The sequence below is a fragment of the Humulus lupulus genome, chromosome 6 (assembly GCF_963169125.1).
Source record: "Humulus lupulus chromosome 6, drHumLupu1.1, whole genome shotgun sequence".
Lineage (NCBI taxonomy): Eukaryota > Viridiplantae > Streptophyta > Magnoliopsida > Rosales > Cannabaceae > Humulus > Humulus lupulus.
This window is the reverse complement of record NC_084798.1, coordinates 21,097,042-21,169,130: the sequence shown is the minus strand read 5'-3', so window position 1 is coordinate 21,169,130 and position 72,089 is coordinate 21,097,042. Positions and strand designations below refer to the sequence as shown.

Here is a 72,089-nt window from a genome sequence, read left to right as displayed (position 1 = left end):
CATGAGTCCTTCCAGCGTGTTTTGTCCTCACTCGCACGCTTCTTGGGAAAACTTCACAGGAGGTCACTCATCATGAGACTACTCTAGGTCAAGCACGCTTAAATTTGGAGTTCTCAAGTGATAGACTACCGAAAAGAAGACGCATCTTGTTGGCATAGGTAGTACAAATCAATCCATTTAAGCCTTCTTCAACTGTGTAGTCTCATACTTACACAATCTTAGAATCACCACACTTGACCTTCCCTAGGTGATGTGGGATTGCACAGCTTTTACCCGGTCTTTCCCCATGCGGATCACGGGATTCTGACTGTCACAATCACCCCCCTTAGGGGTCCGACGTCCCCGTCGACCAAACTTCTTGTTGGGTCAAGGCTCTGATACCATTTGTAATGCCCCATGTCTCTATGGTTGCTTCCTGGACTGACGACCAGCCCTGCAAACTAACACAAGTCTTTCCAGCGTGCTTTTTCCTCACTTGCACGCTTCTTGGGAAAAATTCCCAGGAGGTCACCCATCATGAGGCTACTCCAGGTCAAGCATGCTTAACTTTGGAGTTCTCAAGTGATGGGCTAACGAAGAGACGTGGGGCATTACATCTTGACTTTAGAGGCTTGAAGCCTATGTTTCTCGGAGACGAGCCCACACCCAAATCGAGATTCACGAAACTTCTCCAAGCTCGTCTCCGGAGTCCCAGGCCCACAGACCTACATGTGATCCCAACCCATCATCATCCATCGAACTCGCTTGCCAACGACACAGCATCGACATTGATTTTCTAGGGCTGAGAACTAGAGGACAGAGATGGTTGTATTTTTTTGTTACTGGACCAATAGCTTTGTGAAAGAGGAAAAATTGGAAAATGAAGAATTAGAAGATGAAGAAGAAGACATCGAAGAGGAAGTCGAAGAAAAAGAAGAAAAAAAATGATGAATTGATTACTTTTTATATATATATTTTAATTTAATTGTTGTTAGATTTTTTTTAGTTTAGTTTTTATTGTTTTTTATTTAAAATTTATTATTTACTTTTAAAATATTCATGTTAATTTTTTTATTATTTAAAATAGTTTTTTAATTATTTTTTATTTTAAAATTAATTTATCAATTAAAAAAGTTGAGGGCATTTTGGTCATATATGAAAATAGTTTGACCAAAATCGAGTCCAATGTATTATTTTATTTTATTTTGCAAAACTCAGGGTCTGAATTGTCATTTAACAAAACAGAGGGTCCGATCAGTAACTTTTGCACAACACATGGACCAAAATAGTATTTACTAGCTGAAAGCAATATATAATGCACGTTTGCTTAATTTATTTAGAAAATGTATAATTTATTTTTATTATATTTTTTAATTGTTATATAAATTTTAAATAATTAAACAACGTCATATATTATAAAAGAATGACAAAAACATATTTAAAAATTTTAAACCAAAAATTGTCTATATATATTTTTTAATAAAAATACGATAAATATTTAAATCACAAAGTGCCATGCTTACCTCTATTCAATGTACAAATCATTCAACTATGATATTCTTCAAAGCACACCTCTATGATGGAAGAAAAAGCTTATTTATTCTTGATAGAAAATATATATTTTTCTACTTTCTTATGTGGTTACACAATTACACTCTTTGTACACACGACACGTATATATATAATATATTTATAACGTTTGTTATTATTTAATATGAATATAAATACACATTTATATAAGTTAGATTGAGTAATAAGAATAAAGAAAAGTAACTCGTATCTTCTAAAATAATATATAAACCATAAAAATTAGGAATTATACATTAAATATTATTACAATTATGATATTTTATAATATTTGAATTTACATTAATATAATTATTAAATACTTGGCTTACCATTTTTTTTTTATTAGTTTTGAAGGTATATTCTGTTAAATATTTGTAAGATTTCGTTAAAGTTGGCATAAAAAAATAGTTAAACCAAGAATCCATTAGATAAAGATATTGAAAGAATTTCTTTTATCATTTTACTAAAGAATACATTTTAGGGAAATTCAATGCACACCCTATTTTTGGATGTACATACACACACACCCTTTCTTTTTTCATTTAACTCGATCATTTTCAGCGCAATTTTTTTTATAATCACGTATATTATAGTTACTTCGAGTATCCTTCAAATTTAAAAAAAAATATTCAAATATTTTACTGTGCCAAAAATATAGTTCAAATAATTTGTTACACATGTGATTATTTTTTTATGCATGTGGAAATTAAAATGTTTGAATCTCTTTTCAATATTATAAATTATTTTATTTTTTAAAAAATGTTGTAAGATATTTTATATAACTATAATATATACAATTATAAAAAAATTTACACTAAAAGTTATCCAAGTATCAAATAAAAAAAAGTAAACCAATACACCAAAAAATGAGGGTGCACGGGAGATGCACACCCTATATTTTATACTTACAATTATTTGACTCTGCGTTACTCTTACATTTAGTCATTTAATGAGAATTTATGACAAATTTAACAATAACTAATTATTATTTATTTATTTTATGAAAGAGGAATAAAAAAACCCCACTTACTATTAATTTAAAAAATCATCCTTGAGTGCCATACAAACCGCTCCTTCGGTTTTTTTTTTTTTTTGAACGAAATCTTCCAAGGGTTCGGGTGTCGAAATTGGCAATTGATAATGAAATCATAGATTAATCATGTACTAACTGTCATTGATACGTAATGTATTATTTTACATTACATATTTTCGATCTTCTTTATCAATCACGAGGCTACCTTGTATTGATATTAACGTATAATTAAAACAACAAAGTCTTGCAAGTTGCAAATTTCTTCACTTTCAAAAAAAAAAAAGTAGTTGTTGAACTAGGGATTCTTGCGTGAGACATTAAAAAAAATATATGCTTAATTTGGAGTGTGTAGAGAGAGAAATTTTATTGGAGGGTAATTCCAATTTTACAATTTTATATAGTAGTTATTCACAATTCATATATGGTTTGTGTCCTCTATTTATAATAATTGAATCATTTTTTTTAATTCATTTATGTTCGATGACTTCATTGATAAAATGAGTTTTTTTTCCTTCATTCTATATCTTTTCCATATAAAAAATAAGTAGATAAAATGGTTTGTTTTCTTAACTTTAATAGATTATTCTAAATATTTAATAGAATATATGTTAAAATTAACTAAAAATATAAATTTCAATATTATAAATATCACTATTATATTATATATTAATATAAGATTAAAAGGAAAAATAGATAAAGTGTTTTAAAGAAATTTTAAAATGTCATACAAGTATATCTCAACACATGAAAATTTGGATTATAACTTGAGAAATGTTAGAATAAAAGAAGAATGTGACAATTTCTGAATCTTTTTTCAAATTTTTACTCTCTTGTTTTCTTCTTTTTATTATATAATATATATATATTAGATATTATATATTACCTTATTATTCATAATAATAATATCATATGAATTGATTTAGTTAAAATAGATAAAGTAAATAATAATATTTTATAAATATCTTATTTAAATTTTAAAATTAAGTAATTATTTACAGTTTTTTAAAATACTATATTATTATAATCTATAAAATGAATAAAAAATTAATGATTCAAACAATTGATGATTTTACCCAATATTCCGAAAGTACAATATATCTCTTTTATATAAAAAATGTATAGATAACGAAAATTCTTGATTTTAATAGTTTTTTTTCTGTTACTTTAACGAAATATTCTTATGTTTAACAAAATATTATTATATTTAATAGTAGATTGTAAACATAGCTTAAACTTAAATAAAAATAAAATAAAAAATAATTAAACAAATTAAAATGTGATGTTTTTTTTAGATATTTTACAATGATAATTATTTAAAAATAATAAAACCATACATTTTATAACTTAAATAAAATTTAATTAAACTTAAACTTAAACTTAAATTTCATGTATTAGAATAATATTATATTAAACATATAATATAATATAATCTACTATCAACTAGTAACAAACTTAAATTTAAAATCCATGTTTAATATATTATTATATTAAACATATAATATATAATATATTTTTGTCATTGCCAAATTAAAAATCTAGAACAAACATAAACTTAAACAAAAATGAATTAAAATAAGATATCTTTAAGATATTTTAAATAATTAAATTAATCTTATTTAAAAATAATAAAGTCATACATATCTTTTTTTATCTTATAAATTTGTGTGATAGTTTATTTTTTATCAAATGATTGTAGCTCTTTTTATTGATCAAATTCACCATAGGATCGACATTGCGAGATACATTAGACACTAAAAATAATCGATGTATGTATACTACTTTATAGTCTATACTGTGACTTTTTCTATTCTTATTTTATTTCTATTATTAATTTTATTTTAAATATTATTGACATTTATATATATGTCATGTAGCCATATAAATATATATATATCAATGTTCTGTTTAAATGTCATATACGTAGAGATTATTGATATAAATATTTATATATTCTATAAAACTATAATTCATTCTTTTATATATATATATTTAAAATGAACCAGTTTTTATTCAAATTATAAATAATGTTTTGCCTTAATTTTTTAATACATTTATGTCATACATTATATTAAATATCTTTTATTTATTTTTATGATTTTATTTATTTATTTAAAATTTAAATGATAATTAAAAATATATACTAAAAATAAATACATATTTAAATAAGTATATTTACAACTTTTAAACTAAACAAATATGCATTGCACGTTACTTCTACCTATTTTTGAAAAAAAAAAATTAATGTCGTACAAAAGATAAAACTCATAAGTGAATTTTTTTTACAATTAATTAAAGTATCTTTATAATTAATGTTTTATAAAATATCAGTACATTAATAATAATTTATTTAATATTTATCGTCATGATGTAGTTTTAATATATATATTTATATATGTATGTATGCTTAATTAATTTTATAAATCTATATTTATATTTATACGAAAATAATTAAAATAATATTTAATAAAGATATTTATTAAAATATATAATATATTTTAAAATAAATAATTGATTTAATTAGAATAAATCGAGTCCATTTCATTATTTTAAAGAAATAACCATTTTTTTTTATCAATATAAGCATTTATATATTATAATATTATTGGAAATGAAAATTCGTAATATATATTTCTATATAGGGAGCGACTACAACTTTTTTGACAACATTGGTGCATCCACTTTCTATTTTTGTCACTTGGATAAATGTAATCCCAATTTTTTTTATATGATAGTGTACATTGTAGCTATCTAAAACATCTTACAAATTTTTAAAGAAATTTTGAATAAATTATGGTACCGAAAATAGGGTTCAAACAGCTTGTTGCACATTTACTTTTGTATACGCTTGTAAAAGTCAATTGTTTGAACATTGTTTTCAGCACTGTAAATTATTCAAAAAATTTTGAAATTTTGCAGAGTGTCTTAAATGATTACAATGTATACTGTCACATAAAAAAATTGGAAAAAAAATTATCGAGCTATAGAAAACACAAACTGGCTGCACAAGTGTTGTAAAAAAAGACGATGCACTATAGTCTCTCCCTATATGTTGATGCAGTTTTTCGCCAACAGTGTATTAAGAAACAATAAGGCAGATTAGTGCTTAATAGTAAACTGTAATGGAAAATAATCAAAATTCACTCAAGAACGCAAAACTTTTACGTGGTTCAGTGGTTAAAATCCACATAGTCCACGAGTCAATAATATTGTTGTTTATCTCTCTATTTTGGTAGAGTTTCGGTATTACAGAATTCTCCCCCTTTCTTGTTTAATATTCCCAGTATTTATAGGGGAATTTCATGGACATATTTAGGTAACTGCGTGAATCAATCACACATTTACATAATATCTACATTCCATACAAATCATTCTCATTTATATTGGGATATGATTTGATCACAAAGTAAATATGTCACGTTATCATGGATTATAAATATGATAGCCTGGTCATGGATAAGCATATAAGCAAATCCCAAATCTCTGGGGATCCTTTGGTATCCAGTATAAGTTATATTAGAATAACTCGAGCTGTGTATCTCCCATTGTACGCCCTGGTTTTCCCACGGGCTGATTAGCAGGTCGAGCCTCGGACTAATCAAGGTTAGTCCGAGAACTTCCCCAGGTCAGAGATTTGGTTTTCCAGGTCATACCCACTTAGCTCGAGGTATCCTCAAGAACTTGCCAATGCTGCCCAAGACTAGGGGAAGGAGTCCTTAAGGCCGAAGGTTGGGTCAGTGAAGCAGCTTGTTGTGCGAGCTTATGCTCGTGGATCTCTGACCCTTTGTAAAGTCAACACACGCAAGATGAACGTGCCTATATCTGACATCACGTGTCCGATATCTCCCTGACTTCCCGGGCACGCATCAGGAACGTGCGCATTCAGACACCCACGGCTGGGTTGGGCCATGCGGCCCATTATCTCCTTACATACTGATTAGACCACACTTATGTGTCAGGTTTAGGAATTAATCATAAATGTTACAGAGTTGATATGACCAATGGTAAGGTCACGTGATGATCTCCCTACCAACTTCCAGGTGCCTTCTCCTATAAATATGGGGACCCTGGGAGTTGATAGGGGTTGGGAAAAAATAGTCTCTGAAGAGCCATATACTTTGTAAACCAAATACCCAGAATACATCAATAATATTGACTAGTGGAGTAGAAGGATTTTAACCTTTGAACCACTTAAAAACGTGTCTTGAGTCACATAGTTCATTCTCTAAGATTTCATATCTGTGACGGTTCTACTTTCAGCACTAATCCCTTTCTCTTCTTCTCTTAATTACCTGTTGGCGAAGAACCGCGTCAACACCCATGGCGGCTCCCGAGATTGAAAAACCTCAGATTTCCGAAGAGGAAAAGATCGCCCTAAATGAGGACATTGACCCCCGAGTAGGCGAGGACAGATCCGAGCTCCAGGCTATTGAGGAGCTCGAGGAGGTGAACATTGACAAACAAAACCCATCACGGACGGTTAAGCTTGGGAAGAACCTCTGTGACCAAAGAAAAGCGGAGCTGACTACTTTTCTACAGAAAACCTGGACGTGTTCGCATGATCGCACGAGGACATGGTGGGGATTAGTCCGAGTGTCATCATGCACACACTCCACCATGATAAAAGTGTTCCGGCCAAATCCCAAAAGCAGAGGCGTTTAGGAACGACCCAAGTCGAAGCCCTTGAAGAAGAAGTGGCCCGGCTCAAAAAGTGTGGCTTTATCCGTGAAGCCAAATTCCCAATTTGGGTCGCTAATCCCGTGCTGGTTCCAAAGCCCAACGGGAAGTGGCGGACCTGTATTGACTTCTCCGACCTGAATAAAGCCTGCCCCAAGGATTGCTTTCCATTGCCAAGGATCGATCAGCTGGTGGATGCCACGGCGGGGCACGAGCTCATGTCCTTCATGGACGCGTACTCAGGCTACAATCAGATCGCGATGAACCCGGCGGACCAGGAGCATACCAGCTTCATGACCCCAACGAATGTCTATTGCTATAAGGTCATGCCGTTTGGTTTGAAGAATGCTGGAGCTACCTATCAGAGGCTAGTAAACAGAATGTTCGCGGACCAGATCGGAAAGAACATGGAGGTGTATGTTGATGACATGCTTGTCAAATCAAAGACTGCCGACAACCATGTTCCCAACATGGAAGAATGTTTTAAAATACTACGAGAATACGGCATGAGGCTCAATCCTCAGAAATGCACGTTCGGTGTCGCATCAGGGAAATTCCTGGGGTTCATAGTCAATACCCGAGGAATCGAGGCAAACCCCGACAAAATCAGGTCACTGCTCGAGCTTCCTTCCCCCAGGTCGCGGAAAGACGTCCAAGGCCTCACAGGAAGGGTGGCAGCACTCAACCGACAAATGTTTGCCCTTCTACAACCTGCTCCGAGGAAACAAGAAGTTTGAGTGGACAGTAGAATGCGAAAGCGCATTCCTCGACTTGAAGGCGCATCTGGCTAAACCGCTCGTGCTGTCCAAGCCCAGGGCAGGAGAACCTCTTTTCCTCTACATGGCCGTCACTGAGGATGCAGCAAGCGCCGTGCTAGTGCGAGAAGAGGACCAAGTTCAAAAGCCAGTCTACTACATCATCAAGAGACTCCTCGGAGCAGAATCAAGGTACCCCATGATGGAAAAACTGGCGTTCTGCCTAATCACGGCCTCGCAAAAGCTCAGGCCGTACTTCCAGTCCCACTCTGTACACGTCATGACCGATAAGCCTTTAAGGCAGGTTTTGCAAAAGCCTGAAGCATCGGGACGTTTGTTAAAATGGGCGGTCGAACTCAGTCAGTTCGAGATTTTCTATACTCCACGGACTGCCATAAAAAGTCAGGCCTTGGCCGACTTCGTGGCGGAGTGCACGGGATTCCAGGAGAATCCATCAGAAGGCTTGCCTCAGGTCGCTTCCCCACATTCGTCGTGGAAGATCTTCGTTGATGGTTCATCTAACGAGAACGGCTCCGGGGCCGAAATCATCCTGATATCTCCCAAGGGACATAGATTCCACTCGGCGCTAAGGTTCGGGTTCAAGGCGTCTAACAACGAGGCAGAGTACGAGGCTTTATTGGCAGGGCTGAGGGTAGCTAGTGAGCTAAAGGCGAACTCCGTCCAGTGCTTCAGTGACTCCCAGCTCGTGGTGAACCAGGTTCTGGGAGAATATCAAGCGCGGGGACCCAAGATGGCTGCCAACTTGGGAAAAGTAATAGCCGAGCTATCCACATTTGGGCGAGGTTCGATCGAACAGATACCTCGGGAGCAGAACGCCAACGCAGATGCTCTCGCCAAACTCGCCACCTCGGGAGAGACAGAAACCCTGGGGTTGGTGCCAATAGAATTCTTGGAAAAACCAAGTATAGAAGGAGATCAGGCAGAGATCGAGATGATTGATATTAGGCCGACTTGGATGACTCCCATTCTTGAGTATCTCATCGAAGGCAGGTTACCCGAAGAGCGTAACGATGCACGACGAGTCCTTTATCAAGCTCCTAGATATACGCTAGTCGAAGGTGTGTTGTACCGACGTGGGCACTCCCTACCTCTCCTTCGGTGCATTCTTCCAAGTGAAGCGAAGGCCATCCTGCAGGAAGTTCACGAAGGATTCTACGGAGACCACACTGGGGGGCAAAGCCTGGCCTTAAAGGTTCTCAGGCAAGGTTATTATTGTCCGACTCTGTCCAAAGACTCAATCTCGTACGTGAAAAGGTGCGACAAGTGTCAGCGATTCGCTGTGGTTTCCTGAGCTCCTCCGGTCGAGCTAAAAATGATCTCGGCTCCTTGGCCATTTGCCGTTTGGGGAATAGATCTAGTGGGCGCCCTGCCCACCGGAAAGGGCGGGGTCCGTTACGCCGTGGTAGCCATTGACTACTTCACCAAGTGGGCCGAAGCAGAGCCATTGGCGACAATAACATCGAAGAAAGTACTCGACTTTGTGGTGAAAAGCATCATCTGTCGATTTGGCCTTCCTAAGAAGATCGTCTCCGACAACGGCACCCAATTTGACAGCGATCTGTTCACCGAATTTTGTGAAAGGCACGGAATTGTGAAAAGTTTCTCGTCTGTGGCCTATCCCCAGGCGAACGGCCAGGTCGAGGCTGTGAACAAAACTCTAAAGACAAGCCTCAAAAAGAGGCTAGACGAGGCAAAAGGGGTCTGGCCAGACCAGCTCCCCCAGGTCATGTGGGCATACCGGACCTCGCATCGAACTCCCACAGGTCACACTCCTTTCTCCCTAGCCTTTGGGAGTGAAGCAGTCCTCCCCGTGGAGGTTAAAGTTCTGTCGCATAGAGTCCAATCCTACGACCAAGACCGGAACCACGAACTCCTATGCCATTCCCTAGACCTAGTTGATGAAAAACGGGAGGATTCGCAACTCCAACTCGCCCATTATCAGCAAAAGATCACTCGCTACTTCAACACCAAGGTCAAAAAATACGCCTTTAGCGTTGGCAATTTGGTCCTAAGGAGAGTTTTCCTGGCCGGAAAAGATCCCAAAGATGGGGTTTTGGGACCAAACTGGGAAGGACCGTACAAGGTCATCGAAGTCATCAAGGAGGGAACTTATAAGTTAGCTCGACTTGATGGAGGGGCGATCCCGCGGACTTGGAATGCCATCCACTTAAAGAAATACTATCAATGATCCACTTGTAAGGCCTGGAGGGCCACTTTCTATGTATAAATAAGAATCGAATGTTTCTTTTTATTTGCAAGTGTGATTTTAAAAGTAACCACGAAAGACCCTTTCCCAGTTACTTGGGGGGCATATGGTACCTGGATATAACCAGGTCTCCTTAACGACTTAGGTGTTGACTCTTATCTATGGGTAAGGGTTAGCGCGAACTAAGTCCTATCCTAGTTTTAACCGGGTCATAAAACTTAGAAGTTAACTTAAATTTATTGATCGTGGTTCTTCTTAAAGAGCTCGGGATATGGATAAAAGTTAACACGAACTAAGTTTTCAAAATAAGTTCCTGGTTTTAATCGGGTCATAAAACTTGGAAGTTAACTTAAATTTATTGATCGTGGTTCTTCTTAAAGAGCTCGGGATATGGATAAAAGTTAACACGAACTAAGTTTTCAAAATAAGTTCCTGGTTTTAACCGGGTCATAAAACTTAGAAGTTAACTTAAATTTATTGATCGTGGTTCTTCTTAAAGAGCTCGGGATATGGATAAAAGTTAACACGAACTAAGTTTTCAAAATAAGTTCCTGGTTTTAACCGAGTCATAAAACTTAGAAGTTAACTTAAATCTTATTGATCGTGGTTCTTCTTAAAGAGCTCGGGATATGGGTAAAAGTTAACACGAACTAAGTTTTCAAAATAAGGTCCTGGTTTTAACCGGGTCATAAGACTTGGAAGTTAACTTAAGTTTATTGGTCGTGGCTCTTTCTTAAAGAGCTCGGGATATAAATAACGGTTAGCATGAACTAAGCTTATATAAAAAATATATATATATATAAGTTAAGATTGCCAAGTAAATTGTCTCGAGGTGAAAACACCTCATGAAAATGTTACAAAGAAAATAAAAATATTTAAAAATGCTCAAAGAGAAGTGCCCTAAGCCCCATCAGCTAGTCCTTTGGAGGTCGCGGTCTCGTCCTGCTCCACCGCGCCAGAGGCCTCCCCAGTCTCCGAGGGCGGTGCCTCTTTGTTTAGGCGGGCTTGGAGCTTCGGCAGCAAAAAAGCCCAGAGGTCCGGCGGCATAAAAGAGAAGTCAGCATTCGGGTTATGGGCCCAGCAGTGATAGAACAGGTGATGCATGGACTGCTCCGAGATGGCCCGCTCGGCTTCCAAGGCGGCCTCCAGGGCGGTCTGGGCCTCGGTCTTCGCTGCCTCGAGATCTGCTCGCGAAGTGGCAAGGGAGGTTTCAAGTTCTTGGTTCTTTGAGCGGCTCCTCTCTAGCTCGACCTTAGCAGCCGCCAGCGCATCTTTCGCCGCCTGAGCTTCCTGAAGGGCTGCCTGGCGCTCAGCCTCCATCTCCTCGAGCTGAGCCTTGGTCCTGGCGATACCTCGATGAGCGGCAGCAATGCCCTGCAAGAAAGGAAGGATAAGTTGGCTAAGTGGAAAAACAAGGCATTGTGTAAGTGTTACAGCTTTAAAAGAGTGGAGCAGATTACCGTTAAAGTCATGTCCAGCGAAGACTCTATGACTCGGACCGGGCTCGTTGCTTCGATAGCCCGGAGATCCTTCTCTTTGAGCTTGTAGAAGCGGCCGACGGCATAGCTCGCCGACTCATACACCGTCCCCCGGAATGCTTCTGGGATCTTTCCCAGATCCTGAGGATCGACCGGGATGCGTACGTCCGGAGTCCCGACCTCCTGGGTGGCTGGTGGAGACCGCTGGGGCGGCGAGGGCATGTGTTCTGCTCGGGCAGCAGGGAGGATCGCCCCCTCGGCCTGGGATGGCGGGGTCTTTTCCTTCTCCTTAACCGGGGATTTGGTGGAGGCCCCGGCCGCGCTCTTGGACTCTCGGAGCCTTTTCAACCTTGGCCCTGCTGGGGGATTCCCGCCGAAGACTACACCCCGCAGATTACCCCCGGGCTGAGACATCTCTTCTGCCAAAGGCAAAAACATGGTTATTACAAGTTAGCAAACACGCAGAGGTTAAAAGCAAAAAAGTATACGAATATTAAGGGAGCCCTACCCCCCAAGCTGGAAGAGCCTAGGACAATTATCTCACAAACTGGCGCGGATTCTAGGTCCGGTACTGACTCGGGGCTTGACTCCTCTACATACTGTCTAAACCCCGGGGCATAGGCACCCCTCTGAAGTGATGGCCATGTGCGTAAGTTGGTCCCATACTCCTCAAAAAGGATCGATCTAAAAGCTAGGGTGTTATCTACTACTACCGTACCCCTAGGCCGGCTCTCTTGGTGATCCAGCACGAGCCGGTCAACACAATGGAGCAGAAGTGTATTCAGGTCCGGGTCTCTCCCGTGACGATGGACGATCTGCCTAGGATTGAACCTAACCAGCCAGGGGTCTGCAGTGGCCCTATCTACATTCTTAAACAAATAAGGGTTACCTTGACCAGAAGGACCCGCGGCTGCTCCGGTTTGGATCCTCTCCTCATCCATCCCCTGAGCGACCTCCAAGGTCCTCTTTATATTCCTCACGAGTGGAACTTCAGCTGTATCGTCCTCCTCTTCCGCGACCTCCTCCACAGTGATAGGTCTGTTTGCGCGAGCTGGGGGCGGCCCCCGGAGCCTCTTCATGTTCAGAGTCTGATTTGGAAAAATCAGTTTGCAGAACACCATCGTCTCGTCCGTCACGAGCGCGCGGTAGTCCTTTTCACTGGGGGCCAAGCCCGCTAGTGTTTCATATTGACCCCCGAGGGTCGCAGACTTCTCGGTTCTCGCGTAGATGGCTGCAAGATTGGGCTGGAATCAGAATGGAGTACGGGGGAGCTAGAATTAAACAAAACTCAAAAGGCGAGCTAGGGTCAGGGTTCACTTACGAGGACGATTGAAGTAGTGGTGCTCACAGTTCCGGAACCCAGTTGACATGAAGAACTGGTCCTTGAAGTCATTTGGATGACTTGGAAGCTCAATGTCCGCGGCCGTATTGGGGAAACGGGTTAAATAGTAAAACCCGTCACCTCGCCCCCGCTGATCCGGGCTGGCTTTGAGGCAAAAGAAATATAAAATATCAGCAGGAGTAGGGACCTCCCACTCCTGCTTCTTGAACAAGTACCTCAACCCCGCCAGCAGACGGTAGGAGTTGGGGGGGAGCTGAAAAGTGGCCAACCCCACGTAGTTCAGGAAGTCAGCGAAGTACTGATCTAGGGGAAGGAAGGCCCCTGCCTTGAAGTGCTCACCGCTCCAGGCCGCGAACGATTCGTCGAGCGGCGTGCAGCTCCGCTCGCTTTCCGCAGCAGGCCGGGCAATCACTGAGGCTTTCCCCAGTGGGATGTTGTGGATGAGGAAGAGTTTGTTGATCTTCGCCTGGTCGGTTATCTTTGAGACGATTCTCTCCGCCTCAAAGAATGCGTCGGGGGCCACCTCGATCTGCTTCTCCACGGCCGGCCCGAAGTGGGGGATCGGCGAGCTTGGCATCACCGCCTTTCCTTTCTCTTGATGGGAGATCGAGCTTCCCTCGTTCTTCTGAGGCAGGTTCCTTTTTGGAGCCATCTGGTCGCCTATCGAACAAAAGAAAACACTTTAGAAAAGGCGACCCAAGCAGAAGGACGAGGCAATTATTATTTACACGAGCTGAGGTAAGCCGAGCCCGTGGAGAGTGGAACCACGCGGTTCAATGAACACGCGCATATGCTCCCAACAGATCCCAGGTTACTCGGAATTCGTGTGTCAGGGGGCTCAGAGTAAAAATTTGCCTTGGGGGGGAAGTTCCAACAGGCAGAACGATGCAAAACCGCTTTTGAAGCGTATCCCCTAAGCTAACCGGTTTTGCACCCAAAATTCCTAAAAATCCTAACCAGAAATTGTTCCTGAAGAAGCATCTTGAAACCCATACTCTAAGGCGATTTCCCACAACAAGTGTGCCCTAGCCTAAAAGGGGCTGTCACCCTCCTACCCACGCAACCTCGAGAACCCTTGCACGCGGCTAAAGTAAAAAATTCTCACCTAAATTACAGGGGCATGCTTTTAATATGAACAGGGTCAGAAAACTTACAGTATATGGCTGGACGGTAAACGAGAGTGTTGCGTTGGCAGGGGCCTCGTCGGTGCAGTAGCTTCCAAAGCTTTGGAGGAACTCTTGCGCCTAAGCTTCGAGAACAAGGAAAATGGTGGCAGTAGAACCGAGGGTTTCGTTCTTCTGAAAGTCAGAGAAGGAAGAAGGAAAGAGATTTGGGAAATATTTGAATGAAGGGATGGCCACCCCCTTTTTATGTAAGGGAAATATCACGTGAAGAAGGCTCTTGGATGGCCCTAGTGAGGGATCTGAGGCCTTCCACTCGAAATATGAAATGACGGCTGGGCAATAGGCTAGGCCATTAAATGTGGTTCTCGTAAAACGTACCGTCACCACCCACGGCGTTCCACGTATCAGACGCCTGCACAAAAAGTGGAATGTGAAGGGTTGTAGGGAAGTCTAAAAGCCCCTACTGTGGTCTTCTATATACGATGTCATATACCACGAGCAGGAGCTTGGGGGGCAGATGTACGCCCTGGTTTTCCCACGGGCTGATTAGCAGGTCGAGCCTCGGACTAATCAAGGTTAGTCCGAGAACTTCCCCAGGTCAGAGATTTGGTTTTCCTGGTCATACCCACTTAGCTCGAGGTATCCTCAAGAACTCGCCAATGCTGCCCAAGACTAGGGGAAGGAGTCCTTAAGGCCGAAGGTTGGGTCAGTGAAGCAGCTCGTTGTGCGAGCTTATGCTCGTGGATCTCTGACCCTTTGTAAAGTCAACACACGCAAGATAAACGTGCCTATATCTGACATCACGTGTCCGATATCTCCCTGACTTCCCGGGCACGCATCAGGAACGTGCGCATTCAGACACCCACGGCTGGGTTGGGCCGTGCGGCCCATTATCTCCTTACATACTGATTAGACCACACTTATGTGTCAGGTTTAGGAATTAATCATAAATGTTACAGAGTTGATATGACCAATGGTAAGGTCACGTGATGACCTCCCTACCAACTTCCAGGTGCCTTCTCCTATAAATATGGGGACCCTGGGAGTTGATAGGGGTTGGGAAAAAACAGTCTCTGAAGAGCCATATACTTTGTAAACCAAATACCCAGAATACATCAATAATATTGACTAGTGGAGTAGAAGGATTTTAACCTTTGAACCACTTAAAAATGTGTCTTGAGTCACATAGTTCATTCTCTAAGATTTCATATCTGTGACGGTTCTACTTTCAGCACTAATCCCTTTCTCTTCTTCTCTTAATTACCTGTTGGCGAAGAACCGCGTCAACACCCATGGGCTTGTATTCTGATAGCTATCCGACCCCGAGTTAGCGCTTTAATGACTTATCTTATTCGTAGATCATGGTAAAGTCAAGATGCATAACACCAAGTCCGAACTTTACGAACCTCAAGCTGCCCGTCTAAATAATAATCAAATATTCTACTTGATAACTTTTCCACGTAGTTGTTTGTCAGCTGTACCTGAGCTGGGTGAATGAACTCGTGCTAAGATTAGGGTACAACATTTCCCCCTAAGCTCTTGCTTGTGTATGATGTCATCATTTTCTGACTTACACGGTAGGGGCTTTTAAACTTCTGCTACATAAAAGCATGCCTGCCTACTACTCGAGTATTAGACACGTGGTGTACTACAATTGGCGTCTGTTCGGGTTTCGAGGACTGCAATAATTGTCTTGTCAACTTTTTGTTGCCATTTGATCTATCTAATCTTGGCCCTTGGATCTTGAACTAATCCAATTGGATGGCCCAGATTAATTTCCATTATTTACGTATAAATAGGATGGCCAAATTTCACACCTCACCACCTTTGCATTTAAAAATTTCCTTTTTCTGAACTTCAAAGCTTCTCTTCTTTCCCAGAATCCCCAAAATTGTTTATCGTGCCCAGACATTCAAAAGCTTTCTAGGAGTTTCCCATTGTCGAGTCTACTCCCTCTAATCAGCGAATGTATTTTCCTGTAAGTATCTCATCCCTTGGTTTGAAAAGTTTTCCCCTTTTTTTTCAGTAGAATTTCTGTTCTTAACTATGTTCATCCACAACACTCATTGTAGTTACTATTAGGCTATTTCAAAATGTTCATAGGGAATAGGTTTCAATTTAGGTTCAATGGGTGAGTTCAAACATGTTTTAGAAATAAGACGTCCATAAAACTGGGGAAATTTTTGGGTAACCCTAATGGTGAATTGATTTAAAGAATACCCACTCGGGGTAAAGAAATTGAAGAGTCTTTAAGTTTAAAACCAGATAGCTTAGGGGTTACCTTTTCTTGGGTGGTTTTGCACTAAACCGCTTCCTAAGGAAAATAGTGGTATGATATTTTTGACACACGGATCTCTAAATATCAGGGGATTGTTAGGAAACCGATGCGCGTAGCTTAGGATATCGCGTGGCATCACGCGATGGGGAGGAGGCTAACTTTGGCTCGTATAACAAAAATAATTCATTTTGTCCGTACCCTCGCAACATAGTTATATATTATCATAGGTCGCCTACTAACTAGGCTATTTTGTCGTTAGGCGATCTGATGGCCCCCTAAAGAAGAATTCCACGAGCTCATCTACCCAATGCAAAGACAAAGGGAAGAAGGTCGTGCCTGACTCTCCTATTCCACACTTCGGTCTGGTAGTGGAGACAGAAATTCCCGTCGACCCCAACGCGTTCTTCAAGGTCGAGCATATCATCTCAAAGATCATGACTCAGGGGAAGGTGAATAAGATTATGTTGAGCCACAACATAGAGATTGGTGCTGGGACTCTCCTAGTCCAACCTGCATTCGAAGGGGAACGAAGTTGTTCTCCTTTCCAAGACGACTACGCGCCTTGGAGTGATGAGCACCTGAAGGCTGGGGCCTTCCTTCCCTTGGACCAGTATTTCTTAGAATTCTTAAACTACGTAAAACTGACTCCTTTTCAGCTCCCCCCCAATTTCACATAGACTTTTGGTGGGGTTGAAATAATTGTTCTTGAAACATGAGTGGGAGGTCCCCACCCCGGCAGACATATTATACTTCTTCTGCCTCAAGGCAAGTACCGACCAGATGGGACGTGGTGATGGGTTCTTCTACCTTACGCGGTTTCCAAACTCCGCATCCATCATTGATCTCCCCAGCCATCCAAATGATTATAAAGACTTATTCTTTATGTCGAATGGCTTCAGAAATTGCAAACACTGTTACTTCAACCGACCTCGTAAGTCTTCTATCCTTATAAATCTGGCTCAGAAACTTTTATTTCTTTTACTTAAACTATTTTTTCTATACTCATCCTGGTTGAATTTTCTTTTCACGCAGCCATATTTGACAGGACGAGATAATCTATGACCTTCGAGGGTCAGTATGAGAAGCTGTCCAAACTTCCCCCCAGTGAAAAGGCCTATCGCTAGGTCGTGAATGACGTCACGATGCTGGCCTGTAAGTTGATCAACAAGGATCAAACATTGGCCTTGAGGACCCAGGCTCCTCTTCTGGTGATCCTCGAGTTCCCCTCCTTTCAAAAGGCCTTGCCAACCACTGAGGACGAGGAGGAGGAAAAGAATGAGATGCCTCTCGTGCGAAAAAGGCAGGCCCCCGAAGCAGACCAGAGACCTGATCCTGACCGAGCTGCTTCTAGGGCAGCAGCCTACCCTTCCGGCCAAGGTAACCCATACCTTTTTAGGGAATTAGATCAGGCTGCTGCTAGCTTTAGGTTAATTCGTTTCAACCCCAACCAACTAGTTAGTCGCCACCCCATCGATCCGGACCTAAACATAACTCTCCTCCAATGCGTGGACCATTTGGTGGTACGCTACGATCATAGCTACCCCAAAGGCATCATTATTGTTGACAATACACTACACTTTAGGTCGTCTATTTTCGAAGAATATGGAACCAACCTTAGGACTTGGCCCTCTCTGCTCCAAGGGGCATTTGCTCCTGGATTTAGGCAGTGTATATACAAATCTAGCCCTAAGGAGGAACCTAAACTCCCTAGGGTTTTAGAGATTGTACTCCTAGATTCTCTCTCCTCTCCATTACTTCCAGAGCCGGAGGTCACAATGCTTAGCCCGGTTCATACACCTGAGTTGGTGATTATAGATTCCTCCCCCAGCCCGGAGGGTAGGATCTTGTTTTCCACCTCTTTCTTTATATGTTTTTAAAGCATCATTTATGTGAACTAACTCATTTTGTTCTTTTTAGGCGAAGAGATGGAACAGACTGGAGATCCTGACCTAGGAACTGCCTTTCAGGCTAGGAAAACCGGCACGGGCCCCGTCGTGAAGAGGCCCAGGGTGGCGAAGAAGGCCACGCCTGCAATGTGGAACACTTCAAAATCCCATGCAAAGAGTAAGGACATGAGCTCGGCTCGGGAGCCAACTCCAGTGGCTAATGTCGTTGCTGAGCAACTTCCTCCTCCCCCTTCTCGACATATGCCCCGACCTCCCCAAGTTATTTAAGCTGAGGCCCCCCATTGTCCGAATACCAGTTAATCCTCAGGACCTGGAGAGGATCCCAGAAGCCTTTCGGGGTATTATATATGAGACAAAGTCTTATACGATGGGCCACGGCTATAAAGCCAGCGTGAGGGACCTAAGAATTATAGATGAGCGCAGCTCGGAGAATGTCTTCGAGTCCGCCATGGGGATGAACCTCACCGTAAGTTTTTCTTCCACATCTGGTGATAATTTTTTTTTTTTTGTGTTCATCTTATATTTTTGACTTGTTTTTTTACTTTGTAGTCCGTCCTGGCCCAATGTCATAGCATAACACAGGCTAGGGCCAGAAATGATGAGCTCTGGGCCGAGCTGGATGCTGCTAAGGAAGGTGAGCAAGTTGCCAAAGCAGCCTTGACATCTGCTCAAAAGAATGAGCAAACTATCAAGGCTGCTCTCACCACTTCCCAAGAAAAAGAGCAGGCCGCAAAGAATGAGCAAACTGTCAAGGCTGCTCGGTCTAGGACATTCTCTCACTGCCTCTATCTTACTTGGGTCAACCAGTATCCCCTCCTTACTAACAATATGTCCCAAGAATGTAACTTGCGGTAACCAGAACTCACACCTGCTAAACTTAGCATATAGCTTATGCTCTCTCAATCGCTGCAATACCAGGCGCAGATGATGTTCATGCTCTGTCTCTGACTGAGAATACACCAGTATATCATCGATGAACACAATCACAAACTTATCCAGGTAGTCTTTGAAAATTCTATTCATCATATTCATGAAAGCTGCTGGGGCATTGGTTAATCCAAAGGACATAACCAAAAATTCATAATGCCCGTACCTTGTCCGGAAAACTGTCTTCGGTATGTCCTCCTCTTTAATTCTCAACTGATGATAGCCTGACCGAAGATCAATCTTTGAAAACACCGTACTCCCTTGAAGCTGATCAAATAGATCACCAATCATAGGCAGTGGATACTTGTTCTTAATGGTCCGCTTATTCAACTCCCTGTAGTCAATGCACATCCTAAGTGACCAATCCTTCTTCCTAACAAATAGTACTGGAGCACCCCATGGCGAGAAACTCGGTCTGATGAACCCTATATCCAATAACTCCTGGAACTGAATCTTTAATTCCTTTAACTCTGCTGGAGCCATTCTATAGGGTGCCCTGGAAACTGGCTCTACCCCCGGTGCCAACTCTATGACAAACTCAATCTCCCGCTGTGGCGGAAACCCCGGCAAGTCCGCTGGAAATAAGTCTGGAAACTCACATTTCAACCTGGTTTCATTCGGTCCCACTGTTACCACCTTAGAAGTATCTACAACACTCGTTAGGAATCCTATGCAGCCTTCCTGCATCAGGTCTCTAGCCTTTAGTGCTAAAATCATAGGCACTCGCGGTCCATTCACCGTCCCCACAAGTACAAAAGGTACCTCACCGTCTGGTTCAAAAGTCACCATATGCCGCTTGCAATCAATCGTTGTTCCATACCTCATTAACCAATCCATCCCTAATATCATATCAAAATCATCCATATCTAGTTCAACCAGATCAACAAACAATTCCCTACCATTTATCTCTACTGGTAATGCTCTAACCCATCTCCTAGAGATTACCAGTTCTCTTGTTGGCAACAAAGTCTGAAAATTCCTAGCATATACAATACTAGGTCTACAAAGTTAGTCTATCACCCTAGCAGATACAAATGAGTGGGTAGCCCCTGAATCAATCAATGCAGTATACAAAGAACCAGCGTTAGAGATCTGACCTGTCACAACTAAGGGACTAGCCTCCGCCTCAGTCTGAGTCAAAGCGAACACCCTAGCAGGAGCAAGACTGTCTCCTTGCTTTGGCTATTCTTTCTTAACTTGTGGGCAATATTTCTTCAGATGGTTGGCACTCCCACAGACAAAACATGCCCTAATCCGGCACTCTCCCTGATGTCGTTGCCTACACCGAGGACACACTGGGAAACTCCTCCAGTTATCATCACTGCTCTGACGGCCACCAACAAAACCCCGCATTCTCCTATCAGAACTAGGAGGAGTAAATGAATCTGGAACCCTCCTTTTCTACTCACTGGGGCCACTGCCCCGACTAGACCCAACAAAAAGAGGTACCGTCCTCCTGGCATCGAGCCTAACAGCACTGTCCTTCCATATCTGATCCTCAGCCCTCTCAGCAGTAAGACCCTTATCCACTGCTTGTGCATAAGTAGTAGTCTCTGGAACCAATGTAATGTTCACATCACGAGCAATCATCACATTCAACCCCTGTATGAATCTGTCCCTCCTGGCCGCATCTGTCGGCACTAAGTCTGGCGAAAACTTCGCCAGTCTGTCGAATCTCAGGGCATACTCAGTAACTGATAACCTATTCTGAGTGAGGTTGATAAACTCATCAACCTTCGCAGCTCAAACTGCTATGCTGTAGTATTTCTCATTGAAGACACTCTTAAACTCTTCCCATGTCATGACTGCAACATTCCTCCGCTGCCTCACCACATCCCACCAGATTCGGGAATCATCCCTAAACATGTAGCTAGCACAAGCTACCCCTCACTTCCCTCAACCCTCATAAAGTCTAGGATCAAGGAAATCATGTTCATCCACTCCTCTGTCTGCAATGGGTCCGATCCTCCCTCAAAGGTAGGAGGTTGTTGCTTCCTGAATCTTTCGTACAAGGGTTCCCACCTGTTCTCAGTCACAGTCTGAACCAACACTGGTGCCACATTCTGCTGTATTGGTAACCCAGTAATCTATGGAGAGGCCTGCTGCCTCATCTGACGAAGTTCCTCTTCCATTCTCTGTAATCTAGCCTCCATTTCAGCCAATATCTATTGTCAGTTCTGTGGGGCTGGTGGAGGGTCCTGACCCTGATTGTCATCCTCGGCCCGATTGCCGCGGAGTCTAGACGATTGCCGAGGCATTATAACTATATGCCTATTATCAGTGACACCGCTTATCAGACATGATAACAAAATCCAATTCCACCTCCCATTCTCACCAATCAACCAAGACCAATAATCCAAATATAATGCAAATAACATATAACACACAACGGGCCTTGCCCTAGCATCATGCATATGTTATTTCGCTTAACATGCTCTTTATAAACTAAGTAGGCAAACAGATCAACCAAGCACATATTCAAACATAATAATCAACCATACCAATCAACCCTGAGTCGAGCTTTTCAATGGCAGCGTGCGTACATGTTCAGTCAATCTCCAGAACCAATAAACCTTGGCTCGCTCTGATACCAAGTTGTAACGCCCTATTACCTTAGAGCCGTTACTAAGTGAGCTTAAAATGTGCAATCAACTCGCTAAACGAGGTTTTTAAAACAAAAGTGTGATTAAGTGAAAGTTTAGGCTGTAATCTTAAAAAGTACTCTATTTCATTAAAAGTTCAAGAGTTTAACATACGAGATCCCATAATTCTGTTTATAAAATATTTACAACTCAAAACAAGTTTATAAGTAATTAACCATCAAAACTAGGGTTTGTACAGCCATTTCTAAAAAATATTCCCAACCAAAGCAGTCGGGTCGGCCGAACATGTACGCGCCGCCCCCACGCTCTCCGTACTCATGGCTGGTTGACCTTCTCTTTGCCCTTACCTGCAACACAGAGCACCCATGAGTCGAAGCCCAGCAAGAAAACTCAAACAGTACATAACATATGCATAATATACAATCATTACAGCAGATATCTTAAACCTAGTCAGACAACCCATATAAACTAACACATATACGGCCATGCCGTCCTAGAAGCGTTACCAAAGCCTGGGATCTCGGTCTACACCGTAAGGATATCCCATGTATCCATTGGGGTCTCACTCTAGCCACGAGCACTCCATGTGCTAAGTGGTATTCCCGGCCCCACTGCCGTTCTCGGCCTTCGCCGTTCATTCGGTTATTTCCACATTTAGCATACCCAAATAGCAATCAAATACATAATCATACATGTAGTGCTACATCCTAGCAATAATACAATCTAGGGTCGCGCCCTGCAACAAAACTAGGGGCCCAAGCCCTGCTCTACGGGTGCTATAGTTCTCTTACCTGTATCCCGAGCTTTCGATGCCCCAAAGCCGCGAGCACGGTCCTCTAACCCGAGCCTCTCCGAAGACCTAGTCACAACATACATAAAACATCCTTTAATATTAACCAATCCAAAACCACTTCCCGAGACCAATCCCACACTCTCGGAATCCCCAAATTCCTAAAACAATACGCCGGAAACATTCCCCGAACCCCCGGAGCAAAAGCTCAAAATTGCAAAATAGCCTAGCGCCGCGGTGCCCAGCAAGTCAGAAAGCCCTCCCCTTGCCCAGAAACAGCCTCGCGTTGCGGCGCCCAAGAACAGGGCTGCGGCGCTCCTTCGCGAACCCAGAAATCTGGGTTTTTCCCCTACATTTCCCCGAGCCAAAACACTCCCATATCATCCCAAATTCACACCTAAGTCCCAAAACCAACTCAAAACCTCAAATAGACCCTTCAACAACCTATAAACATCATAACCTAGCTCAATTACTCAATCACACCCAAGAATCCACTCTTGAGTTTCATGCCTTAATAACTCAAACCAGAAAGTTAAAAGCTTAGACCCAAACCCAAACCACAACTCAAATTCACTACCTCATAACAGAAATAACCTTTATAATTACACAGAATCCTTACCTTGAATGGAGAATCCAACCTTAAGCTTCCTTGCTTCCAGCTCCAAGCCAAGCCTTATAATCCCACAAGTTGAATTCCCACAAAACCAGTCATAACTATCCTTGAATTTCCATTCTTCCTTCTAAAATCAAACTTAAAACTCAATAAAACAAAAGCAGTTCTTACCTCAAAGCAATTTTGGACCAAACTTTATCTTGATTACTTCAAATCTCCCAATTCTCCTCCTAGGGCTCAAATTCAGCTTCCTTCTTCTTTTTCCCCTTTCTTTCTAGCTCTTTCTTCCAAATTCAGCATAAACCAAAATATAACCAAGTGTAATACGTATTCCCCTCTCCTTCAGCTGATATAATCCAAATCCTTGCCTAATGACCATTCTACCCTTCCTTTAATATCTTTTTCCTAACTAAACGTCAAGGGTTCTTTTGTCACTTCTTTCCATTACAATTCTACCATTTCTCCATCAAAACCTGTTACTCTCAGCGATTACTAACAGTTACACAAGTTACCAAATTACCAGTTACCATTATCTTACAGGAACTAAATTACAAAATCCCCAAAATACCCCTAGGCTCCTCCCGAGCCGGGTATAAAATCCCGTTGTGACTTTTGAGTTATCTAGCTCGCTAGCACCGTCTCGGCACGTGCATCACATTAATATCACCACACCCACGTGGTACAAATCACATAACATAATTATCACATTTATGCCCTCAACAGGCTAAAATTACCAATTTACCCCTATCATGCAACCGGGGCCCACATGCATATTTATACTACCTAAACATGCATTCTAATCACATACTCATTTAAATTCATATATCATCATATTAATTCACTTATTGCCCTCCAGGCACGCTAATCAATGTCCTAAACCTTATTAGCAACTTAAGGTATTACATCCTCCTTCTGAACTAAGGATAACTTCTCACCATTCTTGTCTCTCTCTTCTTCATTCTCTAAGAAATAACTCAAGGAAATTCTAGTGTAAGCTAGCTTAGGCAAGGAATTGGGCTGAGAAAACTTAGGAGCTTGAAGCTTGGGGATTAAGGATCAAACTCATGGACTAAGCTCTGCAAGGTAAGCTCTAATTACTAAGGTTTAGTCTTGAATTTCTGCAGGTTATTGGGGATTGCATGTTAGTTAAGCTTGATCTATTTTTGGGTATTCTAGCTGAATTTTGGAGCAGCTTTTTAATGGGGTCTTGGTGTTGTTATTGAGCTGAAATAACTGTGTTGGTTGTCTAGGATTGTTAGCCAGGTTTTGGGTGGATTGGCTTGAGGAAAGGTGTGGAAAGATGGTGAGAAAATCTAGGTTCGGAGGTGAGGGCCGCGGCCCTAGGAGGGGTGCGTTGCGGCCCGTGTGCGCCCGCAGCTAAGGGAGGCCGAGGAATTCATGCGCGTCGCGGCTCGTGTGGGTGAGAGTGGGAAGCTAGCCTTTGTTTTGAGGCTAGCCGCGGCGCTTGTGGGTAAGGTCGTGGCTCTTAGTGCTAATTTGTGTTTTTAAAGGTGTTTAGGCTTGGGAACTCAGTGGTTAAGGCTCGGGATGGATTCTATCTCCTGGATTGATAGAATTCAAGGTCCCGGAGGCTAGGGTTATGGCTCAAAGTTATTTATTGGGTTAGAACTTGATCGATGGATATTGTTAATGTGTTGTGACTAGGGTTTCGGCGAGGCTCAAGTTAGAGGACTGTGCTTGGGGAATCGGTGCTTGGAAAGCTCGGAACTCAGGTAAGAAAACCCTTGTTCCCATAACGCTTGTATGCAGGGTTGAGCCCAATGTGTCTGAATAGAACTGATATGCAGGGTTGAGCCCAATGTGTTTAGACTGCAGGGTGTAGCCCTTTGATTGAATTAGCTAGTATTCTGTAAATTCTTGTTATGCTATGAATGCTATTGTGTGAATTATCGGCAAGAGCCGGGAACGATGTAGGCCGAGGATGGCAGAGGCCGGGAACGACAAAGGGCACGTTGAGTGCAAGGCCGAGAACAGCAAGGGGCCAGGAGCAACGTTGAGCACGTGGAGTGCGAGTTGCCAGGGCGAGTCCCTAGAAGGATACCTGGGATATCCTCACGGCGTGGTCCGTGAACCCAGGGCTTGGTAAACGCCTGGGACGGCTAGGCCGTATGTGTTTAGCCCATTGGTGGCCTGTTTATATGCTTGATATATGTGTTGCATATGTTATCTGTTTGTGGGTTTTCTTGCTGGGCTTCGGCTCACAGATGCTTTGTGGTGCAGGTAAGGGTAAAGAGAAGGTCAACCAACCATGAGTGTAGCAGGCGTGAGGCGGCGTGTACATGTTTGGCCAGCCTGGCTGCCACAGCCAGAGGATTTTGGAAGATGCTTGTAAATAGACTTAGATTTTGTCGTTTAGTCGACTTGGATCAATTTTTATGTTGTAAATGTTGCTAAACTGTATTTTGGGATCCCAGGTGTCAAACTCTTATGGTTTTCAATGAAATGGAATTATTTCAAAAGTTTTTCCTCTGTTTATGGCTTAATTACACTATTTGACCTAAAACCTCAATTAGTGAGCTGAAAGCACGTTTTTTAAACTCACTTAGTAACAGCTCTAAGGAAGTAGGGCGTTACAGTACCTTGCTAAATTCAAGGCTCGGTTCTTGGAAGAACCCTCGGAAACTAGTGACCTTCTGGAGCAGCAGAGGAAGATGGCGAGAAGGTCACCTCTGCAGGGTGAGCTGACGGGGCCCAATGATTTTATTTATGATTTTTATTTGTAATTGTCTAACATTTTTTTTTATATTAAACAATTGTCTTCGGGCTCAGTTCGAGGTTATTTATCCTCAATGTAATTTGTTTGTTTTATTTCAATATATATCTAACTTTTGATCCACCTGTCTTTCCTTTATTATCTTTTTATGCTTATGAATCCTTAGACTCTTGTACATTCGAGATTTTAGGAATCGACTTTTAGATCGAGATAGATTATATCAAACTTGGTTATATCCAAGTTTTTATTTGTTTATTTGTGTTATACCTGTTAAGAATCAGGCCTTAAACCTGGTTATATCCAGGGTTTTTTAACGATTTAAACTTAGGTCGTGCTAGGTTTATTGAACACTTGAGCATTAAAAATCCGTTGAATAATCAATTTTTCCAAACTTCTAAGTTTTTGGACCTGTTTATGTCCAAGGTTTTAAATAATTTAAACTTAATGTTATATTATTTTATAATATAATGTAATATTATATTATATTATAATATAATGTTTTAGATTAAATAAATGTAACAAAGAGTGTCACATATTGTAACATATAATAGAGAGTTACAATATTTAGATATATGAGATATATCCAAATAATGTAACATATTTGGTGTTACAAATTTGTAACTTCCAAATATTACCCTTTATTGTGTAAATTTGGTGTTACACAATATTGAGATGAATTTCATAAAGCCATATGTGAAATGACTGTTAGAGATATGATTTTAACCCCAATAATGTGTTTTGGGGGTTACAAAATCATTTGGGAGGGTTTGGAACCGTTTGGAAAAACAGCAGAAAATTTTGTGCTAAAAATGGTCAGTGGTCGCGGCCTATGGGACAGAGAGTAGTGGTCGCGGCCATTAATATCTCTGGCTGCGGTCACAAGCCAAAAACTGACCATTTTTTTTTTCCAGTTTTTTCAATCTTTGTTAAACGGCTCAAAAAACCCAAATAACTCCCAAATCTCATTTTTAATTCCATATTAATCCAATTAAACATTGGTAACAGCCGTGGGGGTTGGTGGAATTTGAAATTCAAAGGGTGTCTCTAAACTCTATAAATAGGAGCCTACAGCTCACTTGAAAGACACAACATTTCTATCCATTAGAGCACTTGGCTAGAAACACCGCGAGGCTTGATAATTCCAGAAATCATTTCCTATAATCTGTGAGAGATCCCTTAGTGCTTGAGTTAGGGGGAAATAAGCTTTTGGACAAATGTTTCAAATATTGTTCAAGTTGGTGATCCCCAACACTCTTCACTTTGGTAGTGTGAGTGAGAGTTGTTTCTATTTAGTTTTTTTGTTCCTTCTTTCTATTCTATTTCTCCTCATCTTCATATTCTTCTCTTTTGTTTATTTGTATTTCTTGTTTTGAGTTGTAATTTTCTTTTCTTTATTTCAAACACTTTTACTTTACTTGTAATATTTTGCTTTGAGTTGTATTTTTCACTATTCTCTTCTTCTTCATCATCTCTTCCTTTTATTTGTTTATTTGTAATTTTCAGTAATAGAGTTGTAACTTTATTTAATCAATCAATATTTACTTGTAATATTATTGCATAGAGTTGTATTATCTTACCATTTCCATTGAGGCAATCTAAATTTAACCATTTCCATTTCTCTATAGAGTTGTATTATCTTACCATTTCCTATTGTACTTCTCGTTGAAGATGATCCTAAGACTTATAGAGAAGCTATGCTATCGAGAGATAGTGCATTTCAGAAAGAAGCCATCAATGATGAGATGGATTCCATTCTTTCCAAGAACACTTAGGAATTGGTAGATCTCCCACCGGGGTCTAAGTCAATTGGGTGTCGGTGGGTATTTAGGAAAAAATACCACACTGAAGGCACTATCCAAACCTTTAAAGCTAGATTAGTAGCTAAAGGGTTTAGGCAAAAAGAAGGTATCGATTATTTCGATACTTATGCGCCTGTTGCAAGAACAACTTCTATAAGAATTTTGTTCGCTTTAGCTTCTATACACAACTTGTATGTTCATCAAATGGATGTCAAAATGACATTCCTTAATGGTGACCTCAATGAGGAGTTCTATATGGAACAACCCGAAGGGTTTGTCCTACCAAAATATGAACATAAAGTTTGTAGACTTGTAAAATCCTTATATGGATTGAAACAATCTCCTAAGCAATGACATGAGAAATTTGATCAAGCCATCATGTCTAATTGGTTTAGACATAACAATGGTGACAAGTGTTTGTATTCCAAAACTTGTAAGGGATATGTGATCATTGTTTGCTTATATGTGGATGACATGCTTATTCTAAGTGATAGCGTGAAAGGGATAGAAGAAACGAAGAGGTATCTATCATCAACCATCAAGATGAAAGATCTTGGAGACGTTGACACCATACTTGGTATCAAAGTAAAGAAACATAGTGGGCGTTTTGTGTTAGGGCAAGCCCACTATGTTGAGAAAGTATTGAATAAATTTAACTATCTCAAGGTTAAAGATGCCAATACTCCATTCTATCATAGTGTAAAACTAGAAAAGAATGAAGGAAGAGCGGTGGCTCAATTGGAGTAAGCTAGTGCTATAGGGAGTCTAATGTACACTGCCCAATGTACTAGACCTGATATAGCATTTGAAGTAAGTAAACTTAGTAGGTTTACAAGTAATACAAGTGTGGATCACTGGAAGGCAATTGGAAGAGTCCTAGGTTATCTCAAGAAAACCAAAGGATTAAGCCTTCACTACTCCAAATTTCCTTCAATTTTAGAAGTATATACAGATGCAAGTTGGATATCCAATCTTGGGGACAACTTGTCCACAACTGGTTGGGTATTTACACTTGGTGGATGTGCAATTTCTTGGGATTCCAAGAAACAAACATGTATATCTCATTCCACTATGAAAGTAGAGTTCATAGCTCTAGCTGCTACTGACAAAGAGGCCGAATGGTTAAGGGATCTGTTGATAAAGATTCCCCTAATCAAAGAGAATGTATCTACTATATCGATACATTTTGATAGCCAAGCCACATTGGCTAGAGCATACAGCGGAGTGTATAATGGGAAGTCTAAACATATTAGTCTAAGACATGGATATGTAAGAGAATTGATTCAAAGAGGAGTCATCTCAATATCCTATGTGAGAACAAGTGAAAATCTGGCGGATCCTTTCACTAAGCCACTAATGAGGAATTTAGTGGCTGCATCATCTCGAGGGATGGGACTTAAACTCCCTAAAGAGATTCACGATTGATGGTAACCTATCTTAACACTAGTTATTCAAATAGTGTTAGGTTCAATAGGTAACAACAAGTCAATCAAGTGAATATTAGCTGTACTCAAAACAAGTCCCATCTGATATATTGAGTACTTGTGTGTTACCAAGTTGAGGGTTAAAATAGAAAGGATTTTTAATAGAATTCAGTCTTGTGAAGACAAGTATTTTTGGTATCAAAATACTGTAAGAATTCTACCTATATGGACCTAGGGGTGGTGCCGCCTCTCATGAGAATTGGGAGTATTCTCAAGAACGTCCATGAATGGAAAGTGCACATGGCCATTAACGGTGCAAAACGAGACATAGAGGTCTCAAGTAAATATCGCAAAGGTGTGTGTGTTATCACTGATTTATTATCATGAAAAGATGGTTCAATGCCTAGTGCAACCAAATTTTCAACAAATTTTGATAATTACACTATAGTAAAGTTCAAGTTGAAAAACACTTTGCTTTATGTACTAATACAATGACTCCTATAAGAGAGAGTTCTTATTTAATTAAGTGGGGGATATGTTATATTTTAAAATATAATGATTGATTAAATAAGTGTTACAATAGATAACTATTTAATCTAGTGGGGGAATGTTATATTATTTTATAATATAATGTAATATTATATTATAATATAATGTTTTATATTAAATAAACGTGACAAAGAGTGTCACATATTGTAACATATAATAGAGAGTTACAATATTTAGATATATGAGATATATCCAAATAATGTAATATATTTGGTGTTACAAATTTGTAACTTCCAAATATTATCATTTATTGTGTAAATTTGGTGTTACACAATATTGAGATGAATTTCATAAAGTCATATGTGAAATGACTGTTAGAGATATGATTTTAACCCCAATATTGTGTTTTTGGGGGTTACAAAATCAATTGGGAGGGTTTGGAACCGTTTGGAAAAACATCTTAAAATTTTGTGCTGAAAATGGTCAGTGGCCGCTGCCACTGAATGTTGGTGGCCGCGGCCTATGGGACAGAGAGTAGTGGCCGCAGCCGTAGGCCAAAATCTGACCATTTTTTCAATTTTTTCAATCTTTGTTGAACGGCTCAAAAAACTCAAATAACTCCCAAATCTCATTTTTAATTCCATATTAATCTGATTAAACATTGGTAACAGCCATGGAGGTTGGTGGAATTTGAAATTCAAAGGGTGTCTCTAAACTCTATAAATATGAGCCTATAGTTCACTTGAAAAACACAACATTTCTATCCATTAGAGTACTTGGCTAGAAACACCTTGAGGTTTGATAATTCCAAAAATCATTTCCTATAATCTGTGAGAGATCCCTTAGTGCTTGAGTTAGGGGGAAATAAGCTTTTGGGCAAAGGTTTCAAGCCTAGTTCAAGTTAGTGATCTCCAACACTCTTCACTTTGGTAGTGTGAGTGAGAGTTGTTTCTATTTAGTTTGTTTGTTCCTTCCTTCTATTCTATTTCTCCTCATCTTCATATTCTTATCTTTTGTTTATTTGTATTTCTTGTTTTGAGTTGTAATTTTCTTTTCTTTATTTCAAACACTTTTACTTTACTTGTAATATTTTGCTTTGAGTTGTATTTTTCACTATTCTCTTCTTCTTCATCAACTTCTTCTTTTTCTTTGTTTATTTGTAATTTTCAGTTATAGAGTTGTAACTTTATTTAATCAATTGATATTTACTTGTAATATTATTGCATAGAGTTGTATTATCTTACAATTTCCATTGAGGCAATCTAATTTTTCCTAAGACTTAGTTCGTGCTAGGTTTATTGAAAACTCGAGCTTTAAAAAGTCGTTGAATGATCAATATTTCCAAGCTTCTAAGTTTTTGGATCTTTATCCAAGCAGGCTTAATTTTTCCAACCTTGGTTATGTGCCCCCCAAGTATATAGGATGCATAAAATTTCTTTGTTACTTTTACAAATATGAGAACATGAGCTTGCAATAATAAGACTAGGAAATGGTTATTTAACAATCCATCTATTATTTAATTGGAATGGCATTTATAAATAATCCTTACATTGATGGTGGAACTATTGATAATACTTCTTCAAATGCAAAGGATTTCGTGTCCGTGGGACTATTTCTCCATTAAGTCGAGCTATCTTAAAAGTTCCATCGCGTAAGACTTCTAAAACCTGGTATGGTCCTTCTCAGTTTGGGCCCAACACACCATCCTTAGGCTCTTTATTCGCCAAAAAAACCCTTCGGAGAACCAGGTCACCTAATCCCAGTCAATGACCCTTGACTTTTGAACTGAAATAGCGAATGATATTTTGTTGATAATGGGCAAGCTGCAGTTGCGATTCCTCTCGTTTTTCTTCGATCAGATCGAGGGATGCGTTAAGTAATCCATTATTTTGTTCTTGATCAAACGTCATTTGCCTGTGAGTAGTTACCATTGCTTCGATTGGAAGCATGGTCTCGCTTCCGAAAGTCAGGGAAAAAGGAGTATGCCCCATGGAGGTCCTGTGAGAAGTTCGGTAGGCCCAAAGTACTTGTGGGAGCTGTTCAGGCCATAATCCTTTTGCGTCGTCTAACCTTTTCTTCAAGCTCGCCTTAAGGGTTTTTTTTACAGCCTCGACCTGCCCATTAGCTTATGGGTACGCTACCGATGAGAAACTCTTCGTAATGCCATATTTTTCACAGAATTCTGTGAAGAGATCACTGTCAAATTGCGTCCCATTGTCCAATACGATCTTTTTAGGAAGCCCAAACCGACATACAATATTCTTCACCACGAAGTCCAAGACTCTTTTTGAAGTGATAGTAGCCTAAGGCTTGGCTTCTACCCACTTCGTGAAGTAGTTGATCGCCACCACTGCATAACAAACTCCCACCTTTTCCATAGGTAGGGAACCTATTAGGTCAATTCCCCACACCACAAATGGCCATGGGGATGAAATCATTGTTAGCTCGATCGGAGCAGCTCGGGAAACTATGGAAAAACGCTGGCATTTGTCACACTTCTGAACATATGGGATCGAGTGTTTCGTTAAAGTGGGCCAGAAATAGCCCTTCCTTAGTATCTTCAGTGCCAGGTTTTGCCCCCTAGCATGATCTCCACAAAAGCCTTCATGTATTTCTTGTAAAATGGTTTTGGCTTCCTTGGGCAGGATACATCGCAGGAGAGGCAACGAATGACCACGCCGATATAAGGTTCCATCTATTATTATGTACCGTGGAGCTTGATAAAGTATTTTTCTCGTGTCTTTTCTGTCGTCAGGTAACGTTCTAGCTGCGAGGTATTCCATTATGGGAGTCATCCATGTCGGCCTTATATCGATCATTCCAACTTCTGCCTCTTCTCCTGTCACACTCATGCTCTCAAAGAACTCTACTAGCACCACATTCAATGTCTCAGCCTCTTTTGTGGTAGCAAGCCGTGCCAAAGCATCAGCATTAGAATTCTGCTCGCGGGGTATCTGTTCAATTAAGCTGTATTTGAATTTTGACAGTTTTCCCTTTACCTTTGCTAGGTAGGTTGCCATCTTGGTACCTCGGGCTTGATACTCTCCCAATACCTGATTGACCACAAGTCGGGAATCGCTATAGCATTGGATGGATTTCGTCTTGAGTTATTTTGCTACCCCCATTCCTACTAGTAAGGACTCATATTCAGCTTCGTTGTTGGATGCTTCAAATCCAAACCTTAGAGCTATATGAAATCGATGCCCTTCTGGTGAGATTTAGATGATCCCAGTTCCTGATCCATTATCGTTTGACAATTTGTCAATGAAGATTTTCCATAATTCCTACACCGGCTACCTTAAGAGCTTCTCTTGAAAAACGATACATTCAGCCATAAAATCAGCAATGGCATGGCTTTTAATTAAGGTCTGTGGCATGTACAATATCTCGAACTAGCTAAGTTTGATGGGCCATTTTAAAAGACGTCCCGACGTTTCAGGTTTTTGCAAAACTTACCTTAAAGGTTGTTTGGTCAAGACGTTGATTGAATGGGAGTGGAAATATGGTCGGAGCTTTCTAGAAGCCAATATGAGACAAAATGCTTGCTTCTCTATCAGTGGATATCATGACTCGGCTCTGAGAGGTCTCTTGCTTATATAGTAAACTGGTTTCTGAGCATGGTCTTCTTCTCAAACTAACATGGCACCGACTGCATTCTCTATCATGGCCAAATAAAGGAACAGAGATTCTCCAGACATAGGTTTAGATAATACGGGGGGGCTCAGCCAGATGCGTTTTTAGGTCGTGGAATGCCTGCTTGCACTCCTCGGTCCACTCAAATTTTTTGTTTCCTCTGAGTAAGTTGTAGAATGGCAGACACTTGTCAGTGGATTTTGAAATGAAACGATTCAAAGCCGCCACCTGTAACGCCCTGGCTACCCCAGAATAGTTACGGTGAACGGTGGACCGGAAATTTGACTCACTACCTGAGTCATTTGGTCAAAAGCGTGCTCTAAGTGTACTTAACAGGTTAAGGTATAAAAACCAATAAAAAGGAAATGGAGATTTTCATTACAAACTGCTCTGCAGAGCTAAACAAAACATTTACAAGTAGTTCTCAGTACAAAATGGTCACTACTGTTTTAAATTTACAATCCCGCCGACCTAAGCGGCAAAAATAGGGTAAACCCCCTAGTTCCTCTGAGAACTCCTTGGCCTTGGTGGTCAAGCGGCCGCATATGTACACATCACCACATCAGCTCTCAACTCAAGGCTAGGTGAGCTTTTCTTTCCCTTTACCTGCACCACATAGCACCCATGAGCCAAAGCCCAGCAAGAAAACATAACACTTTATATAAACATTATCAAATGATTATCATTATAATCACACTGAGCATAAAGCTTTCAAACCAACGAGTGAACATCACATGATTCAAGAGGGAGAGTGGCTGCTAGGTAAGCCACTAGCCTCCAAGTGCTTATTTCTTCCATCGACCCTCGGGGTCGGTCTGGCATTAATGCTCTTTGAGTCATTCAATGCTAATGGTCGATTAGATCTAATCTCTGTTGGCTTGCGTGATCCCCGCTATGGCCGTTCTGACTAATGAGTCAGCGCTATGTGACCAGTGTCCAGTATCACTACCGAACCTGACTAATAAGTCACAACTTCACAGCTGATACTAACACCTTTGCCAATTTTGACTAATGAGTCAGTGCAACGTGACCAGTGCCCAGTACCACTGCCGAACCTGACTAATGAATCACAGCTTCACAGTTGATACTAGCACCTCTGCCAAACCTGACTAATGAGTCAGTACCATGCACATGTGAGCAACTTATGCTAAGCATTCTATATTCAATCCATTTCCATATTACACAACCAACATGCCTCACGAATACCCATGCATGTCACACTTGGGGTGTAGTTTTCTTACCTCTGGTTCGAGCAAAAATGAATAAAAAACTACCCTGAGAACGATCGACCTTTTGGTCCTTTAGCGGTTACCTAGTCATAACCAATTATGGGATTTCATCAATAAAATGAACAATAAAAGGTTCCCAAACCAAAACCTAACCTCCGAGACATCAAACACTACTCAACCGGGTAGTAGGTTCAACCCCGAGGCCTTAGGTTTGAATCCCCATGCTAAAAACTCCATTTTAGCCAAAAATGCCTTAAGGGCCGCGACCCTCCTTGGCCATGCCGCGGCTCGCCCCTCAAACAGAGGCGCCCAAACTCAGCATTCCCCAAGGGCCGCGGCTCACCCTGGCCATGCCGCGGCGCAAGCTCCAGTTCAGCCAAAACTCTTGTTTTTCTTCCCTTGCGTTTTCTCTTGGAACCAACCCAAAACCTCTTCCAAACACCCAATTAAACCCCTAAACATCACCCACAACTCTCCCTCATCATAACCCAAGTAAAACACCCATTTAACTCCCTTTGATTCCAACTTTCCATACCAAAATCTAGAGCTGAAATCTTAAAACGAAAACAGAGCATACATGGAAACTAGTGGCTAAAAGCTTACCTCAAGTTCAGGTTATGGTGCTCTTCCACAGTGGTACACTCTCCCAAAGTACCAAGGCCTAGCTCCCAAGCTCAAATCCTCAACAAGATCACAAAAACTCACAAGGAAAATGAAGGAAGGAGAAGGTACGGGAAGGAGAAGAAGAATTGTCTCTGTTTTACTCTGTTTATTCTACAGCCACCAAACATCATATATATCCAAGCCCAAAAGACTAAAATAACCCTAGGTCTTTTAAAGCTTCTAAAACCACTTCAAGGGTAATTTTGGCACTTTCCACTTACACCGTTAATGATAATTAACGCTTCCCAATTCTCGCTAATCTCAATATCCTCAAACACCAATATTTCACATCCCGTTACCCTTTAATGCCCGGTAACACTCTAATCATTAAAACACCCCGAGACTCACCCCGAGCCCCGAGCTTAAGCTTGTTATGAACAAACCGATAATTAACATTCCTTGATCGTCTCATGCCAAATGGCTCGAACAAACCCACATCATAATGTGGTCTCAAGATATATCACCAACATGCGTATAAATAATCAATTTACCCCCAACGGGCCAAATTACCATCACACCCCTGTAATAAGAAATATGGACTCACATGCATGCATTTCACATCATATCATAATATAATCAGCATATACATGCATTTTATCAATTAATAACATAATTAAGCAAGTATGGCCCTCCCGGCCTACTATTCACGCCGTTAAACACATTGGAGAATTCGGGGCATTACACCACCCTTCCAGTTACACTTTGAACTTCCTTACGCGACCTGGGCGAGGGCATTTCTAACAACGATCTGATTTTCTCAGGATTCGCCTCGATCCCCCTCGTGTTGACCATGAACCCCAGGAATTTTCCAGACGCCACTTCGAAAGTATATTTCTGGGGATTCAGTTTCATATCATACTTCCTTAATATTCCAAAACACTCTTCTAGATCGGACACATGGTTGGTGGCAGTTTTTGATTTGACAAGCATGTCATCGACATGCACTTCCATATTTCTCCCGAATTGGCTAGCGAACATTTTGTTGACCAAGCGTTGATATTTAGGCCATGCATTTTTCAGCCTGAAGGGCATAACTTTATAACAATATACGTTATGTTCGGTCATGAAGCTAGTATGTTCCTGGTCTGCAGGATTCATCGCGATCTGGTTATATCCAGAATACGCATCCATGAAGGACATGAGCTCGTGACCTGTCGTGGCATCTACCAACTGGTCAATCCTTGGAAATGGGAAACTATCCTTGGGACAAGCTTTATTTAGATCGGAGAAGTCGATACAGGTCCTCCATTTCTTGTTTGGCTTCGGGACCAGCACGGGATTGGCGACCTAGATCGGGTATTTTTCCTCCCGGATAAACCCGCATTAATAATCGAGCTACTTGTTCCTTAAGGGCTTCAGCTCGGATTGTTCCCAAACGTCTCTGTTTTTGACATTTTGCAGGCACATTCTTGTCCAAATTTAAGGTGTGCATGATTACATTTGGACTTATTCCCACCATATCTTCATGTGACCAAGCGAAAATGTCCAGGTTTTCCTGTAAGAAATCAACCAGCTCCTTCTTTCTTTTATCGTCAAGATTCTTCCCAATCTTTACGACTCATGAAGAATCTTTGGGGTCGATGTTTACTTCCTCGAGCTTTTCTATGGCTTGGAGTTTTGATCTGTCTTTGCCTACCCATGGGTCAATGTCATCGCGTTGGGCAACATCACTATCCTCTTTTTACTAAGGTTCTTTCGTCCCACGAGTAACTTCTACTTCCTTGGACTCCTCACCTCCATCATTTTTTACCATTGCTTGCTGCCTGGGTTGTGATTTTCCCTAGATATAATTGCTATAGCATTCCCTGGCGGCTGATGATGCATATTCCCGCAGCCGAGGGGAATTTCATTGCTAGGTGAGGGATAGAGGTTATGGCTTCAAACGCCACCAGTGCAGGTCGGCCCAAAATCGCATTGTATGCAGTCGGACAATCAATTACCACAAACTCAAGTAACTTGGAAATAGTTTGCGAGTCTTCTCCCAATGTCACCACTAATTCGATCGTTCCGATGGTTGCCGACCCTTCACCAGAAAACCCGTACAGATTCATTGAGGTCGCCTTCAAATAAGTTACAGATAACCCCATTATTTCCAAGTTGCACCTAAAAAGTAAATTCACAGAACTTCCAATATCCACTAATGTTCTTCGGAGCCTCCGGTTGGCGAGCAGAACGGTTATGACCAACAGATCGTTATGTGGGAATTGGACGTGTCCAGCATCCTCTTCTGTGAAAGTGATTGGTTTCTTTTCCAATCGCTGTTGTTTCGATAACCGTTGCTCCGGGACGAACTCCACCCCGTTATGGGACTTCAATTCATTAATGTACCTCTTATGGGCCCCGTTGTTTGTGCCTGCCAAATGGGGTCCTCCCGCAATAGTGGTTATATATCCCCCTATTATAGGAGGAGGGTTGGCTTGATTTGTTTGAGCTCCGTGTTGGCTTGTCGAAGCTTCCAGAACTGGTAGTGGGTTGTGCCTTGCGAGCTGGCTCGGATTCACCCGATTTCGGCCGTACTGGGCCAAAGGTCCCGCCCTAATGAGAGTTTCAATCTCATCCTTCAGCTGTCGGCAATCATCAGTGTTATGGCCAATGTCGTTATGGAATCGACAGAATTTGGAGGGATCTCTCTTCGCCTTCTAGTTCTTCAATGGTTCTGGTTTCTTCCACGGAAGGCGAGTAGAATTGGCCAGAAAAATATGCTCACGTGTATCCATTAGATCGGTATACGTTGCGTAGATAGGTTTGTACTTCTCCGTGGGCTTATTTTTCTTCGTCTTGCTCTGATTGCCCTCGCCATTTCCCTTCCTTTTATTATTCCCCCCTTGGTTATTTTTGGTAACGGTTTGAGCCGTGGCTGCAACGTCAGTTACCACTTCAACGGGCTGAATAGGGGTCTAGGTAGTTCCTGCAACAGAAGCTCGCGCCTCCTCTAGGTTAATCCATTCTTGAGCTCGGGCCAAGAATTCGTCCACACTCTTAACTTCTTTTCTTTGGAGTTCCTGCCACAGGTCGCCCCCGATGAGGATTCCTATCCTCATTGCCATCAACTTAGAGCTGTCATCAGCATCCCTAGCTCGTGCAGCGACATTGGAAAATATACTTAGATATGATTTCAACGTCTCGCTAGGTTGTTGCTTCACATTGGCCAATGAATTAGTATCAATCTGAGCTGCTTGTGAAGCTCAGAATGCTTTTTTGAAATTAGAAGAAAACTTCTTCCACGAACTTATTGAAGGTCTCTTGTATTGCTTACACCATTGCCTGGCTGGCCCATCCAGAGTTGTAGGGAATAAAATACACCTTAGATCGAGCCCGACATTGTGAGCCATCATCACGGTGTTAAACATTCTGAGTTGATTTGACAGATCTCCATTTCCATCAAATTTTGATAGGTGTGGCATTCTAAATCCTACAGGATATATGGCCGCCGCAATATTTGGAGCGAAAGGCTCGAGCTCCTCATCTGAGTCGCAATTCTCTTTTTCTTTTCCAGATAAAAGTCTCTTCATTTGCTCTTTCATTAAGGCTATTCTTTCATGGGTTTGTTCCTTAGTCCCTAGGTTACCTGAGGGTTGTTCGACACCTCTCATCCTATCATATGCGTTTGACGTGTTATTGTCCATCCAAGCTCAAGCTTGGTTTTGTGGAGAATTCCCGTTATCGCGTACTATGGATGGACCTCCTTCTGGTCGAGTATAGCTAATATCTTCATTCTGAGCTGGATTCCTTCTCTGCGAATTCAAACAATCGCGCAAATCGTGTTGCGAATCGTACCGAGGGCTCTGTGCTGAACTCAACTGATTTCTTAGGTCACCCTCAGACCTACCGCTACAAAAAATTTTGGTCCAGTAGCTCCCATTTGCGAAGCTTACAGCTCGCGGTTGGGGCTGAGGATCTGGATTTTTGACACTTGTTCATGGGACGTAAGTATTGGATGATGGGGGAGGATTCCTCCAACAGTCTTCATAAGCTGGAATGTTCCATTGAGGACGAGGTGGTGTCAGATGTCTTATAGGCAACGGGGGATGCCTTATTGGTGAGGCTATCCTCGTTCCACCAGGGCAGACTAAATTGGCTCGCATATGTTCTACTCTAATTTCTTTAGTTCTCTGTGCCTAGTGATCTGATTGCAGCATAGGAGGGTTTGTTGGAGCGTTTTGTCTTCGTGAGCGTCGTGGATTTTCATGGGCATTCCTGGGGGTCGGTGACGAAGGCACCGAACTTGGGGTTGCAGTTCTAACCGACCGACTGACATGCTGACGACCCTTATGATGATCGCTGGGTCGAGCATTCTGGCGATCTTGCCCTGTAGGTACAGAACTTGGAGTTGCTGTTCTGACTGATCGACTCGGTTAAGGTCGGTTATTCCTGCGGGACTTATGAGACCCACTCTGCCTTTTTCCAATATTAATGTCGGTTGCCAGAGGGGGTAACCGAGCCAAAACCTCCTCAATCTACCTGTTTGCCTCAGCGAGATGGCTCCTCAACAGCATGTTTTCCAACTCGATGGAAGTTAGGTAGTCTGGATTTGGATTCGGCGGCAATGACACCAAACTCCCAATGTCACCTTGTCCCGCCAATTGTTTTCCCAAACGTTGCTGAATCTTAGGACCACGTTCGTCCGGAACAATGGTATGATGGGCCTCCTACCCACCAGGTTGTTCCATCTCATTATCATGCATTGAGCGAGTGAGCACCATGATGAGAATCGACTGGAATTTTGACGAAGCACTAATTTGCTCTCAATGAAAGCACCAAACTGTTGACGCAGTTTTTTGCCAACAATGTATTGAGAAATAATAAGGCAGATTAGTGCTTAATAGTAAACCGTAATAGAAAATAATCAAAATTTACTCAAGAACACAAAACTTTTACGTGGTTTAGTGGTTAAAATCCACCTTGTCCACGAGTCAATATTATTGTTGTTTCTCTCTCCATTTTGGTAGAGTTTTGGTATTACAGAATTCTCCCTCTTTCCTGTTTGATATTCCCAGTATTTATAGGGGAATTTCATGGACAGATTTGGGTAACCGCGTGAGTCAATCACGCATTTACATAATGTCTACATTCCATACAAATAATTCCCATTTTATATTGGGATATGATTTGATCACAAAGTAAATATGTCTTGTTATCTTGGATAATAAATATGACAGCCTGGTCATGGATAAACATATAAGCAAATCCCGAATCTCTAGGGATCCTTTGGTATGCAGTATAAGTTGTATTAGAATCACCCGAGCTGCGTATCTCCCATGGGCTTGTATTCTGACATCTATCTGACCTCGAACATGTGCTTTAATGACTTATCTTATTCATAGTTCGTGGTAAAGTCAAGATGCATAACACCAAGTCTGATCATTATGAACCTCGAGATGTTCGTCTAAATAATAATCAAATATTCTACTTGATTACTTTTCCACGTATTTGTTTGCCAACTGTACCCGAGCTGAGTGAATGAACCCATGCTAAGATTAGGGTACAACACTATATTATATATATAATAATTTTTTTTACAAATATATAATAAATTGTTTAAGTTCTTAGAAATTAAGATCAATATGTACATATATATTTTTTGATTGTCAATAATAAAAGGCTAGATAATCATTTGATACGTTGTGTTTTATCGAAATATAATTTGATACTTTATGTTTTCAATAATGTTTATTGGGTACTCTATAATTTGAAATCGTACATATTATTGGTATCTTAGAGCCAAATTTGATCAATATACCTGAATTCTAATCATTTATATGTAATTAAGTAATTAAATTTGAATTTGAAACTCATATAATTGATGACAGTTTTGTCATATCACAACAAGAAAAAATGGCTTTTACTTCGGTTTTTAAGCTGGATTTACTTCGGTTTTCGCTAAAATTCACAACCGCAGTAGTTCGGAGCGAAGTAAAAAGTAGTTAAAAACCGAAGTGAAAAATAGGTTTTCTACTTCGGTTATTATGTAAAAACTGAAGTAGAAAGTGGGGATTCTACTTCGGTTTTTACATAATAACCGAAGTAAAAAGTGGAGTATGCTTCCTTGTTGGGCACTTTCTATTTCGGTTATTATGTAAAAACCGAAGTAGAAACCCCACTTTCTACTTCAGTTTTTACATAATAACCGAAGTAGAAACCCCCCCCCCCCCCCACCGCATTTTTTTTAATAATTATTTTTAAATGGCCCAATTCTATTTTTTTTCTTTTTTTTTTGCCCTAATTATTTTAAATAGTCTAATTATATGAATTTATAGTTATATATATTTTTACAATTGAAATTGGTTTATTTTCATTTAATTATAACAGAAATAAAAATCACAAAATTTATACACTTAGAATTAAAATTCTTATAAAATTAAATATTTATACATTCACATAATTGTAATTAAGTAGAATAACCTAAACATTTATATATACATTCACAAAAAACTAAAGGTATGTATAAACAAAATAGTCTTACTAATAAATTTAAGTCATCAATCGGCTTAACTATTCTTGTTGGATTGGCAAGATGTCCTCCCGACCCTTGGCGACAATTTGACTACTAGTAACTTTGTCATTTAGTTCATTCTACGAAACAAACCAATTATAAATTAAATTAGTAACTTGTAACAACACTTAAAAAAAATTCTTACTTTGCTTTAAAACACTTACATCTCTTTCTTCAATTTTTTTGTCCTTATCTTCGACAAGAGTCTTCTTCGTTTCTTGCACTCTTATCCAAATTTCATATCCATCTACATCTTCCACTCCTAATTCTTTTTTCTAGGACATCAAACATAATTGAAGTTTAATTATTAAATTTTCCTAAGTCTAACAAAATTTCGGCAGCAATAACAACTGCATTTTAACATCTCCAAAAATTTTAAAATCTGTAAATAACACACAAAATATATCGACATAGTGTGCAAATTGAAAAAGAAAAACAATTAATAAAATCTATAAAAAATTGGCAGAGTTTCCTTTGTTTTTGTAGCATATCCCAATTTTATAATTATATATAAATTCAACACAAACAAACACAAAATCAACATACATAATTCCATCTTTATATCACCGCCAACAACAAATTTCCCAGAACCTACTTCACTAAAGTAAAGCATGCAAGATTTAACTCTAATTTTATAAATAAATATTGCAATAGTAATAAATAAAATTTAAAGATTACTCACCTCCAATATTACTCTTGAAGTCACCCAAAATCAATACAGAATTGGCAACTAAATCAACAACCCTACTAAAAAGCTTAAACAAAAACAAATAAAAATCAATTACATAATTAATTAAACTAGCTACATAATCATCAAACAACATATCAAGCTAGCTAGTTATAGAAAACAAAAAACAAATGTCACTAATAATCCAAACATTTCAAGTTCTAACATTGGCAACAACATTACTTATTGAAGCTATGTTTAGAAATTTAAATAGCAAGTCACAACAATTTTTAAATTTTACTAATATATATATATAATTAATAACATTATATAAAATAACAAAATAAATAAAAAAATATAACACAAATATACTAAAAAAACAAGTATTAAATTAGAAATAATGTAAAAAAATTAACACAAACAAAGTTTTAAGGTAACAAACCTTCTTTGATGCTCAAAATAACCTCTAAATCAATATTAGCAACTCTAAAACCTATATATAATAAAAACATTATATCTATAAGAAAAAAATCTGAAAATAATATAGAAAATAAAAAAAAAATCATACAAACAAAGATTTAGTGATTCATACCTTCTTTGAAGCTCAAGAACTTATTTTAATGTAAGAAAACCAGCCAAAGTCCAATAACAATACCCATTTTCGAACCCTAAAAATATCCACACCCAAAGTCTTTATTTTCTTCCTCAAAAATAAAAATGGAACTAATATTTTTGTTTTTAAGTAAGAAAAATGGTTTCAAATGGTAAAAAAAACATAAAAAATGGTATATTTTGTGAAACCCTCGTGGGAGTACGACAACAATGGAGGTTTTCTGGGTTTGGCGTTTGGGATTTTTGCTTCTGAGAGATGAATGAGCTGTGTGAGCTATATATTAAGGGTATTAAAACTCTTTTACTTCGGTTTTTATATAAGAACCGAAGTAGAAAGGACCATTTTTACTTCGGTTCTTATATAAGAACCGAAGTAAAAGCCTTCAGGGCCGCGTTTCGTTGCTCCACTTTTCACTTCAGTTTTTTCATAAAAACCGAAGTAAAAAGCCCCGATATAGTGTGCAAACCAAACATGCCCCTTATCTATATTCTATTTTAATTTCGTTTTTTTAAGAAACCGAAGTAATAGCATTTTTTTTATGTACTACCATTCCAAAAACGAAGTAAAAACCCATTGAAAGACTTTTACTTCAGTTTTTTTATATTCTATGTGTAAAAAATGAAGTAAAAGCCTATATTTCTAGTAGTGTATATATATATAAAATTATATTGATCAAATTTGAGTCTTGTGTTCTAAATACGTACAATTTCAAATTACAAAGTACCAGATGAGTATTATTGAATATATAGTATACCAAATTTATATTTAAAAAAAATATAATGTAGCAAATTAATTTTTACCCATAATAAAATTTGGGATATTTGAAATTATATATATGTGGTTGAAACTTTGTAGTATTTATAACATGTTCATGTTTTACTCCTTCCAAAAGTAGATACGAGATTTTCATCACATGCATATTAAAAACCACAAGAATAAAACTCATGTTTATAAGTAACGGCTACAGTTTATTTTATTTATTTATCTAAATTCTTATAAAAACATTCAAAGAAATCTTAATATATGATTTTTTTTATTATATATATATATTTTCACTAATAAGGTGAGAATATTTCAAACTCGACAAAACCCGTACTCATAGACAAAATATATGATAATGTGTACGTGTAACAACAAATGTGTTTATTATATGAACCATTCTCCTCTCCCACTTTTTATTTTAATTACTGTATGATTGCCAGTTGTTTTTTAATACTCAAAATATTACACCATATGGCCAATTAATGATTTGTTATGTAAGTAAATTTATAATTTTTAATGGGATAAATTAGTTAAGATATGAATTATAGAATATCCAAACGTAAAAGAACACCATAAATATAACTTTTTTTTTTAATATTGGAAGAGCTAGAAAGATAGTGTAAAATTTCTATTGAGACTTAACAAAAGTATAATTTTGTTGACGTGGTTTTTTGCCAACAAATGATGAAAAAATCTGATTAGAGAGATTAAACTTGTTAATAAGCCATAAATATAAACTCATAAAATTTTAACGTGGTTTAATGGTTAAAAATTACCTAGTCCACGAGTCACTTTTATTCTTGTTTAGGAACTCTTGAAGAGATTGTTTATGAAAATTTTAGCAGAGTTTTGACATACAAGATGTTGGTCCCTTTTATTGCAAAATTTCCTTATATTTATAGGGAATTGTCATGGACAATATTAGGTAATCCTACAAAAAATGGTAACATATAGAGTTTGGTAACTTCCCAAATAAATGAATACGTAAATACTATAATTAAGCCTATTGTCGTTTACATTGATCAATAAATGTAGATAACGATCATACGCACTTATTGCGCAAATTGGGCATCCGAGTCTGTAAGGAGTCTTCCATATGTGCTTCCTTGAACCACCTCGAGCTGGATGCTACTATCGAACTGGATATGATTGGAGCAAGACGACTTGACTTAAGATAATGCTCGGTCTTGTTGAGGGTGAACTGGACATTGGACATCTCGATCTCTGTCATTGGTATTTCAAACGATCTGGATTGTCTCATACTCAATGACACAACTTCGAGCTCTTTGGTCTGGAGTTAACGAAATATTTCTGAAGTCTTGTAACATTTATTTATTACATGCCAGTTGTATCCCGATCAAGAAAATTGAGCTCGTATTTTTAGGGTACAACAAATTTAATCAACATTACTAATTAATTTAGTATTAATTTATAGTTTTCTCAAATCATGATCAGAAAAATGTAATTTAACAAGGTTATTAATTTATTGAGATTTTACTTTACATATAAAAATCTTGAATAATGTAGTGTTTATCTTCATGCTGAATTTCACAAAAACTTTGCCGCACATATAATTACACATCAAACTTTTAATATTAGACTAATATTAACTTTAGTTTAACGTCATTTATTTTTAAAATGTTAAAATCTACACTTTTAAGTAATCAATGAACTATTTATTCATTATTCAACCCTTCATTTAATTACAAGTAATCATCAAGTAATATAAAATTTGAAAATAACATTTATATTATTATTATCATGCAAATTTATTAAATTTTTGACATTTAATTTTGATGACATATAATTAATATCTTTCTATTTTGTTTGTCAAAAATGACAATAATTGGAGATGACTTAAGAATAACATGTATAATTAAATAATAATAATAACATATATAGGTTTTCAGCATAATAATAATAATAATAATAATAATAATAATAATAATATTCGGTAAACTTAAAAATTACATACAAATATTATACACTAATCTATGATTAGTTTTATAATTCACCCCGAAAATACTAATTATTAAAATTAACGAAAAATAGGATTTTTCATTAAAAAATGATATTTTTTTCATTAATAGTATCATATATATTTAAATATTTATAAAAAAAATATAACTGTATTTGTTTCATAATATAGTTTATACATTTTTTTTCAAAAATAAAATTTGTTAATGATGTGTTTGATTTAGTTGAAATCAAGCACAAAATCAATTTAAATAATCGCATAATCAACCTAATAAAAACTGATAATAAAAAAAACTTAATCAACCAGTAATAAAATCAACCAATCACACAACAACAACAAAAAGATGAGAAATTAATCTGATCTAGAAACAAAAATTAAAAAAATCCTAAATCAACCTAACCAATAAAGTAGAAAGAAAAAAACAATAAGAAATAAACTAAAGTTAAACGTTTGTATTATGTGTGCTATTTGTCGAAAACTCCCACTAAAGTTTATGGTAAAGCTCCCGTTGGTGTCCTGAAAAAACTTTGTAAACCGTATTAACGAAATAAAAATTTAAAGCACTATATAAATGAGAAAAATATCATTAGATTCTCGTATATAAAGTAAGAAATTTACTTATTTAGTATTCTGTGTTTTGTCAAAATATCATTTTAGTATCATCTATTTTTAATAATGTTCAAATGGTATTTTGTATTTTAAAATTATACATATGTAGAATCTTATATTTTGATTTGATAGATAAAATTTTGTCAATATGACAAAACTATTATCAATTATATGTAATTAAGTAATTAAATATAAATTTGTAACTCATATAATTGAGAGCATTTTGATTAAATTTGTAATATTTTATTAATTTAATTTAATTTTAGGATATCAAATATTTACGATTTTATAATAAAATGTATCAAATATGTACGATTTCAAAATATAAATACTAAATAAGTATTATTATAAATACAAAATACCAAAATAATTCTTTAAAAAAAAATGGTAACGAACCCTATAAAGTAAATACCAAAAGAAAATTGAAAAATGACAAAGGGCATCGAGAAGCACTCAATTCAATTGGAACTTACTACAAATTCATTTAATAATATTTACAAAGAAAAGTACAATAATTCTTATGCCACGTGATATACCATTATTGAGTTTGTACAATAACAATTGTGAAGCTCTATAATTATTTTTGAAATATTTCCAGCAAAAATACGTAATGATTACAGAATATAACGTTTTTTTTAAAGGAAATTTTTTTATTAAAAAACGCTAATATAATAAAAAAATATTTATTTACTATTTTCATCAGATAAAATTATTCTTTAATTTTAGAATTAATTTTTTATATTTTTATATAATATTAATAATTTTGTATTAATTTTTTCTAACTATTTGGATAGTAAAAGACAGTGCAATATTTTAGTAATTTTGAATATTTTTGCTGTGAAAAAAAAGATTAAATATTTAAATACTATATTTTAGTAATTTTGAATATTTTTTCTTTAAAATAAGTTTGAGTATATAAATGTTACATTACATAAACGTAACCCATTATTTTTTGAAGAAATAGGGAAGCTCTATAATTGATGACTGAATATATATATATATATATATATTTATACTTATGGGTAAAATAGGAAAAATCAGACAGTTTAAAATAATTTCTGACAAAGTTCTTATGTAAAGTCTTCGCCAAAAGAATAAAAAATGATCTCTGTTGAAAAATATTATATTGTGAAAAAGGACATACCAATATAGAAAAAAATATATTATTTTGTTATTTATAAATATTTAGTTAAATATTAACTCTAACTTTCTAGAAATAAAATGATTTATTTTTTAAAATTTATTAAAATTAAACATAGGCTCCATTTTTGGTTATTTTTCTTTTTATATATATGATATGCAATATTTTTTATAAAAATGGAGACCAAAATTAGTTTTAAAATTATTAGTATTTTCGAAAGGGTTTATACATTTTTATAATTTATGTTTTGTCTCATTACTTGTTTAGATCTTGTATTTTGATAAATTATTTTTTAGCCCTATATTTTGTAAAATGGTTCAAATAGAACCCTAAATCCGATTTTGATCAAAATTTTCTCAATTGAAATCACAAATAATTCACTAAACTAACAATTCATAATAAAAATAAAATCATTCTGTTTAAAAACAGTATTGTAATATTCAATTTTTTCGGCAACAAAATTGAATTGAGAGGTCTATTTAAACCATTTAAGATCCAAAAATAATTTTTTTTTAAATACAATGTCCTAACAAACAATAAAAAAAAATACAAGATTTAAAATAATATAAACTATTTTCGAACTAAAAAATAAAATAAAATATTAATGTAAAAGTGAAAAATGTATATTTATATGGATGAAAGTGAAGTAAGGACAGGGGTGATTTCATTTTAGGCCAATAATTACGCCAGCCATGTCGTGGAGGAGAGTGTGTGACCACCAACCGCTGACCACTTTGAAGTTTGAACGAGAGTTGTAGCTGTACCAGTTACTAGTTAGTGAGACTACAAATGAATAAAGCCTTGCCCAGATACAACTCAACTCACTCCAATCAATATAATTTTTTTATGAACATAACGACAGTTAACGGTAAGCGCGTGGGAGGCGTGTAGGTAAAATCTAGAGTGGGTCCCACGCAGAGTAGTCCGACAAACTGATTAAAAGAAGGATAGGATAGGAAAGGAAAGGCAAATTATTTCGAAATTTGAAAGTGTCAAATTTTTTAGAATCTCTTTGAGATAAGGTTTTATTATTAACACCACAGTGGGCCCCGCTTTCATTTCTTTCCGTTTCTAACGTCTCCCAGTTACTTGGGACAGAAGGAAAACTTAAGAAAAATCCACACATGATTTTTTCATTATTATTTAGGATATTGTTATTGTCCATCTTTATTATTCTAACCACACCTTTCTAGTTTCTTGAATTTTCGATTTATAACTAATTTGTTTTCATTAATTTTGATCTATGATAGTAACTTTTAAAAAATATATATTTATTTAAGTTTATCCAAATACAAATTTGATTTGATATGCTATAATTCGAAATAGTAGGTCTCAGTGGAAAAACAAGGTAGCTACAGGGATAACCTATGGGCTGGTCTCTCGAGCCTTTTTTTTGGGTACGCCGCTCCGCGAGCAAGGAGCAAGAAAGGAAAAAATTTGAAGATGGACAGACAACAAGTACTAATTTTCTTTTATGATTCTTTTTCCGCTTTAGCATAATTTATGTGGAATCAGAGGGAAGAAACCCCTAAAATTCATGCTCTGTGACAGCGTGCTGTAGATTCTGGTAAGACCTGTCTCTATGCACAAGTTTCCAAACTTCTAAACCTTCGAAATTATTTGCTGCCTGGATCCTCCCCGCTTTTTGCGATGAGATCATTGATACAGAATCCTAGACTTAAATTTTATTAATACGATAAATTACCGTCAAATATATGAGTTTCTTGAAACTTGTTTTGGGAGAAAGTAGTACCTGGCAAAAAGGGAGACTGGATACACTACAAAAAAAAAAAAACAATATGTAGTATTATATATAATTTATAAATATTTAATATCACACCAAATGAACCCTTAACCTCATGGTTACCAAGCTATTTATGGATGAATTTATATAAGTAGATTAATCATCATCAATCAAAGTTATATATATTTTACCTTCTAATTAAAATAATGATAAATTAATCATATAAGTAGGGGCGGTTCAAGAGGACAGGTAATGTTAAAGAATTAATTTTTTTATTTTATTTTTATGGACCAATTAATGTTAACGTTATATTTTTTAATACATTTATAAATTAAATGACCTCCTCAGTCCTCAAGCTTAAGGAGAAAGAAGATAATTTTAACAAACAAATAATTTCTTCACCGAAAACAACAGCAAGAAATGAATTTTTGTATTCGTAGAAGATTTTTTATTATGTTTTCGTAATTATATTTTAACAAATATATTAATATTGATTTTAATTTTGTCATAGTTTTTTTTATATGCTACCAAATCAGGTGCTGAATTTATACATATGTATAAAAATCTATATAAAATATTTATAAATTATTCTTAACCTATTTCCTTTCAAACTTTGAAACTTTACATGCATTTCTACAATCTTTATATTATTTATATATATAATATGTGAAACTTCAATTACTTGTGAGTAATTATATATATAAAAAAATGGAGTGAAAATTGAAAGTCTTAGCAAATTAAAATGAATGTGTAAATGACAAGAATTGTCTTTTCGTGTTAAAAAAAACAAAGTTTAAGAAAATGGATGAAAAAAAAAATCAATCGAACCACTCATTATTAAGAGTTGTATCATGTTATGCATGTGATACATAGATTGTCTTCAATGATAGAGATGGCATTTTTGTTTTTTTAGAAGATATTCACATACACATACAAGTAAAAGTATCAATTGGTTGAGTATGTAAATATTTATATATCTCTTCTATATAAAAAAAAAATGTGTAGATAACATAAATTTTTAGTTTTAATGGTATTTTTTTTTCTGTTAACTTTAACCGAATATTTCTATAGTTAATAGTAGATTGTAAACATGACTTAAACTTAAATAAATAAATAACTAAATTAAAATAAGATATTTTTGAGATATTTACTATGATAATTATTTTAAAATAATAAAATCATATATTTAATAACTTAAATAAAATTTAATTAAACTTAATATTATATTAAACATATAATATATAATCTTTTATTGTCACTGCAAAATTCAAAAGTAAGAACAAACATAAACTTAAACAAAAATTAATTAATTAAAATAGAATATTTTAAAGATATTTTATGATAATTTAAATAATTAAATCAGATTTATTTAAAAATAATAAAGGTATACATATCATTTTTTTTATCTTATAAATTTGTGTGATAGCTTTTTTTTTATTAAGAGATTGAATCTCTTTTTCTTTATCAAATTCACCAAAGTACATTGTGAGATACATTATAAACTAAAAATAGATTATACATGTATACTACTGTCTACACTATGAGTTTGACTTTTTCTATTCTTATTTTATTTTTATTATTAATTTCTTTTTAAATATTTAATTTATTTTATATATATATGTTATGTAACCATGTAATTATATCTTTATGTTAACGTTGTGTTTTGATATCATATATGTAGAGATTATATACTATAAAAATATAATTCATTATATTATATATATATATTTTGAAAAATAATAAACCAGCTTTTTTATTAAAATCATAGACAATGTTTACAATTTTAGTACTAAACAAACGTGCATTTCACGTTGCTTCTACCTAGTATATATATATAATTATATACTAGTTAAATATAATGTACAAGGCACATTTTTTAGTTTTAAACTTATAAACATACTTATTCAAATATGTATTTTTTTTAATTATCATATAAATTTTAAATAAATAAACAATGTCATAAAAATAAATAAAATATGTTTAATATAATGTAAACATTATCTATAATTTTAATAAAAACCGGTTCACTTTTTTTTTCAATATATAATAGAATGAATTATAATTCTATAGTATATATAAATATTTATATCAATAATCTCTACATATATGACATCTAAGCACAACATTGACATATATATTTACATGGTTACATGGCATATATATAAATTACAATAATATTTAAAAATAAATTAATAATAGAATAAAATAAGAATATTTAAAGTCATAGTGTAGAGTAATATACATGTATCAACTATATTTTTAGTTTTTAATGTAATTCGCAATGTCCTTTGGTGAATTTGAGAAAGAAAAAGAGCTCCAATCACTTGATAAAAAATAAACTATCACACAAATTTATAAGATAAAAAAATGATATGTATGACTTTATTATTTTTAAATAAATATAAGTTAATTATTTAAATTATCATAAAATATCTTAAAAATATACTATTTTAATTAATTAATTTTTGTTTAAGTTTATATTTATTATAGTTTTTGAATTTGATACTCACAACAAGAGATTATATATTATATATTTTAATATAATATTAATATTACTCATGAATTTTAAATTTCAGTTTGTTGCTAGTTTTTTTTTAAAAAAAATTGTTTCTAGTTGATAGTAGATTATATTATGTTATGTTATATATTTAATATGATATTATTCTAATACGTGAAGTTTAAGTTTAATTAAATTTTATTTAAGTTATAAAACATATAATTTTTAAATAATTGTCATTGTAAAATATATCAAAAATATCTTATTTTAATCGGTTTAATTGTTTATTTATTTAATTTGATTTAAGTTTAAATTATGTTTACAATCTATAGTTAAATATAAGAATATTTTGTTCAAATTAACGAAAAAAAATAAAAAACTGTTAAAACTAAGAATTTTCGTTATCTACCCACCTATTATAGAGAAGTGTAGATTTAAAAAAATTATGTACAAATTGAGCCAAAATAATAATTATTAACAACAAAAAAAAACAAAAACTTCCCCATCTTAAATTTCTTCCATGTTTTTCTCACACCTCACTCTAACTGCATCTTATCTTTCAAATAGATCATATCTTGATCCATTGAACACAAAAATTTGAGCTCCATATCGAATGGGTTCGGTCATCAGAATTATAAGTGATATAAGGTTCAAACTTCAAACCCTAATCGAAACATTTCAATTTTAACTATATTATTATCTAGGTGGAATTATTTAGTATTGATGGTTGAAATGATTAGTTGTCATTTTTGGGTGAAAACGTCTTTTGCCATGGGTTTTCATTTGATCAATCCCAATGAATTATGTAAAATAAAATCATTTTTTAAATATAAAAAAAATAGTCAAAAGAGTACTCCATCCTATTCTCTATTTTTTAACTTTTCTTTACATATACTATCTATATCTTTTTCATCAATCTTCTGTCTTTGTCCTGTCATATTTGAAATGAATAAAATGATGTAAAAAATAGAAAGGCTTATATATGGTGTATTATAAAAATTACATGTAAAATAAAAAAATCAGTTTAGATGATGTATTTTGAAGACTAACATAAAGAAGTCATTATGAGTGCTTTTATTTTGCAATATTTATCATTTGATCAAAAATTATGATAAAGCATATAGTAGGGACGAGTAAGATAATAAATGAAATATAAATGTAGTAAACAACAATTAACTTAAATAAAATGCATAAATGTAACATTTTTGTGTGTGTGGTTTTTATTGTTTGTGTATTATAGCATCACTCCAAAAATAAAATAATTTTACTAGTAGTACTTTTTTCCCTCATATTTGCTCTTCTAAATTAAATACCTCCTCTCCAAAAAAAAAAAAAAAAACTAATTATATCACTTTGGTCTCCTTAGTTTAAGTCTATTACTAAGTTTAACTTTTAGTTTAAAAAAATTAAAAGTTATCGTATCTCGTGTGGATAACGGAAATTTTTGATTTTAACTATTTTTTATTTTTTTGATATTAACTTTAACATAATATTTTTATATTTAACAGAATATTCTTATATTTAACGGTGGTTTGTAAGATATTTTACAATGATAATTATTTAAAAATAATAAATAATTAAACAAATTAAAATATGATATTTTTTAGATATTTTACAATGATAATTATTTAAAATTAATAAATACTTAAAAAATTAAAATATGATATTTTTGAGATTTTTTTTTTTTTTTTTTTTTTTGATCAAGAAGGAAAAAACTTCAATGAAACAAAACAGACAAATACAACCCAGGCCAAAGCCTTAAAACCGGAACCAACTAACAGACTAGATCTTCCCTCACATTACATACAATTGAAGCTTCTGTAAGAAGAGCTTAAACTGAGGGGAATCTGTCCTGGTATGAACCAAATACAATCTATACTTCACTAGTGTAATAATTTCTTTAGCTATACAATAAGCAGTCAAAGAATAACCTTCATGTAAGCATCTATTCCTATTTCTCCAAATACTATAAACCACAGCAGCTAGAATCAAGTTTAAAGTGAGACTAAGACTATTACTAAACCCAACATGTAAATTGACTGTCCAAGCCGAGTACAAATGGGACCAAGCAGGGAAACCAATCCAGGTGAATATGACCTCCAGCACCTTTAAGGAGAAGCAGCAGTCAAAAAATAGATGCTGGTGGCTCTCCAAATGATCAGCACAAACCGGACACAGTAAGCTAGATAAGTGCATATGAACTTTGGCAAGATTATCTCTGGTCAATAGGTAAGAATTGAGCACCATCCAAAGCATAAATCGATGCTTAGGAAGAATAGACCGATGCCAAATAGTTCTTTTATACTCTGCTATTTCCTGGTTTAAACCACTGATATAGAGTAAGGCTGGTTTAAACTTCCCAGAACAACCAGCAGCCAACACCTCATTTTTACTAAACTTATTTCTGAGATGGCACAGTTTCCGCCAGTTCCAACTAGTGTCCAACTTCAACCCATAGCTCCAAAAATCAGCCCCCTTCAAATAGACGTGTTGCACCCATTTGACCCATAAAGTATCCTGTTTATTCGTGACTGCCCAGATATACTTAGCCAACAAAGCTCTATTCCAACTGGACCCTTCTCTAAGACCGAGGCCTCCAAAAGCCTTAGGACAACACACCTGCTGCCATGAAGCAAAATGAAGCTTACTTCGAGTCCCCGAAGCACCCCAAAGGAACTGTCTACACAGTTTATCGACCTCCTTAATAATGCTCTGAGGAAGAATGAATACATTCATCCAGAAATTGCATAAACCGAATATAACAGATTGGATGAGAAGTAGCCTACCTGCATAAGAAAGGTGCTTGCTAGACCAGGAGAAAAGTTTAGTTCTAATTTTTTGAATAATGATCTCACAATCCGAGTGCTTCCACTTCGTAGGTCTAAGAGGGACCCCTAGGTAATGCAGAGGAAAGGATCCTTCAGTGAGATTCAACAGCTGACAAATCCCTTGTTTATCCTCTAAAGGAACTCCTCCAAAGTAAATCAAAGACTTCATTAAGTTTAATTGAAGCCCAGAAGCCTCACCAAAAACCCCAAGAGCACACTTAAGAACATTAACAGCCCCAATATTGCCTTTGCAAAATAGAATAATGTCATCGGCAAAACACAAATTAATCAAATTAATGCTCTTACACAATGGATGATATCGGAAAAGAGGGGATCTGGAAGCCCACTGAATGCTTCTAGTCAAGTATTCCATTATGATCACAAATAAGAGCGGAGACATAGGATCCCCTTGCCGTAATCCTCTTTTTCCCTTGAAATTGCCCTGAACCCGGCCATTTAACAGCAAGAAGTAGTTAGTATTTCGGACACATTGCATCACCCAACCTATAAACTTCATAGGAAAACAAACCGCCTTCAATAGGTTCTCCAAAAATAACCAATCAACGGTGTCGTACGCCTTGCTTATGTCTATCTTTATAGCACAACGGGGAGAAGTATTCGCTCTACCATAATTCTTAATAAGATCTTGAAGAATCATGATATTATGAGCAATGGTCCTACCACGAACAAACGCTCCTTGGTTAGACTGAATAAGAGAAGGAAGCACCAAGGCCAACCGAGAACAAAGCAATTTAGCCATGACCTTATATATAGTCGAACAACAAGCAATGGGCCTGAAATCAGACGCCTTAGCCGGATTAGACACCTTAGGAATCAGAGAGATAGACGTTTCATGAAGTTCCTTAGGTAATTTTCCTGAAGTAAAACCATGATTGACAGCTGAGCATATGTCATGACCAATTTCCTTCCAAAACAGCTTGAAAAACCCTGATCCAAAACCATCAGGTCCAGGAGTTTTGGTGCTAGGAATACTGAAAAAAGCCTTTTTTATTTCCTTGTTAGAGAAAGGAGACATGAGAGACAATTGTTGATCAATAGACAACTTAGGACCCAAATCAACACAGCACTGATCCACTACACCAGAGGCCGATCTGGAGGACCCTAAATGATTCCTGAAATGCTCTACAAAATGGTCGATTACCAACTGAAAATCATCAATGAGAAGACCATTATCATTAATGTAAGAAACGACAGTATTTTCAGTCTTACGCTTCTTAAGGATAGCATGGAAAAACGCAGAGTTCATATCTCCCTGCCTTATCCAGCTAATCTTACTCCGTTGAGCCAGAAAGCTATAATACATTTTTTCGTGGACATGGAACTCAGAGGCCTTCCTCTTAACCACCTCCTGTAAACTGATATCAAGCGGATTAGCTTGGGCCTGAAATTGGGCATCTTGGAATTCCTTCGAAGCTAGCTGGTAGCAATACCCCACATCACCAATACACTCCCTGTTAAACCTCTTAAGCCTGTGCTTCAATCTAACAAGTCGAACAAAAACAGCTCTAAGACTAGTAGCTTGAATAGGAACCTCCCAGTTACTTAAAACTGCCTGCTTGAAATCAGTGTGGTTAGCCCAAAAATTATAGTACTTAAACAGTTTAATTCCCATCGTCACCACTGGAATATTCGACACAATACAAGAGCAGTGGTCCGAAACAACCTCCCAACTAAACTTAGCCAAAGTCTGAGGGAAAAAGTCTAACCACTCCTCAGTAATGAAAACATGATCTATTTTCGAAAAAATCCGGGATGTTCCATCTTGATTATTAGTCCAGGTGAAAAACGACCCTGTAGCTTTGAGACTTTGAACATTAGCTTTCATTTTCCATTCAATAGCATCAGCCAGCTCATGACCAGTAATTGCATTACCCCCCGATCTATCACCACCTAAAAAGGGAGCATTAAAGTCTCCCAACACAATCCAAGCCTTAGCTGAAAGCGAAATACGGGTTAAATCCATCCAAAGGCTTCTTCTCTTCTCTACAGTGTTGAAACCGTAAACAAAAGTAACCCAGAAACATCTCCTATCGCCAACCAACTGAACTTGACAATGAACATGCTGAGGAGATTCTTCCAACACAGTCAATCTAGCTATCCCCTTTCTCCACAGAATTAATAAACGCCCTTCTATACTCGGACTGGAGTAGAACTCCCAATTAGGAAATCTAGTATCCATAAACTCCCCAACTTTATTCCCTCGTAATTTTGTTTCCAATAAACCACCAATTCCAATCTTACTACTTCTAACTGTTTCTTGAACTAACTTCTGTTTATTGACATTATTCAGACCCCTAATATTCCAGCTCAGACAAGAACACTTATCCATTAGCTAAAAAACCTCCAGAAGATTCAACCCTCCTACCTTGCACCTGCTCTTGAAGCACATCATATTTATTGTTCCTGTGATGTTGTTCTGTAGCCAGTTTAGTAAACTCAGTAGCGCCCAATCCATGCTTGCTTAGGGAAGCAGTACACTTCGGGGTCTGCCAAATATCATCCAAAACCCTTTCCTTAGCTTGATCCACATTAGCCTCCTCTTGACTAGAAACTTCAGTAGTACCAATGACTGAGACATCCCCTCCTTCCCTATTACCCACTTCCTGAGCTGGTTCCTCTGCAATCTTAATCTCTGAAGTAGTTCCCTGTCCTTTAGTAGAATCTGCCTTAGACCTCACTCCTTTTTCCACCCAAACAGGCTTAACACTCTTGCGGCAATCTGCCATGGAATGTCCAAAACCAGAACAAGTCTTGCATTTGGTAGGCAACCATTCATACTCTATCCCCTGCTCAACAATCTGACCATATTTATTGACGAACTGTAAACTTCGGGGAGGGTCATCTGTTATTTCCATCTCCACTAGGACCCTCGCAAACTGAACCCGAGATCGTTCCCTAGTGAATTTATCAACTAGCAATGGTTTGCCAATCGTGCTCACCAACGCACTTAGACACTTACTTCCCCAATACTGTAATCCTAGGTCTTGAAGACGGACCCAAAGGGGCACCGACCGAATCAGTCTAATGGCACTCAAATCCGTTGTCCAAGGTCTAACAATGACAGGTTTCTTATCGAATTGCAAGATTCCATTCTCTAAGACATGGTCTCTAGTCGCTTCATCATTAAACTACACCAAAGTTAACCCCATAGTCATTCTAGAAATTTGGGCAATCCCTAGATGGCCCCAAACTCTCTTTATGAAGCCCTCAAAAACTGCCATTGGAGGATTCGCTCCCATCACCATGCAAATGACTGCAGCAGACCAGTTAGCAGACTGAATCTTAACCTCTTCTATGTCTACTTGTGCCAACTTCTGACCATTCTTGAAAATGGGTTCAGTGAATTCCAATTTCGGCTCAGAGAATGAGAGCTTACTCGACCTGAATTGTTGCCAATGATGTTGAGATTCAGATTGAAAATCATCGCCTTCACCTTTATCATTATCATCTGTCCCATTCACATAAGACGTAGATCTAACATCTGGTTCAGAATCGACATCCTCCACTCCGATTTCCTGATCTCTCTGACCCCGATGACGCAAATCGTCGTCCTGCGAAGACCCAAACCCAGGCGTTTCAGAAACCTTCAATCCATCCTGCTCAATCGCAGAAGCCGCACAAACCTCTGGCTCACAGACCTCCGCCTCGTTGGCTACCGGAGGTAAAATCTCGACTGGATCTCCATCATGAATGACTGGCTTACGACTCGTCTTTTTCCTCTTCGCCATGGGAGAGAAAAACCCAAACCTTAGCCTTTTTTTTTAAATTTACGTCCTATTTTTTTACATCCTATTTTTGAGATATTTTACAATGATAATTATTTAAAAATAATAAAATCATATGTTTTATAACTTAAATAAAATTTAATTTGATTAAACTTAAACTCACTTATTAGAATAATATCATATTAAACATATAATATAATCTACTATGAATTAGCAACAAATTGCCTTTTTTAAAAAACTAGCAAGAAATTAAATTTAAAATCAACGTATAATATTTAATATTACATTAAACATATAATATATAATCTCTTAGTGTCTCTCCCAAATTCAAAAACTATAACAAACATAAACTTAAACAAAAATAAATAAATTATTTAATTAAAATATGATATTTATTTGAAATTTATATGACATTAATATAAATTTAATAAAAATAATTAATAAATTCTATAAATAATTCTAAGAAAACGTGTATATTGCAAGTTGCTTGTATATAGTATTATGTTAAACACTTGATATAGTTTTCTCAACTTGATTTTGGTCAAAGTTTTTTTCTATATCCATACTTAAAATAGCCTAATATATTTATAATTCTTTTGTAAATATTTTACAAATTAATTAATTACACTTAAATTTTTTAAATAATTGAAATCAAAATCTAAGAAATGTAGTTTTTGATTGTTTTAATTTTGGATATTATTTATTTTAAATTTTAAGTTTCATCATTCAATTTTGTTAATTATTTAAGAAAAATTATAAATATATTAATGAAAAGATTAATTAATAATGTTTTTATTTGTATTTGTATTGGTTTTGTATTTTGTTTATTTTAAATTTTAGATTGTATTTTTTTTTTTTGGAAAAGTATTAGTGCAATTTCATTTCAAGGCAAAAGTCCAATGCCAAATACAAACTAGGATACCTAGCCACCAAGTTTTGGCTTGGTCCATAGTTAGAGCCCCTATTACAATGGTTAACATCAATAACATTCAAAGCATAACAGTAGCTTAAAACACCCTCTAGGACTTTGATAACTCAGCAACCAAATGTTTTTTTGTCACAAACTGCTTTAACCACACGCTGACAATCCGACCATGAGTAGATGTGTTGGTATCCAAGCCTAAGACAAAGACGTAGGTCGTGCAACATAGCCATAGCATCCACTACCGGAGGGGTCACCGTCGAGACAATTGGAGCAGCAAAAGACGCCAAACACACACCACTACTATCTCGCACCACCACACCCACTCCTATCCTCATTCTGACCTTATCAATCCCCGCATCTACATTAACCATTACACACCCTGGAGGAGGAGGTATCCATGAATTCATGGCCGGAGCTGGTGCTAGATTGACTACTCTTCCTTCAGCTATCGTTCTTGCATTTGCTTCCTAGTATCTCTCCAAATAATCTAAAGCCCAGCTATCCACTCCTGTAACGCCCTGGTTACCCCAAGACAGTTACTGTGAACTTTGAACTGTGCTTAACTCGCTAATTGAGTTCTTTGGTTATAAACGTGCATCTAGGTGTCATTATTAGGTTAAGGTGAAAACCAATGAAAAGGAAATGATATATTTCATTAAATACATAAAACTGTTCATGGGTCCATAAAACGTTTACAAGTTATTTACAATCCAAAATGGTCATTACAGTTTCAAATTTACAAACCTGCCGACTTAAGCGGCAAAAATAGGGTAAACCCCCTAGTTCCTCTGAGAACTCCTTGGCTGTTGTGGTCAAGCGGCTGCATATGTACACATCACCACCTAAGCTCTCCACTCAAGGCTGGGTGAGCTTTTCTTTCCCTTTACCTGCACCACATAGCACCCATGAGCCAAAGCCCAGCAAGAAAACTCAATACTGCAAGAATATAACATTAACTGATGATCATTATAATCATTCAGGGCTTTTAGCCCTAAATAGAAGAGTGACAATTGTAAAAGTCACTAAGGTGGGTTTCGTTCCCTTTACAAATAAGTGATCATGTCACTAGCTTAAACTGAATAAGTGATTGATAAGCAAGTCACCATTGCAAACCAACTGAATGACCATAGAGTCACTACTGTGGGTTCCGTTCCCTCTAGCCATGTGATGATATGGTCACCTGGGCCATCTGGCCCCAGCTCTGAGTAACTAGTCATAGTACTAGGCAAGTGCTTTTTAGTTTTCATCGAACTTAGGGTCGACCCGGCATTAATGCTCATATTGAGTCATTCAATGTAGATGTCAATTAGATCTAGTATTTTATCGGCTTTGCATTCTTGACGCTTATGTCGTTTCTGACTCTTAGGTCAGTAACATACGACTAGTGCTCAATACCATTGTCGAACTTGACTAGTAAGTCACAGCTTCACAGACAGTCTGACACCATTGCCGATTCTGACTAGTAAGTCAGTGCCATTCACAAATAAACAAGATTTGCTAAGCATTTAATATGCAATAAATGTCCACATTTAAACACTCAGCATGCCTCAATAATAACCACGCATGTCATATATATAGGGTGCAATTTTCTTACCTCTGGTTCGAGCGAGAATTAATAAAAGAACGACCCTTGAGAACGATCAACTTTTTAGTTCCTTGATGGTCACCTAGTCATAACCAAATATGGGATTCCATCAATAAAATGAATAACAAAGGTTCCCAAACCAAAACCTAGCCTCCCAGACATCGAATCCTACTAAACCGGGTAGTAGGATCGATCTTGAGGCCTAAGGTTTGAATCCCCAAACCCAAAACCTACTTTTGGCAAAAATGACACTAAGGGTTGCGGCCCTCCATCTCCATGTCGGGGCCCAATGGCCCTGCAGCTTCTCCCTTCCTCTTCCTCAAGCTTGGGTCGCGGCGCTCTAGAACAGAGCCGCAACCCCACCTGAAACTCAGCCAACAACCCCTATTTTTCCCCTTCGAACTCATTTCAAAACCTCTTTAAAAATCTCCCAATACCACCAATCAACACCATCAACTATTACCACAACTTGTCCACCATACAAGCATCAAAACCTAAGTCTTACACCAATCAAAACTTCATCAAATTCCCCATTCAATGCTCAAAACTCAAACCTTAAAACTAACACAAAAACAGGGCAAAGCACTATAAAATGGAACTAAAACCTTACCTTAAGCTTAGGTTGAATCCTCTTCAATGGCTGAACACTAGTCTAAGGCCTCAAGCTTCAATCTCCAAGCTTGAATCCCCAAACTTACTTCAAGATTCAAAGGATAAAGGAAGAGAAGAGATGAACGGGAGGAAAGAAACCAAATGCTCTGTTTTAGGTTCTTTTTCTACAACCTTTACCTTATATAGCCTAGGTCAAAAGACCATAATACCTTCCAAGCTTAATTCCTCTCTTAACAATCCCTTAAGGGAAAAACCGTCATTTTCCACCTATCTCGTTAATCATAATTAACACTCTCCAATTCTCGCTATTATCAAATACCAATAAAATTATATCCCATTACCCTTTTATTCCCGGTAATGCTCTAATCATCAAACCACCCCAAGACTCACCCCGAGCTTAAACCTGTTATGACCAAACCGATAGTTTAAATTCAAAAATCGCCTCATGCCGAATAGCTTGAACAAATCCACATTTAAATGTGGTCTCAACAACAGTTCACAGACATGCATACAAATATACAATTATGCCCTCAACGGGCCAAATTACCAAAATATCCTTGAAATGAAATGTGGACCCACATGCATGCGTTTAACATCATATTATAATATAATTTATATAAACATGCACATAATAGTTTAATGACATAATAAAGCAACTATGGCCCTCCCGGCCTACTAATCCAACCCTTAAACCTCATTAGGGATTTCGGGGCATTACAACTCCCATCTCTTGCTCCTCTTTGTCATCATGGATAGCCTTATTCCTGCGAAACCAAACTCTTCGCAGTAACATAACCAGCTTTTCAAAATCCTTTTTGCTGAGGGTATCGAAGCACTCCGAAATAAATTCATAGAAATCTGCATTGTCCTCAAAATTTCCAGGCACATGAAAGTCGATGTTGGCCATGAGTTTTTTAACAGTTGAACAACCCCACAGAGCATGATAAGACTCGACCGCATAATTACACATAGTACAAATATGACTAAGTTGCATTCCATGCCTAGCTAAATTGTCATAGGTGGGGATCCAATGAGCACTACCTTTGGAGGGATGCTAAGGATCCAAATTTCCTTCCACCATTTCTTCCTCCTAGTCGAAGTAGATTCTTGGCCATATCCCTTCCTCCTTATTCCGCATCAGTACCCACTTTTTACTGTATACTCACCAGAAGCATTGTAATGCAGCATAATCTATCTTTCCCTTCCAGTTCAAAACAAGGGATAGAGAGGATTGCACTGGGCTCATTTTCATAAAAAAAAATACTCCATATGTGTCTTTATCCCACTCTCCCGCTGCAATTTTCAAATTACTAACAAACTGAAGATTCATCATGCCACTGAATGACTGTGCCTTGCCTACCTCAACTTTTGGAATCCAAACACCAGGAGCAATTCGAACCTGGCGTCCATCGCCAATAATCCAACAACTCCCTTCCATAAATAGCTCCCTTCCCCAAAGTATGATTCTCAAGAGATGAGACCCTCTATAAGTCGCCCGAGCCTCAATAAACAATTCATTGGCATAATAGAGACCTTTCATAACTCTAGCTGCCAATGACTTCGAATAAGAGTAAAGCCTCCAAGCTTGTTTGGCAAGTAAAGCCTGATTAAACAGAAAAATATCACGAAAGCCAAGACCAATATCTAATTTATGCCAGCATAGTCGGTTCCTAGCACTCCAATGCATTTTCTTGCCATTTACATCACCCCCACCAGAATGTAGCGTACATACGGTGTAGCTCCTTGAATTAGTGTCGTGGGAAATCTAAATAAGTTCATTGAATAAGTTGGAATGACATGGATTACCGATTTAACTAATACTTCTCGCCCCTCAGCCAATAATAATTTCACCTTCCACCCAAATTACTTGTTCTAAACTTTGTCCTTAATAGATTGGAATAACGCAACTTTACTATGGCCTGCAAAACAAGGTTACCCCATATACTTCTCATGGCATGGAACTAGTGGGACTCCCGACAACCTCCCAAGGTGCTCACAATCTAGACTATAAATTCTAGGGGAAAAGCAAACCACAGATATAATTAAATTAACCAATTGATCAGACGCTTGCTCATACCAACTCAAGACCTCCTTGAATCTAACACAACTGCAGGAGATGCTTCATGGAAGAAAAAGTTATCATCCGCAAAGAATAAATGTGACACCTGTTATGATTAGTTAAATACAAATGATAAGTGTTAAAATACAAGCAAGGTATAAACACTTAGTAGAATTCACATAATGAAGATGTGAATTTGAGTTTCAATTGTAGGCACTTATAAAATGAAAATTTGAGTCCAAAGTGATACATGAGAGTATCTAAGGGTTCCCAAAAAGTTTGGTGGCATTTGGAGCAATTTTGGGACCTTTCGAAGTGTCCAAAGTCAGAGAGGGTGGCGATATGTTGCCACCCAAGAGGAGAGACATCGCCTAAAAGCTAGGGTTCTCAGAAACCCTAACAGGCGATGCATCGCCTGCATGCAAGCGACGCGTCACCTACTGTACTACGTGAAATATCGTAAATGCTCTAAATGACGTGTTTTTCAAGTGTAATTCTATTGGTTAGACATAATGATAGTGCGTACTCTATATAAGAGTCAAAAACAATGATTTGGAAGACTTGATCACTCTCTCCAATCTCTCTCTCTCTCTCTAGCTCCAAGAATCTCTAAGTTTTCTCCAAGAACTCTCCAAGAAAGTGCTTGATTTTGAGAGTTGAAGGCTTGTTCAATCTTAATCCTCATTTCCTAAAGAGAAGGCCTCGAGCATCAATGATGGCTGTGAAATAGAGTATTAGGACAACGTTTTACAACGTGTATAAGCATTGGTGTGTGTTTGGTTTGCTCAAGGATTGCTCAAAGGATTGGTTCAAAGTGGTGATCTTGCCTAGGGTTTGAAGCTTCATCAAAGTTGAAGAGCACCATTATTGTACTTGGGTTTGCATGTTCTTCTCAATCTTTTTTAAGTCTCTATTGATCCAAATTTCGTGTAGATTTTATTTCTTGTGGTGGTGGTATTATCTCACTCTCCCCCAACATTCTAATACTCTATAATCTAAGATAGCATATCATGGAAGAATTTAACTCTCTTTCGGCATTGAAATTCACAACTCAAGACTTTGTTAGATTAGATAGATTTGATGGTGTTGACCACGATTTTGGCCAACGACGAGTAGACGTCAAAACTACAGTAAGCCTTGAATAGAAAATAACGACACAAATAATTTTATAGTGGTTCAACCCCTATTTATTGGTAATAGCCTAATCCACTTGGAGTTGTGATATATGTAGCCTACACTTAAGATCAGATGAACTTGAGCCAAATGAGTTTCTTAAGTGTAAGTAGAAAAATACAAAGTTTCTCTCTCTAGGTAATACAAGCTTTCTCTCTCTAAGCTCTCTCAGAAAATGCCCCGAGAATGTCCCAAGTCACAGCCCCAAAGTCTCAAAATTAGAGAGTCTGAAAGATCCCATCCTTCAAATGATACCATGAGCTCTTTATTTATAGGCTTATGGATCGTACATGAAAAATATCCCATTTTGAAGGGCTCTTTGGTTGTTTCAACCAACTTTAATTAATAAATAATAAACAAATTCAAATTACAATAATATAGCTATTACTTCGGGATATATGAGAGATTCACGCGGTAGTTACAAGTGATTCAGGTTGAAGTTGTTACTGAGATTCTGAAAAGAAGTCACTGGGCAGTTAACTCCTGAGATTCTGACACATTCGCGCGATAGTTACGAACGATTCAGGTTGAATTTGTTACGGAGATTCTGTAAAGAAGTCACTGGGCAGTTAACTCCTGAGATTCTGACACATCTGGTCGGTGACACTCCTCAATCTGACATAGTTGGTCGGATGAAACCCATTTCTGAGACGACTGGTTGGATGAAACCCATCTGTGAGATGACTGGTCGGCTGAAATCAATCTATGAGATGACTGGTTGACTAAACTACGTGTCCGGTCGGGTGAGTCCCTCTCTGAGATGACCGGTCGACCAATCCGTGCATCTAGTCAGGTGAGACTTCTCCCTGACCGAACAAAAATATTCTCCGATGTAGCTGGTCGGCTATACCACGTAACTGGTCGGACAAAACACCTCCTGAATTAACTGGTCAGCCAAAACACATTACTGGTCGGATAGCACTATTCTTTGATGTGACTGATTGGGCACAACATCTTATTGAAGTGACTGGTTGGACAAAACAACGGTCCGGTAGAATTCCTCACTGGTCGGTCAAAAGCCTTACCTGGTCGGGCAAATCACTTCCTAACCAGTAATATCACAACTCCGTAGGTCAACTTCCAACCTTTGCCCTTCCATTGGTCAACACATTTATTGACCATTAATGTGTCGCTTGATGATCCGCTTGACGATCATGCAGTGCCACTTATCACTTCTGATTGCCACGTCATCGAACTGAGATTTTGGGAATAGCGGATGGGACTAACTTTGTTCGTTGGAAAGACATGATTAGATTCTTGCTCACTACTTTGAAAGTTTTCTATGTCTTGGATAAAGACCTAAAGGTCTTGGAAGAGCCCAAGGAAGATTATACACAAGAAGTTGTCAAGGAAAGGAAGAAGCGCGAAGAAGATGAGTTTATTTGTAGCGGGGTCACATCCTCAATGCCCTCTCAGATAGGCTATACGATCTCAACACCAACACCAAGAACGACAAGCAAAATTGGGAGGCCTTAGAAAATAAGTACAACGCGGAAGAGGAAGGTACTAAGAAATTCCTTATTACTCAATATATTGAATTTAAATTTTATGATGATAAACCCATTCTCCCTCAAATTCATGAACTACAAATTATTGTGAATAAATTGTCCACTCTTAAAATTGTATTGTCGGAACAATTTCTTGTGGGTGCCATTATAGCCAAGTTACCTCCTTCATGGAGAGGCTATAGGAAAAATATTCTCCATAGAAATGAAGAGATTTCTTTGGAAGAGAATTGAGGAGGAATCTCACTCTAGAGATATGAATGTAGAAAAGTCCAATGGAGAGACTTCTAAGGCCAATGTTGTGGCAAATCCTCCTAACAAAGGGAAATGAAATGGCAAGAACAAGGGCAAGGGTAAAAAACCCTTGGGGCCCAAGAAGAATGAGGGACAATTCAAAAGTTCCAAGGGACCTTGCTTTGTGTGTGGCAAGAATGACCACTTTGCTAGAGATTGTAGGTTCAAGAGGAGCCATAACAATGAGGGAAAAGTTAACTCAGCCCAAGATGAGCTAGTGGCAACACTAAGTGAGGTTAGTGTCATTCATGGAAAGGTGAGTGGGTGGTGGTATGATACTTGTGCCACCATTCATGTTACCTATGATAGAACTATATTCAAGACCTTTGAATCTTCAAAGAAAGGGCATGAAATCCAAATGGGTGATGAGATAAGATCCAAGGTTGAAGGAAAGGGAACCATTGACTTGTTCTTCACATTCGACAAGAAGGTTCTACTCACCAATGTTTTGTATGTACCGGAAATGAGTAGAAACCTTGTGAATGGCAATTTACTTGGCAAACCGGGAATCAAGGTTGTGATAGAATCCGACAAGCTTATTTTATCTAAAGACAATGTGTTTGTGGGAAAGGGATATACTTGTGATGACATGTTCAAGCTTTGTACTTCTATTGACATTGTGAACAATAAAGTTTATTCTTCTTCTTGTTATATGCTCGACTCAAATTCTATTACTTTGTGGCATGTTAGACTTGCATATATAGGATTTAACACAATTAAAAAGGGTGTCAAATGTGGATTAATTGATTGTGATAATGTTGAGCATGAAAAATGTGAATTATGTGTTAAATCTAAAATGATAAAGAAAATTTTTCCTAGTGTTGAAAGAAACTCTAAGTTGTTAGATTTGATACATAGTGATTTATGTGAACTTAATGGAATGTTGACTAGAGGAGGAAGTAGATATTTTATTACTTTCATTGATTATTGCTCTAGGTTCACATATGTATATTTGCTTAAAAATAAAGATGAAGCATTTGATGTGTTTAAAGTGTACAAAGCGGAAGTTGAAAATCAACTTGAAAGGAAAATTAAAATACTTAGAAATGATAGGGGTGGTGAATATTTTTCAAATGAATTTAAATTATTTTGTGAAGAACATGGAATAATTCATGAATGTACAACCCTTTATACTCCACAACAAAATGGTATAGTGGAAAGAATAAATAGAACATTTATTGAGATGATTAATGTTATGCTATACATTCTGAATTGAATTTTAGTTTGTGGGGTGAAGCCTTGCTATCCGCTTGTCATATTTTGAATCGTATTCCAATGAAGAAAATAATATATCTCCATATGAGTTATTGAAAGGAAAGAAGCCAAACATTGGTTATCTTGAAATGTGGGGGTGTCTTGCTTATTACAAGAGCATCGATCCAAAAAGGACCAAGTTGGGTCCAAGCGCTATAAAATGTGCATTTGTGGGTTATGCCCAAACTAACAAAGCTTATAGATTATTAGACTTGGAGTCTAATGTAATAATTGAATCTAGAGAGGTTGAGTTCTTTGAGAACATGTCATGCTATGACAACAAGTTAGAACCAACTCATACTAGAGAACCTCAAGAGGAGACTCCTAGAATAGTTGGTGAGCAACCTCAAATTCCTAAAAGGAGCCAAAGGCTCAAAGATTTGGGATCAAGTGAGAAGTGTTCTCCAATAGAGACACTATACATTGTAGAAGGTGATAATAAGGAAGTTAGTTGGAAACATCCAATAGTACTTCAAATACAAGATGATCCCAAAACCTTCAAGGAAGCAATGCCCTCAAGGGACTCCACTTTTTGGAAGGAGGCAATTAATGATGAAATGGATTCAATTATGTCAAACCACACTTGGGAATTGGTTGACCTTCCAAAGGGGCCCAAACCAATTGGGTGCAAATGAGTATTTAGAAAGAAATACCATACCGATGGCACCATACAAACCTTCAAGGCTAGGCTAGTAGCCAAGTGTTTCAAACAAAGAAAGAGAATATATTACTTTAACACATATGCACCCATAGCAAGAACTACTTCTATAAGGTTGTTGGTTGTCTTATCATCTATATACAACTTTTATGTTCACCAAATGGATGTCAAAACGACATTCCTAAATGGCGATCTCGAGGAGGAGGTCTATATGGAATAATCGGAAAGTTTTGTTCTTCAAGGAAATGAATATAAAGTTTGTAGACTTGTCAAATCATTATATGGTTTGAAACAAGCTCCAAAAGAATGGCATGAGAAGTTTGATGAGGTCATTGTTTCTAATGGATTTAGACACAACAATGCAGACAAGTGGTTATACTCTAAGACTTGTGGTGACTTTGTCATACTTGTGTGTCTATATGTAGATGATATGTTGATTTTGAGTAATGACATGAAAAGAATAATGGAAACAAAGAGGTTTTTATCCTCTAACTTTAAAATGAAAGACCTTGGAGAGTTGGATATCATTCTAGGTATCAAAGTTAGAATGAATAGTGGGGATTTTGTGTTGAGTCAAACCCACTATGTTGAGAAAGTGTTCGACAATTTCAGTCATCTCAAAATCAAAGAGGCACAACCATATGATTCAAACATGAAGTTTGAAAAGAATGAAGGAAGAGTGGTGGTTCAATTGGAATATGCAAGTGCAATAGGTAGTCTAATGTACGTCGCTCATTGCTCAATAGCGGATATTTCATATGCAGTTAGTAAACTTAGTAAGTTTACTAGCTATCCAAGTATCAAGCATTGGAAAGCTATTAAGAGAATTCTTGGTTATCTTAAAGGTACCAATATGTATAGTCTTCACTATACGAAATTTCCAAAGATACTTGAAGGATATTCCAATGCTAATTGGATATCGGGAATTGGAGATAATCTCTCCACCATCGGTTGGGTGTTTACTCTTGGAGAAGGTGCAATCTCATGGGGCTCCAAGAAGTAAACGTGTATATCACACTCAACCATGGAAGCAGAGTTTATAGCTTTAGCGGCAACCGGCAAAGAGGCCGAGTGGCTTAGGAATCTCATGATGGATAACCTAAGATATGGTATCAATAATTTTAATACATTGTGATAGTCAATCCGCACTTGCTAGAGCATATAATAATGTGTACAATGGAAAGTCTAGACATATTAGTCTAAGACATGAATATGTGAGACAATTGATTCAAGGTGGAATCATATCGATCCCATATGTTAAGACAAGTGAGAACTTAGTAGATCCATTTACAAAACCTCTTGTGAGAAGGTTAGTAAGTTCTACATCAAAAGGGATGGGATTGAAATTCCTAGAACAATAGATTCACCAATGATGGAAACCCAACTCTCAACTTGTACAAATCAAGGGAAAAATTTCAATGGGTAAGAACAAGTCATTGATAAGTGAATAGTTTCAACACTAAAATTTATGATGAGTTCCATCCGAGATGATTAGTGTTGGTTGCTACCGAGTTAGGGTTAAGCCTAGGGCTTTTAATGAAGTTCAATTGAGTGTAACAAGCATCTATAAAGGTAGCAAATATGTTGTAAGAACTTCACTTATGTGGACTTAGAGGTGGTGCCGCCTCTCATGGGAGTTGGAGTTTCTCCCCGGAAAGTCCATGAAGAGATGAGCACATGGCCACGATAGTGCTAAGCGAGAAAGTGGGAAAACAAAAGACGTGGTGGAGGCGTGTTTGGTATCACCGGTGTTATCATACGGAATACTTGGTTAGAGCTTTAAGCTACTAATGATTTCGATAAGACTTTGTGGTATTTTCACTAAGAAAAAGTTCAAACTGAAAGACACTTTATTTTATGCACCAACACTGTTTAAGCTAAAGAATGTGTCTTGTATTTAACCAAGTGGGGGATTGTTATGATTGGTCAAATACAAATGATAAGTGTTAAAATACAAGCAAGGTATAAACACTTAGTAGAATTCACATAATGAAGATGTGAATTTGAGTTTCAATTGTAGGCACTTATAAAATGCAAATTTGGGTCCAAAGTGATACATGAGAGCATCTAAGGGTTCCCAAAAAGTTTGGTGGAATTTGGAGCAATTTTGGGACCTTTGGAAGTGTCAAAAGTCAGAGTGGGTGGTGATACGTCGCCACCCAAGAAGAGAGATGTCGCCTAAAATACAGGGTACCCAGAAACCCTAACAGGTGATGCATCGCCTGCATGCAGGTGACGCATCACCTGCTGTACTACGTGAAATATCGTAAATTCTCTAAATGATGTGTTTTTCAAGTATAATTCTATTAGTTAGACATAATGACAGTGCCTACACTATATAAGGGTCATAAACAATGATTTGGAAGACTTGATCACTCTCGCCAATCTCTCTCTACCCTCTTTCTCTCTAGCTCCAAAAATCTCTAAGTTTTTTCCAAGAACTATTCAAGAAAGTGCTTGACTTTGAGAGTTGAAAGCTTGTTCAATCTCATTCCTCATTTCCTAAAGAGAAGGCCTTGAGCATCAATGGTGGATGGGAAATAGAGTATTAGGACAACGTTTTGCAACGTGTATAAGCCTTGGTGTGTGTTTGGTTTGCTCAAGGATTGCTCAACAGATTGGTTCAAAGTTGTGATCTTGCCTAGGGTTTGAAGCTTCATCAAAGTTGAAGAACACAATTGTTCTACTTGGGTTTGCATGTTTTTTCTCAATCTTTTTTTAAGTCTCTATCAATCCAAATTTTGTGTAGATTCTATTTCTTGTGGTGGTGGTGTTATCCCACTCTCCCCTAACAACACCACCAGATCGTTTTTACCACATCTCAATCTTCTAATACCTCCATTCGAAGTCTCTTTCTGAATCACAGACGAGAAACCTTTAGCACAAAGTAAGAAGAGAAAAGGTTATAATGGGTCACCTTGTCTCAATCCCCTCGTTGGGATAATATTTCTGACGACATTGCCATTAATATTAATAGAATATTGCACCGTGAAATGCCTTTGTGAACCAACGATACCCACTTCTCATTAGTTCCAAGTCTCTCCATCATCCCACATATGAAGCTTCATTCCACCCTATCATATGCTTCATGCCATCTTTGAAGGCAAGAAACCCTTGTTGACCCTTATTTGTGTCTCTTAATCATATTCAGAAATTCAAAACCCACCATTGCATTATCTGTGAGCAATCTTCCCGGAAGAAAGGCGCTTTTCTCTTCCGAAATCACCCCTCCAAGCACCTCGTATAACCAATTTGTAACGCCCTGGATAGCCAAGACCGCTGCACTGTGTGTTTATAAAGTGCCAGACTTGCTAATCAAGTCATTTAAATAAAATTCGTGTCATTTAAACTATAAAGGAATTATGGTTAAAAGCGTTTTGGTCTCAAAAGCCACATTTTCATTAAAAAGTATTATCTGTTACATGGGATCCCAAAAATATTAAGTTCAAAGACTGTTTACAAAAGTCTCAAGGTTTATATACAACAACCAGCCATACTAAGGCAAAACAAGCAGTTAGGTGATCCCTGTCCTGGTCCACTTCTCGACCGTGGCGGCCGAACCGCTGGCTATGTACATTCCACCTCGGAGCTCTCCACCTTAGGCTTGGTCCAGCTTGCCCTTGCCTTTACTTGCACCACGTAGCACCCGTGAGCCAAGGCCCAGTAAGAAAACTCA

General features: G+C 37.4%; 1 protein-coding gene across 1 annotated transcript; it reads right to left on the bottom strand.

Moving 5' to 3' along the window:
• Positions 1-53,568: 53,568 nt before the first annotated feature.
• LOC133784816 (uncharacterized) lies at positions 53,569-58,351 on the bottom strand. The gene is made up of 3 exons (XM_062224088.1): positions 57,866-58,351; positions 56,996-57,751; positions 53,569-56,892 (listed from the first exon to the last, which is right to left on the bottom strand). The coding sequence occupies exons 1-3, from the start codon at positions 58,349-58,351 to the stop codon at positions 53,569-53,571; spliced, it is 4,566 nt and encodes a 1,521-aa protein (XP_062080072.1).
• Between the last annotated feature and the right edge of the window lie 13,738 nt (positions 58,352-72,089).

What these genes read in the sequence shown, in the direction of transcription:
- LOC133784816 (XM_062224088.1), bottom strand. Translation starts at nt 58,351, where the DNA reads ATGGCGAAGAGGAAAAAGACGAGTCGTAAGCCAGTCATTCATGATGGA. An exon ending in CTGCTGCAGTCATTTGCATG is followed by an intron (nt 57,752 to 57,865) that starts GTGATGGGAGCG and finishes ACTTTGGTGTAG; the next exon opens with TTTAATGATGAAGCGACTAG. An exon ending in ATGATGTGCTTCAAGAGCAG is followed by an intron (nt 56,893 to 56,995) that starts GTGCAAGGTAGG and finishes GTCAATAAACAG; the next exon opens with AAGTTAGTTCAAGAAACAGT.